This window comes from Lampetra planeri, chromosome 1 (assembly GCF_965212315.1).
Source record: "Lampetra planeri chromosome 1, kcLamPlan1.2.h2, whole genome shotgun sequence".
Taxonomy (NCBI): Eukaryota; Metazoa; Chordata; class Hyperoartia; order Petromyzontiformes; family Petromyzontidae; genus Lampetra; species Lampetra planeri.
In genome coordinates, this window is record NC_136107.1 from 21,634,437 (window position 1) to 21,706,525 (window position 72,089).

Genomic DNA, 72,089 nt, shown 5'->3' on the forward strand with positions numbered 1-72,089 from the left:
TGGATTGCTTTTTGGAAACTGAACTTGATAATGAAAAGTAAGAGAGCATTATGCCTAAAGAAGAACTGTCTCGGCCTCGCTGTGCGCTGCGTTACACCACTATCCGAGTAGTCAACCTCACATTCAATAAACTTTCAGAGCCAGGGTGAACATCCGACTCCGACGTATTTAATGAATTGAACGAGGTAAAACTGATGGAAAAACACAGCACAAAATACAGCATCTGTTAATACTTGGAATAGCAATTGTCTCGGCCTCGCTGTGCGCTGCGTTGCACCGCTAGCTGAGTAGTTAACCTCGCGTTCAATAAACCCTCGGAGCCAGGATGAACGTCCGACTCCAAACTTCATTTATTGAGTTTAACGAGGTAAAACTGGTGAGAAAACACAGATACAGCATCTGTTATAACCCGAAAACACCAACACAATGAACACCACAGCACCAGAACATTGTCCCAGATAACATGTTTCCCAGCAATAGACCCTAGATGGACCAGGCCCCCACACTACCACTGAACAACTACACAAGAGCACAAGCCGCTGCGTTGCATAAAGGCACATCGTGTATTCATCACACTGCACCCCAAATGTACAGCATTACACATAACACTAAACTGTGGATGAGATACTTCGTCATCTTTGCTCTCAGGATCGCAACATAGCCACCTGGGCACAAGTCTGACTTGACCTACTAAATCACAAGTAACATCCACAATAAGGAAAGTTGCAGGCTTCGTTGCTAACTAGGCCTCGTATTTACCACAACAACTTAACAGCACCATAAAGGCATTTACATCACGATAACGGTCATTCCAACATTACAACAGCATTGCCAATATTATAAGAACATAAACAAACTTACAGACAATGCTTCTCAAAATCCCACGATGGACAACTGCGGCTGGCTTCACTGGGACGCGATGTGTGCCGCCATCTTGAATTATGTGCATAATGGCTGACGCCCGCGTGGTTAAGCGGGAATCTTAATTCGCAACTTCCTGGTCACGTGACCAAAACCAGCATCAAAAACAGGAAATTCCTGTGTACATACGCCCCCCCCCCCCCCATCTGCCGTGAGGCAAACTCCTGCCGTGAGGCAGAACAGCAATACAATGAACACTGCAGCAGCATAACATTGCCTTAGATAACATAACACTCAACAATAGGTCCTGAATGGACTAGGCACCTACATTAGCACTGAATAGCTACACAAGAGAATAAGCTACTGTGTTGTATAAGGTCACTTCGTGTAATCACCATACTGCAGCCTAAATGTACAGCGCTGCACATAACACTGAACTGTGGATGAGATACTTCTTCATCCTTGCTTTCAAGATCGCAAACCAACAGTATCATCACGAGTTCGAATTCCCTAATCGAACCAAGCAAACGTCCCTCTCTAAAACCATCGGCGGCAAGACCTCCCAGACTCTATGGTCTTCCCAAAATCCATAAGGAAGGCACCCCGCTACGACCCATTGTGTCGACGATAAACTCTCCTACGTACAAACTAGCCCGTTTTCTATCAGATACTCTGCTCCCCTTCACAGGCAAGACCTCTTCGGCAGTACTCAACTCAACCCAATTTGTCTCTATGGTTAAGGACATGGTACTATCTCCTGATGACATCCTCGTCAGCTTTGATGTAGTATCTTTGTTTACCAAAGTCCCAGTACCGGACACCCTAACAATAATTGAGGACTTAGTCCAACATGGATTGAATTCTGATGCACCTGCGCTGGTTAGGCATTGCTTCACCAACACCTATTTTACCTGGAATGGCACCTTCTACAAACAGAATGAGGGTACCCCTATGGGCTCCCCTTTGTCACCAGTTATAACCAACATGTTCATGGAAAAGTTTGAATTAGACGCCATCCAGACATCCACCCTGCGTCCTTGCCTGTGGAAGAGGTATGTGGATGACACTTTCGTCATCTGGCCACATGGCCTCCCAGCATTGAACCACTTCTTGGACCACATCAATTCTAGACACCCATCCATCAGATTCACCATGGAAGTGGAGAAAGACGGTAAACTACCATTCTTGGATATTCTGTTTGAGAGGAGGCCTGACGGATCCTTGAGACATTCTGTCTACAGGAAAGCCACCCACACAGATTCCTACTTGGAACCGGATTCCCACCACCACCCATCTCAAAATAATTCTCTCATCAAAACGCTATACCACAGAGCCCATGGCATTTCTGACAAACACCACCTGACCGGTGAATTAAGACATGTACATCGGGCCCTCAGGATGAACGGATACTCTGACCGTACTATCCGCCAAGCTGTCTCTCCCACCACACAGAAACAGCCACATGAAACTCCGACCAAAACTATCACGTTACCATACATAGCAGGCGTGACCAAAAAGATCTCCAAAATTCTAAACAAACATAAGATCCAAGTCCGATTCAGTACAGTGCATAAAATCCGTGATCTGATTCCATCTGTGAAGGATGTCGTTCCTGACTTACAGTATCCTGGAGTCTACAAATTGAGTTGCATTTGTGGTGATTGCTACATTGGAGAAACGAAACGTCATGTTTCTGATCGTGTCCGCGAGCACAAGTCAGATCTGAAACACGGCAGAACTGATTCTTCTGCCGTTGCCGATCATTGCTACAACTCGGTGGGCTCTCATGAAATTGTCTTTTCCGAGACCAAGGTTCTCTGCAAACCTCCCGGCTACCATCAAAGGTTTGTACACGAAGCCATACAAATATACAAACACAGACATAATTTCAACCGTGATGATGGGTACAAACTTAGTAATCATTGGAAAGATGTTATCAACCACGCAAAAAAGACTTAATTACACTTTTTGGACCATCTTATCTGACAGGCACTATTTTACTTTACTTTACCGAGTGTTAACATCCCCAGTTATTTTTTAACAGTACTCTCTTCATTGTTCAGCCAGCATTGGTATAAACATGGGCATTTTCGTTCCTTTGTTCTATCATGTGTATCAGACCTCCCCTCCCCCTCTCTGTCCATTGTGTTGGCGTGTGCAGCAACCGCGTCCAAGCCATCGTCCATTTTTTTGGCCCCGCCACCCCCTCCCCCTCCCGCCCCCCTCCCTCCCGATACGTTCCATTCATTGGCTACCACATTCTGATGAGCTCCCCCCCCCTTCTCCTCCCCCCTCCAACTTGCTTATAAGGGATTACATCTTGAATCATTGCCTCACTTGATGCAGCTAATCTGGCTGTGACGGTCCCACCTGATGACGGAGACTTGTGTTGCCTCCGAAACGTCGTGATTTTTGTTTTATTTTATTTTATTTTCATTAATTTTGATGTTTTACCTACGTGACTTTACAGAAAAAACCTAAGAATATGGGCATTTTCGTTCTTTTGTCTATCATGTGTATCAGGCCTCCCCTCCCCCTCTCTGTCCAATGTGTTGGCGTGTGCAGCAGCAACCGCGTCCAAGCCGTCGTCCATTTTTTTTGGCCCCGCCCCCCCCTCTCCCTCCCGATGCGTTGTACTTAGCACTCTGTGCTGTCTTTGAGCCCCTCCCGCCTCCCTCCCGATACGTTCCATTCATTGGCTACCACATTCTGATGAGCTCCCCCCCCCTCTCCTCCCCCTTCAACTTGCTTATAAGGGATTACATCTTGAATCATTGCCTCACTTGATGCAGCTAATTCGGCTGTGACGGTCCCACCTGATGACGGAGACTTGTGTTGCCTCCGAAACGTCGTGATTTTGTTTTATTTTATTTTCATTAATTTTGATGTTTTACCTACGTGACTTTACCGGAAAAAACCTAAGAATATGAATCCTTGCAGTCACGAAAGCTTCAAATCTAGAATTGATCGCATTAAAGTTACATGGGTACAAGTCTGACTCGACTTATTCAATTACAAGTAACATTCACAATAATGCAAGCGGTAGGCTTCCTTGTTAACTAGGCCTCATATTTATCATAACAATTTAACATCATTATAAAGGCTTTTACAGCATTATAACGGCAATCCTAACAATTTAACAGCATTCCCAGTATTATAAGAACGCTAACGAACTTACAGACAATGCTTCTTAAAGTCCCACAATGAACAGATGCACCTGTCTACACTGATACGCTATTTGTGCCTCCATTTTGTACTTTGTGTAATGGCTGACACCCTGCCTCATGGCTTAGTAAATGTTCAATCGTAACTTACTGGTCACGTGACCAAACTCAACATCATATCAGGAACTTTCCTGTGTACGCACACCGCCATACCTGCCGTGAAGCAGGACAAGAACATTTTAATCAGTTCATACCACCGATTATGACATATAGTTCAGACGCACAATCAGTAATGAAACAAATAAAACGTGGAATTCCATGCTTGGAATTACACTGAGAGATTGAAAGAAGAACACATGGATTACAGAACATTCACAGGTGAATTACATTATCCAAACTGTAAGTGGGCTTGGGCTGCATATGCTACTCGAAGAATAGTCAAGAATGATAATGGAGTGGTAGCCAAGTAGCGGAACCACGTCAAAAGGGATGTTCACAAAGACGCAGAGCGATGTAAATGTCCCTTGTGAGGGTGTTTGGTGGATTATTACATCGCAGAAAGGATAACCACTGTTCCTTTCCCACATAGTGATGCTTATTTTATAAGTTTGAAGGTTTGGAAGCCTGAATGGTTAAATTAACTCTCAACCAGAATTTGATTTCACAACATTCCCATTGTGGGTTGAGCAATCTAACCACAGCAGCCACCTCCTAGATTCTTGGTTACATAAAGAATGTAATTATTATAATACAGTATTATTCATACAATGACTTTGTTTTGCACACACCATTCAACGTGTTTAACATCTATGCAATGTGAGTTGTGACTTTTAATGCTTCTTTTATCTGCCTTTGTCAAATGTGATCTTAGCCACTCTCCTACCATGCATTCAAGGTACAAGACCAACCCACCATTGCCTGCATGCAGGTTGTATATCCATGTGCTTTCGCCTTCCTCTGCACGACCATGAATGACGACCTACCACCGCTTTGTTTGGAGGTCATCGTAAACCTAACCACCTGTTCCCAATGTACAAGAATTAATCCTGAGAACAAGGCACATCCAGTGAGTACAATAAGACTAGCAGCTGCTTTCGTGGTGATGAGCCATACGCTTTTTCTCATGGGAGAGGATGGAAGGTGATGTCACGATGACGTGTAAATTATAGGGATTCCTGATGTGGAGACAAATGTAGCAACAATGGGTTCCTCATTTGTGGTTTGTTGCATATTGAGCATCTGCGAAGTTGCTGACATTTCATCGTTGCCAGTATTATATGAATGTGACCATACTGTACATAACATACATTTTTCAGCATTGTTCGGCATTTAAGAATAGACACACTCCATCATCTCACAGAGGTCCACAAAATGACCACCACTTTGTAAAAATGAAATAGATGTTATGCGAAAATAAATACATTTGGCTCCCACCATGGGGAAATGGGCACTACTTGTGTAGGCGTAGGGCCACTACTCATATGAGCACGAGCCAATTCTTGATTGTAGAATAACTTATTTACATTGATATTGTTATTATGTGTTATTTTATGGTAAAATAATACTACAAGATATAAATTGGTACCATATTTTAGCCCCAATCTTCCAAACTCTTTTAAAGTGCTTTATATGTGCATTTGTGTTTGGTTTTCTGAGCAGTTATAAAAACAAAATGTCAGTTTTACGAAAACAATTTCCCCATTTTTAAATACTGTACTGTCAATACGTTGGTAGATTATAATACTGTACATAGACATATATATCAAACATGCTTGCCTAATATTTATTGCAAATTTAAACTCTCATCTTTCTCACTCTTATTGCAAAATGTGTGTCGTACATTATGGAGTTTTGTGCCACCAGAATTAATTTACACTTGTGTAGTGACTGACTCAGAAACACTAAGAGTAGGAGGAACTCTGTTTATTAACAGGGCCTAACAGTTAACACTTGGTAACTACGGTTCCCAGTCAGGACAGCTGGTAGACTACCTGACTAGTGATGCCGAGATGGTGAAGACGGAGACGACGATGAAGACTCCAGCAGCACTACGGGGATCCCACTCCAAACGACAGCCCTGAGGTCCCCTCCCAGGGCTCCTCTTATACTGTCAGCGTGGCCTGGCTCTGCCCCTGGCCACGCCCCCTTCTGGAACCTACTAGCGGTTTCCCGATGTGCCCTTTCCGTGACCTTTCCCCTAGATCCCTTTCTGGTCTATCACGTGGCGTGCTGTCAGTCCGGGGCTGCTGTAAGATGCAGATCCCCTTCCCTGCCAGCATCCAGCGCTATGCTGATATGTGACCAATTCTATGTCACTACACTTGCATAGAATTGCATTAAACATCTGGAACCTAATAAGGCTCACGTATGCAAGTGTAACGACTCGACGAGAAGTTATATGAAGAGCCACTTTTATTTAGAGTTTAAAAGATAAGAACCCTACTATCGATTTCCACAATGAGGGACCCTAGGCTTCGTGCTTGTCTTCCAGGTTGCATCTTCCTCCGAACGTTCCCATTCCTCGTGCTCTCCCATGATATATTCCTCAGCCCCCTTTCTCAAACCTTCTTGTCCTAGTTTTTTCCTCTATCCAATCCCTGTCCTTTCCCTTTAATTGATCCATTTTGTTTTCCCGTTCAACCCTTATCCTCCAATCCCTTTAAAGTCTGCCTCCCGGCCAATCACCGTGGAAGCCTCTTTCCTCCAATCGGAGACTGTTGTTTATTTTAAAAATAGGCTACTACTCAGAGCTATACTCATGAGACAACGGTGTGTCAGAAGATGCCCATGCTGCTGTAAAGCCCCTGGACAATGTTCCAACATTGAAAGAACTTGACAACACCATCAACTCACTAGGCAGCGGCAAGTCCCCGGGACAAGACGGCATCACACCTGAGGTACTGAAATGTGCGAAATCCGCCATCCTCATAAAACTCTATGAAGTTCTCTGCCAGTACTGGGAAGAAGGAGCAGTGCCTCAAGATATGAGAGACTCCAACATCATCACCCTATTTTTCGATGTAAAGCTTTCGTGACAGCAGGGATTCATGTTCTTGGTTCTTTCGGTAAAGTCATGTAGAAGGTAAATAATAAAAATAAAACTATCAAATTCTCACGACGTTTCGATTGCAACACAAGCAATCATCATCAGTTGTGAAAACGAACCAATAATATCATCACCCTATATAAAAACAAAGGTGACCGTGGGGACTGCAATAACGACCGCGGCATCTCCCTGCTGAGCATCGTGGGGACAACCTTTGCCAGTGTTGTCATCAGCAGGTTACAGATACTAGCTGAGAAGACTTATCCTCATCCTCAGTGTGGCTTCAGAGCAGGAAGGTCCACGATTGACATGCTCTTCTCCTTGCGTCAGCTACAGGAGAAATGTCGAGAACAGAGAATGCCCCTGTACTTGGCATTCATTGATCTTACAAAGGCCTTGGACCTCATTAGTAGGGGAGGCCTCTTCAAACTCCTCAAAGTGATCGGCTGCCCACCGAAGCTGCTGGCAGTCATTTCCTATTTCCGTGACAACATGAAAGGAACAATACAGCACAGCGGCACAACCTGAGGCATTTGCTATACTCAGCAGTGTAAAGCAGGGGTGCGTGCTTGCCCCAACACTGTTTGGCATATTTTTCTCACTTGGGGGCCGTCCATAAATGACGTCACGCGATATATCTTGTATTCTCCGCAGGGAATGGATTCTTTGCTCCGCTGCAAGTCTCCCACCACTAATCTCCCATTGACATATTTCGTTGCTTCCTCTTAGTATCTTTCACGCGACGGTCAATGGTACAGTGTATAGCGGATTGTATAATAAATAGTATCAAATTGTAATGTTTAATACAATGTACAAAATAATATATAGTATCGTAATTGTATAGTGAATATACAGCAGTGTGATATACATTAGGGTGGGTAGAATAATATATAGTAATACAGTATATAATTTAATGTTGGGTTTGTCTATGGCAGTATATAGTACGGTGGAGACTCGTGTGATATAAGATAATAAAGTTTAGCTGGAAGCATATTATATTTTTTGCGACATAGAATTGTAATGTATTACTTACTGTTAGTAGCTCAGCTTATTGGAAAGTATATTTAGTATACTGATGATACTATGTAGTTTATAATAATTGGTTCTTTACCCTTCTATCTGGCAACAAAACTGACACCTTTTTACAAGGAGTCATGTTTGCATAGACCGCAATACCTGCAGTCATAATACAAACAAAAGAACATAACTCTGATAATGTGCACTGTCCTTAAAGTTGATTGATCCACACCCGAGACAGCTTTCCTTAGAGCCTAGTCTCATATGGGTTGGACCAGATGACGCCAAAAGGCGCACAACTCAAAGACAATGCACCATCAGAGTATGAGAGCTCGGGGCAAGCATCTACACTATGGGAACCTCATTTGCCAGTAAAAATATGATAATTGGTTCTTTACCCTTCTATCTGGCAACAAAACTGACACCTTTTTACAAGGAGTCATGTTTGCATAGACCGCAATACCTGCAGTCATAATACAAACAAAAGAACATAACTCTGATAATGTGCACTGTCCTTAAAGTTGATTGATCCACACCCGAGACAGCTTTCCTTAGAGCCTAGTCTCATATGGGTTGGACCAGATGACGCCAAAAGGCGCACAACTCAAAGACAATGCACCATCAGAGTATGAGAGCTCGGGGCAAGCATCTACACTATGGGAACCTCATTTGCCAGTAAAAATATGATAATTGGTTCTTTACCCTTCTATCTGGCAACAAAACTGACACCTTTTTACAAGGAGTCATGTTTGCATAGACCGCAATACCTGCAGTCATAATACAAACAAAAGAACATAACTCTGATAATGTGCACTGTCCTTAAAGTTGATTGATCCACACCCGAGACAGCTTTCCTTAGAGCCTAGTCTCATATGGGTTGGACCAGATGACGCCAAAAGGCGCACAACTCAAAGACAATGCACCATCAGAGTATGAGAGCTCGGGGCAAGCATCTACACTATGGGAACCTCATTTGCCAGTAAAAATATGATAATTGGTTCTTTACCCTTCTATCTGAGACTAGGCTCTAAGGAAAGCTGTCTCGGGTGTGGATCAATCAACTTTAAGGACAGTGCACATTATCAGAGTTATGTTCTTTTGTTTGTATTATGACTGCAGGTATTGCGGTCTATGCAAACATGACTCCTTGTAAAAAGGTGTCAGTTTTGTTGCCAGATAGAAGGGTAAAGAACCAATTATCATATTTTTACTGGCAAATGAGGTTCCCATAGTGTAGATGCTTGCCCCGAGCTCTCATACTCTGATGGTGCATTGTCTTTGAGTTGTGCGCCTTTTGGCGTCATCTGGTCCAACCCATATGAGACTAGGCTCTAAGGAAAGCTGTCTCGGGTGTGGATCAATCAACTTTAAGGACAGTGCACATTATCAGAGTTATGTTCTTTTGTTTGTATTATGACTGCAGGTATTGCGGTCTATGCAAACATGACTCCTTGTAAAAAGGTGTCAGTTTTGTTGCCAGATAGAAGGGTAAAGAACCAATTATCATATTTTTACTGGCAAATGAGGTTCCCATAGTATGTAGTTTATACTTTAGTCGTTTACGTGGTGGTTTAATTACTGCAGCTACATACTATTAACATTCCTTCCCTTTATTAATGTTACCCCTATCCCCTATCTTTGATGCTGCTAATCCTGCATAATGCACGGGCATAATGACTTTAAACCCCCCTCGCATATCTGCATTTACCATAAATATGCTAAATTCCTCTTGATATGCAAATTATTTTGTCAAGGCGCCCTTTCCCCCTCCATCCCAGCTTAAAAAGTCGCTCCAAGCCTGGAATGTGTCATTCAGACTCTCTTCTCGACAGACCTGTTCTTCACCTGAGGACGGCTGCTTGCGTTGTGGCCGAAACGTCGTGAGAATTATTTTATGATGTTTTATTTTTATTATTTTATTATTTCCATTCTACGTGACTTTACCGACAGAACCAAGAAGATTAATCCCTGCAGTCACGAAAGCTTTGAATCGAAGATTGTTATAAATTGTTTTCACAGTAAAAGAAAATTGGTAAAAAAAAAGCAAAAATTTCAATGCACACACTTTTATTAGCACTGAAAAGTAGAAAATCTACTACTTTGACCCCAGAATGAATCACATTGGATGTGCTCAATAAAAGTGGGGTGCTTCCAGACACGGTTCGTTCACTCGGAGCGTTTGGGCGCCGCCCCACCAAACAGCTGGAGATGAGAAATTATTTTTCACGTAAATTGCCTAATGAAGATAACATTTGAAGTTGTTCATATTAGAAACCACTGCAACATAGTCTAATTTGTGCCTCGGGGAGGGCAACTGTGAAGGCATTCGAGTGAGAGATATCCCTTCATTCGTTGCGATTAGCTTAGCATTTTAGCCATGCCGTTTGAGACCCATTCAGGCCAGTCAAAAAAGGAGCCCATGGCTGTAATGAGACGATGTCACAACGCGAGGTTGCACTGTGTCAATGTGGTTGTGTAGTGTGGACTTGAGGGTCATGGGGACAGCATTTGCGTGTTTTGTTGTTTTCTTTCGTATTGTTTATAAATGCCTACCATTGGTAGATAAGACAGTTATATCACTTTCACGAGTAGGTTAATAACATGACGAGGTTTTTTTTATTCGAACACCATATTTTCAGAGGTCACTCACAACAGCCCCACCGAGTGGAAATGTCACGACCCGCCACTGGTGGCTTCCTATCGATATGTGTAATTTGGCCATGCAAGCCACTCAGTTTTATTCCACGTGAGGATGGTGGTCACCGACATGGATGACAGATTCACACCCATGCACTGTGTACAATATAATTAATGCATGATTAAAAAATGTGCAGTGGAAATTATGTACTGAGGCCAGTGGGTTCTCAACACACACTCTTCTACAAAGTGACTCATGCTGATGACTAACGAGATAGCGAGAACTCGCGGCGGTATGAGCCGGATTGAACAATGTGTCCCTGCATGAACGTTTTGTAACCACATCCTACATACATTTTTTACATGCTCGTAATTAAGCTGGGTTCACACTAATGTAAGCCTGCAGGCATACGTAAGATCCTTCAACCAATGCTCAGGCAAATACTTTGTAACCTATCTGCTGACATTTAGATTTTCAAATACTTTAAATTTTAGGTGGTATCTTCCCGTTACACATGGGTTTCATCCGGACACTGGTTTCCTCACACATAGACATATTTTCTTCACGGGAAATAAGCCAAACATCTCAATGTATCAAACTAGATTCGAAGCTTTCGTGACTGCAGGAATTACTCTTTGGTTATTTCGCTAAAGTCACGTAGAAATAAAATAAATTAAATAATAGATTACGACGTTTCGATTGCGACACAGGCAACCGTCATCAGGTGTGAATGAATGCAAGCTCGGAGTGAGACACATATACAGAGAGAGACTCCACGCTCCCTATGAAACCATACCTTGCAGAAATCTTGAAAGTTTTCACAACATTAGCATGCATGAAAGGGCTAAAAAGGTTTGTATTTGGCCCAGCGCAAACTTACCATCTTGCATGATTTATGGAAAAAAACTAAATACTGTCACCGTGCATTCTAGAAAAGAAGCCACACTAACAGTTAAACCGTGCTAATTCAAATAAACAGAAACGGTTAGGCTGAGGCATAGGTGATGATCGCATCTAGGTTGTTTGATGCATCAGGCATGAATCACATGCACCTAGTTACAACTGCACAATGTTGCCTCAAGCTCACTCCAGTGCAGCTATAGTGAGTGTCATATAATTGGGTGGATGCATTTTTATGAATAATCAAAGCAATCCATTGAACTACAATCATAGAAAAAGAGGAAATGTAATTGTAAAATGTACATTGAGTATGGCTATCGAGTATATGAATACAGAATATATACATTATATACATGTACTATGTATGTTCAACTTCTGTCGCACATACGTAGCCAACCCTGCTAATTGGAGGTGTGGGAAAGTGGAAGTTTTTTTGTTGAAGTTTGAACTTGTACGTGACATTTGCTTTGTTAATTTATTTTTAGCAGCTTCATTTGATTAACTTAAAATTATTTACTGTAGTTTATTCACATTGATTGTTAAAGGCTATATCATCAGCAGATATTAAATGGTTCATATTTTAACACGTGGTTCATATTTTCTCTATTTATATGTATGCCTTTGTTTCTACGATATAATTTTCGAAAACATCTAAATTAACTGCTAGTAACTTTGATGAAATTGTGCATCTCTGTCCTATTCCCCTGCTCATCTGTTTTGATATTGCAGATCATTCCAATGTAGCTGCTCCATTGTTGTAAATGGTTTGAATTAAGTGAAGAATCATACCCTTTGGTTATTTCGGTAAAGTCACGTAGGTATAAAATAAATTAAATCACGACGACGTTTCGGGCGCAACACAAGCGTCCGTCATCAGGTGGGACAACCACAGCAGGGAATAGGACAGCAATTGTTTCTTGCTGTGGTTGTCCTACCTGATGACGTACACTTGTGTTGCGCCCGAAACGTCGTGATTTAATTTATTCTATTTTATACCTACGTGACTTTACCGAAAGAACCAAAGAGTATGGATCCCTGCAGTCACGAAAATTTCAAATCTAGATTGAAGAACCATATTTAACGTGACGTTTTTTGTTCAGTCGTTGCTGACTAAGCTGAGGCCATTAACTTACGATCTCCTCAGAACCTTGGATTATTGTAGGCAGCTGCCTGGATTCGAACCCAGGATTTCAGTAGGGTTGACTCATCACTCTGTCCTCTGAGCCACACCGCCATCTCCTCTGCTCTTCAACTTTTATTCCCACTTTCAATGCACTAATATTACAATGGCAATTTTTTGCATTCTTAAATTTGCAACACTATTCAGATTTTGTTGGAAAGACGCAACTGGAAAACATAGTAGAGAGTTACCTCTGGCGGAACAGGACGATGAGATAAATACACGAATGCTTTTGTAAAACTGAATTTCGTAATAAAAAGCAAAATGCCAATGATGAGGAAGAACGTTTTTAATATGTATATATTAATTGCTATGCAATATTGATCAAAATATTCACCGATTAAATTAAAAACAAGCTGAAAAGTGCAAGAAGATGAAAGGAGGGTTATATGTTTGGAATTATACTGAGAAATAGAAAGGGGAAAAATTAATTAGAGAACATTTCCTTTTGTCCATAATAGAGGTGTTTTGAGTTAGATCACATACATATATAAATGTGTCGTTAAACCCGCCACCACCCGAAACAACCAACTAGTAAGGGTTGTCACGTGATCACAAACTGGCGGTCGCCTAATGAAGCTAGTTGTAATTAGCAGCAAAAGGAGGGAACACTTGAGAGCCATCCTCTGTGCAGAAGGAGCAGTGTTTCATTGTTGATTTTCTCCAGTATCTTGCACAAAGGTATATATAACACAAGGTTATAGAGAGGGAATGTGTCCTATATCACGTTTTTTTTTTTATAACATGTCAATTCACGTTAATGATTTCCTGATGTGCTGTTGAAGCTCAGACATATACGCAATAATGAGGTTTATACAAAGGTGGTATTTGGGTAAACCAGATTTTTGCATTTAGAAAACTGTGGGTTCAAAAGCTGGTCAGGGTTTATATTCAACCTCGCACGTAAATAAGTTACTCTTCATAAGAAGTAAATTATGATTGTCCATGTACAAAAACGTCTTCAAGTAAGTTGAAGCTTAATTTAATAAAATACTTTAGCATTATAATTGTTAAAATAAGCATGCATTCTATTCTGGGATGTGTCGTGGCTGCACTTGACTCAAAATATGAAGTTCATAAGTTCAAATCCTAGCCTCCTGAGTTGTTCAAATGAGTGATACTTTGTGGGAATTAAGCAGGAGTTATCCAAAATTAGCTTCGTCCCTATTATATAAATATGACATGTCCACCACTGGCTGAAAAAGTGTATATTAATAGGGGCACTGCCCCAAGCACATTTCACAAAGACTATTATTTAGATTGCGAAATAAAGGCATGCAGCATGGTATTTATGTATATTTAAAAATACACAATTCAACATAATTATTGTGCTTCATAATAGGTAAAGTCATAGCAAGTTGTGTCAGCATGAATGCAATTTACAACTTCGGAAGTTTGTTTTATTCATACAGAACCGTAATAAATTCAAACAAAAGATACCCCAAAAATCCTCACCTATATTTCAAAATCATATTTATTAGTTTTTCACATAATTTATGAAAATGTAGAACTGTGACGTTCCTGAAGAAGTCAATGAAAGCTGGTATTGTCACATTTCCTCCGTTCGGTGGTTTAATTGACAAATGCTCTCTGCTTCCACCCACACACCGCTCTCTTCTGTCTGCCCTAGAGTGGCAAACTCGTTTGTTTTAAACAAGCCATTAAACTGTTCTGGTTGACACGACCTCTGCAAGCTGCGTAGCGGAATGTTTTTAATTATTTTTAACATCACATCCTGCCAAAAGTTCACAAAACACCAAGCGCAGAAGGAACGCTGTGACTTAATATTGTTAGGTGCAGTACACATTCTAACACAATTTTTACATTTGTAAGTCACCCAGACATGTAGGCAGACATTATCACACTCACATTTCCACACCATGAACACCCACAATGCCCCCTATATGAGGCAGTTTAGACAATAGAGAACAAACCGCAGGTTGGTTCCAGGTATGCAAATAAAGACCAGCAGCCGGAAACAATACGTCACTACTGCTCACAGATGAGATTTCAGGCAGAAACCTGCGGCTAGACAAAGCCTGCAGTTTACTTCTTTGTTTTGGTAAAGGATGAACGAATTCTAACTGTTTAGTATTTGTAGCAATTTGTCAGCATTTTACCGGTGTTATCCCGATTAAAAGCAGTGTAGGGTCATACAAACAAGCAGAGGGGAAATGATCATTTCTCCTGATAACCCATAACGGGAGCCAACCTGCTGAACATAGATTATAACTAGGTGACAGCTCGTTGGGACTAAAAGTTAATTTCAAGAGAGATTTGTGTCAAAACATGCAGAGCTTCACAAACGCACACAGCAAGCGCAATAAAACCCCAAAGCAAAATGTACAGTCCACAAATTTGTAATTTAAAATGATTAATTTAACATTAGTGCAAGAGTGCAACACAAAAGGAAATGTCTTGGGCTCTCAGCCAAATGCGTGCATCGGGGAGAGAAAGAGCGGATACGTGTGTGGGTGTAAAGTGATGGGGCTGGATAGGATTTAGATGTGTGGACATCCACTTTACTGTGTATGAGTGTATACAGTCTATGCAGCAAACAGTGAATTAATGTATTTGTATCTGCATTCAAATTCGTTCTATGCATTTACGTACCACGTGTATATTCTACGTATAAATTTGTATAGAGCACAAAGTATTCGGTAAAACTCCAAAACATCCACGGTGATGGGAGGGTAAGAGTGAAGTAATCCGCGGCACACCGCAAAGTCACTCTAAAACAAGTGAGTCAACAAATTACGAATTTCAGCTTATAGCCAAGCTGCTCCAGTACATACTGTGGAATATAGCAGCGTTGCCATTATATTCTGAAACATGAATGCAGCACATTTTCCATATGGGTATATGGTTAAGATTATTATTTTTAAGACGCTCTCTCAATGGGAGGTCACTCGTAGGCCTGGAATCTCCCTCCCTCTCGTCACCCGTGCTTCCCTCCCGCTGTTAAAGTCCAGGCTCAATGGTTTCATTTTTAATCCCCAAGACTGTCCCCCAATCTAGACAGTGATTTCAATTGCATTTATATAAAATAAAAAATACGCTTCCCTTTCGACCCATTGTATTTGGACGCTCCATAAACCCAAATTGTATTCTATTCGCCTCGCTGGTAAGTGCAGGTTGTTGGAGGAGTCCAGGACCGGTTCAGATATCACTCATTACTGATGTTAGCTGTGGTCTGGAAATTAAACTTGGTTCATAATGCAGGTGCACTGTGTATGAATGATGGGCATGGTAATAAATGTACAGGATGAATCCCTGCAGTCACGAAAGCTTTAAATCGAAATGTAAAGGATATAGTCTGTTTGTTCGTTTGTATTAGGGTTGTTACACAACAATCGGCAAACCGATAACCGTTCTTAGAATCAATTACTGATTCCAAAAGGTATGAACTGGTAACCGTTTCCAATGATTTTTTTGTATGGAAGTAATCGATGGGCACATGCGAACGTACAGATGGCACCGCGTGGTACATTTGCCCTCGTTGCTGCTGGAAGGGTCACCACTTGTGGAAGCTCTAGATGGTCTTTGGCCTACTCTTCCATGCTGATCAGGCGTCTTTTGGAAGTGCTGGGCGCACCGACACTTTTGCCTCACCTAATGCAATCTGCATACAGATCAACTGTGGTGAACCCATTTACAGTACTGTATACTGCTGGGTGGAGGGTGATTATTAAATGAGTTTGCGTAGAAGCCATAGGTTCCTGAGTATTTTTTTAGATAGAACGACTGCAAGACGAAACTTTGGGATCTGATCCTTGCACAAGACCTGAACCGTCAGTAGCAGCTGCCGGTGCATTGCTTTAAATAGGGCCGAGTTAATTATTTTTAGGTAAACAACCAAAAAATACGTGAGCATCCATTGCATGGCCGCAAGACACTGAACATTGTGAATGACAGTCTCACCAGTAATCCCTGAGACTTGAGAAATATGGGTTAGTGTTCATATTTTTCGGAGAATTACATTTGCATATGAACGCATATACACGTGTGTATGAGTGAGAGAGAGTGGTGATGGAATGCAATAATGTGTATATTACACATATATTGCTTATGCATGCACATGTGTATGTATATAAGCAATGGGTCGGTAGGGGCTGTAGCTGGCCCTCAACACACGTGCTTCTCACAGATAAGGCTGTTGCTATCTGGGAGTGCAGCAGCAGCCACACAGCATTGCGCAGTCGTTTGTGCACTCTTGCCTCATGCAAGCAATTATAAAAGGCGCATTTGTTGATTTAAGAACGCAATGCTTGCTCACGTTTACCCCCGTTCACTTAGGCCATTTAATTTGACACATGCCATTGAAAATGTCACATCTCCCTTTATGTGTACGTGACTGTTCGGCGTATTTCTCAGCCAAACCGCGCTCGCTCAGCAAGCATGTCTGGAGAATTCTCTAGAATAGTGGACAAAACCTCTGCATTTTTGAATGGGAACACACATATGTTGGTTTGTCAAATTGTAGTCTTCAATGCCAATTTCTCTGAATGAAAAATAACCTCTGCAAATTGAAAAATCGTTATCTGGTAATTGCAAATCGTAAAACAATGTTGCAACTTCTTTCGCACCGTACGCAGCCAACCGCGCTAATCGGAGGTGCAGCACAATAGTAAATGTGACGATTGGTTACTTCTATACGTCTACAATAATGATATAAATCAATCCTGCATGGGGTATTTCGAGGTGCACTCAAGCACACGTGCAATGACCACCCGAGGTGACGTGGAGAGAGAAGGGGGGGAGATAGCTGACGTCGACGTAAATCGGTTACTTTTAAACCTTTGCGCAACTTCAAAAAAATGACAATACCGGTATGATCTTTAACGTGGAACACTAACAGCTTGCGGTGCTCATACGGCTTTTTTTTTTGCAAAACCATCACACTAATAATAACACAGACGACACAGCTACCATCATCTCGCTTGCACTCAACGCTCTGCCTGCGAGCTAGCCGCGCGCTCCGTCTTTTATAGCGCGCCCGAAATAGCGCGAGCCGCGAGCCCCCCCCACGCCCTCTCTCTCCCCCGCCCCTCGCCCCGCCCCTTGCCCCGCCCCCCTGCCAACCCCCGCCCTCCTTCGTTTCTTCCAAACAAGGTGCGACGAGCCACGCCCCCAACTACGACGCCGACCAATCGTAGCGCGCACCTCAACTGAAGCCCTCGCGTCGATTGGTCTAATTCGTATAGGCGACGTCGCCCTATTGGCTAATCGAGGCGAGGTACGATTGCACTTAACCCCACCCCGCCTCATCAGACCCCCCACCCCCTCGTAGCACGCGCGGCATGACGTCACGACGCTCGTGCGTGCCAACCTATATATAAGGAGCGAGCGCGTGTTTGAGATGGAACGTGGACTCATTGCAGCGTGATAACCAGCGGTGTTCGTGCAGCAGCAAGAGCAACATAAGCAACAACAACAACACACAGCATCCTTACCGTTGTTACATGACAGCGATTTATGCGCGAGGTTGGCCTTGCAGAGCAGCGTGTTTTTTCAATTGCAGTGTTGCTTCAATGCATTTGCATTATTAGCAGGAGCGAAATAGGTACGAATAGGTTCAGTTTTGCGTGCGCAGGTGCTGCAGTCGTAGCCCCCCTCCCCTGGGCTTGTACTGCTGCAGTAGACAGGTGTGGACGTAGGAGCATTCCTACTGAGAAGTGACACCGCCACACCTGCGAAGGGCCTGGATATACGTGTACCTGTAGAGCCAGAGAAGAAGGAAGGAGAGCCATGGACGTGCTGCCCAGCTACAGCATCTTCCAGGAGCTGCAGATAGTGCACGACACGGGCTACTTCTCTGCAATGCCATCCCTGGAGGAGACCTGGCAACAGGTGAGGAGGATAGCTCACCTGTGTGTGAGTGTATACACGTGTCCGATTTGTGCATGCGTGTATTAAAAGGTGCATTAAAGAATGGGCGTGTGCATTAGTGGGTGCTAACATCAGACTAAATTGGGGATCTGAATTGTTTTCATGTGTAAGTACTGTACAATCTATATGACTGTGTGTAGACTACACATATGTTACTATTTGTCTATGTATAATGTATGGTATGTACGATGTGCTCATGCGTGTTTTTGCACGGGATGAAAATGAGAAGTGCAAACTAAAGTTGGTACAATTATTACTAGCATTGCACGATATCACAACACCATACCATGAGCAATATTCAATTTCTTCACGTTTTTGAATATTTCAAACTGCTGTATTCCATGTGACATTGCACCATCTATTCAATCAGCAGGGTACTGTGGATGTCCAATTTTCAGTTTACATTTCATTATACTGTGTAGTCTTAATACAATTTCATTGCAAACAATACAATACACTGGACAGTTAAGTATACCATTTACAATGTCACGTATCTAGACTGTTAATTTCAATGTGCTTATGTGTTGTGCTGAATATACATTTTAAGAATCGTGAATTAACGTGTTTATGCAATTTATAATTTGGCCGTATTTCTGCGTCTGCAAGGTCGTGTTATGTCTGTGCATATAAAATGCTGCATTTTATACAAACACAACTGTAATGTCATTGCAATTAATTTGGACGCTTCAAATTGTATACATTGTGGAATGTGGACACCTTGAATTGTTGCAATACACCCAATACGAAATAATAATGGTTGCTTTGGAAATTAAGCGAAAGTGATCCGTAACTACTTACAACAATAATAATGATTGTACTTGTAACAATAATAGTTTTTACTTGCAACGCGCCTCAGCCGCACATGATTCACGCACTCAGAGACGGGACGAGGAACCACAGCCAATTGCCGAAGTTCTGGAGTCCTCTATATATTAAGGAATTTTCAGCCAATTAATGAGTGGTTATACATGTGGGAGGAAGCCAGAGGACCCGGGGAAAATCAATGCGTGCGAGGGGGAAATACTATATCCCATACAGACTGAACTCTTTATTGTGCAACCGGTATTGGGATTTAAATCAACTAATTGAAGAGGTATGGAAAGGGTCCTCAATATCTAGAATGTTGTGCTGTGTGCTGTACAGGGACATTGCAATTATTTTTAAATACAATACAGCATTACAGTATGGGTCGGTGTATGCAAATACAACAGGTGGTTATACTATTTATTGTATTGTCTTATTGTATACAGTCTACACGACAGTACGGACACGAGTATTTCCAGCCGTTTTCCACAACTATCGTGGCTAATGTTCACGTAGAAATATAATATATGTATTTCAATGAGAACGAAATTTCCAGTTTGACCTATTCATATCCAGACATCACTTGGGGGTTTGGTTTAAAATTATTTATGTGTATATGTGTATACGTTCGCTGACTTCAAACATCAAAAGGTCTGTGTGTGCAATAACATGTTTTGTTAACAGCCACTGTTTATTTTGACGCCTATTATACAGAAGTCTTGTTTTGCACAAATGTTTAAAAGCGGTTACAATCACCAGTACAATATTCCAGATGCTTTAGTTTTACTGTATCATTGGGGTTTCACTTGGTGAAATACAGTATGGTATAATATGGCAATCCGTACATTTTTTTAAAAATGCACACCTTATAATATTGCAAATGCAACAGGTACATAGATACCCCTTTGCAAACTTTGTATCAATTGGCAACACGTTTGGTTTAATAAATGGTATGGTGCTGTCAATTGACAAAAATAAGTCCTGTTGATTTATTACATGCAAGTTTTGCAATTTTGAATACCAGTACCAAAAAATGATTTTAGTCAATGGTAGTCATCCCTTACAAAAGATACAGTGAACACTAGTGGGCTCTCCCCTGCTTAAAAATAGGTTGATCAGATCAAGGCCGTAATTATAATATATATTGGGGGGGACACAATATTCAAATATTCTCAAAATGTCCCCCCCAATATATTGTTATAAAATAGATTTCTGTTTATATGATTGTGGTTATGGTTGTACTTTATGAATCCCTAATCTCGGCCATTACATACAATGAAACAAGAAAAGGTAAAAAAGAAAAAAACAGCAATGTAATACAATACACTATTAGACATTATTGTAAAAAATAAATATAAAGCCCATCCTATGTGTTAGTGATTTTGTTTTATATTTTAGGCAGGAAATGGCAGGAAACTAGTTTTCAAATTTAGATATTTTTTTTCTGGAGGGGGGGACCCCCAGACCCCCTGGAAGATTTGGTCCCCCCCAATGTTGACTCCATGGCTACGGCCTTGGATCAGATATTTTTTTACAAACGACATAAGTCTAAATGGATAGTGAACATCACTCGGCTTTCATCTGGCATAATAAAGGATATTGATGGTTCATAGTGTATTTTACAATCATGACAAGACTTGGAAGAGAGATAGGACAATCAGTGGGCACCTCCTGATCATATAAGTAAAAACAATAGCATGTGTTTTACTAGATATATCATGAAATGGAAGAGGATGTATGTCCCCAATATATATGTTCATCGGTATATCAGTTGTGTCTCATCTACAACATGTAAATGTGACTGGTTTCTCATCCAAATATGTAGCCCTGAGCTACCAATTAGGGTGAGCACTGCTCCATATGACTCTTTGAGGAAGGAGACTATATACAGTATTGTGTGCAGCAACAGCAGCAGTGGACATTGCCACATAGTGTTTTTTAGAAGTTAATCTCACAATAAGAGTGTGACCTGGGATTTCAGTAGGCACACACACGTCACATCACGTTGCAAGCACTCCTGCTGTTATTACTGTGGAAGTGTAGTTTGGACAACCTAATATAAGAAAGACAGGAAAGGGAAGGTCGTGCGTATGTGTGTGCCTGTGTGTGCTCTCCTTAATATTGTGGGGCACAGAAACAGTGGCTTGTGCACACCTTCCGCTTTCTGCAAAAAACAACAGCCTCTTGGCTTCGTTATGCTCTTGGAAAAAGGCTTACTTCATTCATTTACCGTTTATTCAAACATTAACGTATTCAATAGTGCGTAGGCACGATGAAGCGCTATAATCATAATGCAATTTATAATGCCCCGCAAATTTGCGGACGTAATGGCCGCAACTCAGAGGCGCGGAGCCAAGCTCAGAGTCACTCGAAAGCGTGGTTGTAGAGGTGAGTTTTTAAGTGGCTCTTGAAGGAGACGATTGAGGCGATGCTGCGAATGTGCAGAGGGATTGCGTTCCAGACTGTAGGGGCAGCCACCGAGAAGCAGCGCATAGACGTGACCATCCTGGATCTTGGTATTAAGATGAGGTCGTGAGTCACACTGTGAAGGCATCTGCCGGGTGCTGTGCTGCAAGTCGTCAATAATGAAGAGAGGTACGAGGGGCAGGCAGATGTGAAGGCATGGGGGCAGAGGCAGGCGATCTTGTATGTGACCCTGCTGGCAATGGGTAGCCAGTGGAGGGCATGGAGAGAGGCAAGTTAGTCGAGACGGGGATGAGTGCGGCCAATGACGACGCGTGCCAGGTTGCTTTGTAGTCTTTGAAGTTTTTTAGGTTGCCAGAGGAGGACCGGACTAGGACGGATACCCAACTATGCAACATGTCAATCTGTTGGAAGTTTCAGTGGAGATGAGAGGATGTAGGTGTCTGAGAGCCTTCAGGTGAAAGTTACATGAACTGATGATATGATTGGTTTGATGGTCGAAGGATAAAGTTGAATCTAGGATGACACCGAGGTAGCTCAAGTGATCGGTGAACCTGATGCTGGGACCGAAGATGTGTATGTGTGTTGGGAGCACTGATGAGTTGAGACGTTGCCTGGTACCTAACATGATGGCCACTGACTTTGACGGATTAAGGGCAAGGTTGTGTGCAGAGAACCACTGTTGCAAGGCAGTGGCGCATTCCTAGAACCATTCTAATCCAGACGCATTGGTAGAATTGATGGCGGTGAACAGAATAGTGTCGTCCGCATATGAGTGGTGTTTAACACCGAAGCGTGCGATGAGGCGGCTGATGTGCTGAACGAGTGAAAGGATCTGTTTTCCTCAAATAAGTGTTGGGTGGTGCTCATGTCTGTTGGTCCTCCTTAGCTAGTTGTGTAAATTCTACATTCCCATGGCAGTAGCCAGTCTCTCCATAGGGCAATTATTTCAGAGGAACGACAGGCTCGGCCAATCAATGACTAGGATTTTAACTTGCAAACCTACGATTGTGAGTTGAGCACTACAGCCACATTACCACTCGGAGGGATAGAGACACAGTGAATGAAATTGGATCCCATAGCAATGTAAAAACAAAAACCTCACAAACCAAGAAAGTAAGCAATAGACTTGGTTAGACTTTTATATGCTCATCATTTTTAAGTTGGACTCAAAATATAGGTTTGACATTAAACATACTCTTAAATCCGAATCTCAGAAATGGCTTGAGTTAAAATCCCACACTGGTCTTCACTTCCAATCGCTTGCTATTTCAAGTAAAAATGTTGTACTGGCCTATTTTTTTGTATATAAATTACTACAGTATTCCAAGTTGAAACTTAGCATCCCATGTTCTGAGACTGGCTGTTGCACTTGTCTGAGTAACATCATAGTCCCTTTATAGTTGGAGTTAAAATCCCATAATGGTTCAACATTTCATCCTCGTGCAAGTTACCATCAATTATGCGACTTGTGTTAGGACCAGCATGCCTGCGTTAGTCTGGTTATCCGAGCTCTTCCTTATTCTCTTGGTTGCTGCATGTCAAACTGATTGCTGCATAATAGTACGTTTTTAGTTCCTTCTTGGATGAGGTGTGCTTCCTGGACATCAGCGGATATGTGCAAGGCTCCTTTAAAACACATTTGCACATTGCTCAATGCATAACTTCTTGTCACAAAGAACACAACACATATACTGAATTGTTCTGCATTATCTCTACATGGAAATGTGCAATACATATGTTTACGTTCCTGTTCTTATTCAACACAAGCCACCATTCCTTCAAAGTTAGTAAAATGAGACCCATTGTGACATGCTGAGCCCCGTCATTGGAATGTGGAATTTCCACTTCTAGCTCAGGGTTGAGCGCCACCCCATTGCCATCTGAGTAGGGAGACACATTGTTTAAATTCTGTACTAATAACGAATAAAACACATGCCCTACATTCTCAAAAGCTCTTCCACGATTTCAAGTTGCTAAAGGATCTTACACAGCTGAGATTTAAAATAAAGACTCGTCAGCTGGTGGGGCCAGCTCAGCTGGCGTTGCCCCAGCGGTCCCTGCACTTGTGCTGCTCCCAGCAAGCGGTGCAGACAGAAGAGCCCACGCACGCCTCCAGTGACCCTCTGCTCACTCAGGAATGCCAACTATGCATCTGCGCCGGGATGTCCCGAGGCTTCCCGCTCAGGGCATGGGAAGATACAAATATGAGTGAAGGGAGGATTGCTCACTGACCACCCCTCCCCCATATCTTCCATACAAGCCTCATCAACTTTTATAATGGTTGCACAGTATAATACATTAGCATCATGTAGGGGCACTTACGTGTGTGTTTGGTGGTGCAGTGGCTTACGTACTTGCACTTAATCGTGACCCACACACGGGTTCAGTTTTCTCTGCTGATTTATATCACGTAGTTATGAGTACCACTCTGTGCTGGGTTGCATAAAACAAGTTAAGCAACCTAAAAATGCCCTTAATTTTCATTAATTTAGATAAGAAACTTAAGGGAATTTTCTTTTAAGTTGTTTCCTGCAGCCTTGCCCTTGTCTCATAAAACGGATACATTGTTATAATGCTGTCATTGCGCTCGGAGAAAATGGTCTGCTATATTTTTTGCTTCACATTAATACTTACTGATATAGCTTATGATATACATATAACATCCATAATAGTGGATCGACACCACACATGAGTGTTCAGTTTGGTTCCTTTATTTAAAACAGGTGAGAGCCTGTTGAGACTGTCACTTGTAAGGGATACCAAATGCAAGCCATGTGGGATACCAATGTGCAAATTAATAAATGGAAACAGGTACGAAAATTGCTCCATAAATAGGTTAATCTAAATATAGTGAAGTATCGTAATATAGTCTATATATGAATGTTGAACTTATTTTTCACTGTGCGTAGCTAATCGGATGTGCTATTATCTAGCAGTGGATATATCTCCAAATGCAAATCATACAACAGCAACAGTAATAAAACATCCACATTGTTATATAGTGTAAATAGAATAAATAATTTATGAATTACTTAACCAGGTGAGAGCCTGGGAGGGGGAGGTGTGAGTGTGAGGTGTTACACAACGGCCATACAATTGGGACCACTATCCCTTGTTATTTCTCTCTGATCAATGCGTGTGCTTTTCCGTCTTGCTTGAATGTGTGCTTTGTCACCACCTGATTGGATGCAGCTAAGAGATGGTGGTGGGTAAGGGGGGGGGCATCGTTCCTTTGCCCCCATTGGTCCGTTCTGTGCGGGGGTGTGCGTGATTGAAAAGTGGGTGGGGTCAAAGCGAAATTCACGCGCTTTGCCTTATATGGTAATCCGCGCGTATGCGCCAATGAGGTTTCGTTTAGGGGAGGGGACGGGGGGAGCATGCGTGGGTGTCGGTGTTCGTGTGTGGGTGCGTGCGCGCGTGTGTGTTTAACAACATTGACGCCTCCCACCACTTCCATTATCATCACAGTTGAATGCGAATTTTCACAAAGTTGTGGAATAACATGTCCCAACTGATTCACTTCTGGGATACATTCCAGTCCTGCGGTTTTTTTTTATGTGCGTGTTATTTGTTTTTACATCAACGTGTATCCTTGCAGTGTCTTTGCACTGATTTTCATTGCAACACGTGTGCTGATTTAATTGATTTTCAACAGTTTATATGACGTGAACTGAATTGTGCATCTTTTTTAAACAATACTTTTATGAATAAAAAAAACTAAAGGTGTCTGTCATGTCAAACGAGCTTTGGAGCAGTGCTTAGGTTTAATGATCGCATTGGGACATTGCTTAATTCTGCATCCAAATAGCAAGTGCCATTCTGTCCAGAGAGCAACTCCTGCTGACTTACAAAGTAAAATTAGTGGTTTATTTATTAACCTCTAAGGGAATGATGAGCTGGGTTAACCCATGATTTAAAACCAGGACCAATATCTCCATAGATCCCTGATGAAAGTAATTATTCTTTGAAGAGACTCTTCCCCCACCATATGAATTTAAAAGTTTCATCTCTACCTCAGGACCAGCAACAGAGATGAGCACTGCCCCCATGCTTGTTTGAGCACCGAGACACAGACTTAAACAATATAACAACCCAACAACAACAGTATATCACGTTACTACAAATTAAGCCGAAATGGCATGTAAAGAACACAAAAAATATCTAATAAAAAAAAATCCAGCATCAAACTTGTTAATGCAGAATATTATCCACGCTGCTAAAATTCCTTATGTTCTTTTCCCATTCTCCCTGGCTCTTCATAATTGGATCTTGGCCATGAGGAGGAATGGCATTTCAAGAGCGATGCAATTTTAGAATGTTTATATAAAACCCAGCATCCGAGAAGTCCCACCGAGAGGAAGTATGAGGGAAGACATCAGCCCACTTAGTTTACAAAGAAAATCACTTCAAGTCCTGTACTGCAGCCCGCTTTCCTCTGCTCTAACCTCGGAGCTCTCTTTAAACAACCGGTGCGAAATTAAGCTAATTTAAGATGCCACAATCACGCACAGCTCAGCGGAAATGTTAAACCAGGTAGTTAATTAATTATTATTTGGAAAGCTGTGTCATTAATGATAAAAGTCCACACGAGTACGCAAAACATCTGGCTTTATTTTCCAAAACACAATGGACTTAAAAACAAAAGTTATTTGGGATTTTTGACAAATACTAATAGGTTTCTTGGTCAGCTATCTTAGATGCATCTGCTATGCTCATTGTACAGTGTTGGATGGGTTAAGTTTAAAATATAATCATTGTTGGTTTACTGATTATTTGAGGATTTAGAAATAACAGAAGGAATATAATTATTCACTGACTCACAGAGATTCTTAAACTGACGTATTGTGCACTTAATTAAGTCTAAACAATTTATGCAACTTACAATAATTGTTGCTTTTAGGCTGATGAAAGGGATTATACACAATGAGACAGATGAATGAAACAAAATAATTATTAGATTGAACTATCACAATTGTGAATATTAAACCATGGGGGATGAGGTGACTCATCACGTGCCTGATAACAATTTGTAACACTATTTTTGTTCCTGGGTACTACGTGTTATTTTCTAATTACTTACACCTCAAAAGTACAGAAAATGTCTATTATTCCCCACAAACTTTGCTTTTGTGACCAGGACTTTATGCGAAGGAAAGACACAAATGCACACGTTTTCTCATTGAAAATAGGTCAATTTCTAAATATCACTGTCCTGGTCACAAAAGCAAAGTTTGTGGGGAATAATAGCCATTTTCTGTACTTTTGAGGAATAAACAATTAGGAAATAACACTTACTACCCAGGAACAAAAAACATATATTTTTTGTTACACAGTGTAATCCCATGTTTAGTATTTTTAAAGCAAAATAGGTTCATATATTTAAGATTAAATTATTCACATTATCCTTGGAAATAACAACACAGAACGGTGTTCTACGTTGTCGGCTTCATAGCTTGCTCTAGAATACATTGCCCATTGCTTGGCTTATATTAACTCAAGCTGCTTACATGATTATTTTAATGTATTTTTTAAAAGTCATTCTACAATTTGTAAATGGAATTCATAAGAACAGGCTGCCTGTAATTTGACGACATAAAAAACATGGTGATAGTAACGCTTTAAGAGTACATGTCTCTAGTAATCTGATTTCAGTAACCTACTGCATGTAACACATGAGTGCCAATACTGTACTGCACGACCATGAATTAACAAAACGTATCCTTTCATTTTAGCGTGGTGTTTTTCAAATGTAAGTGTTTCGGACAAAGATTAGCCCCTTTTCAATTATCACCATCTATCGTGTCTGCTCGAGCCTTCATTCCTGTGTGATCCTTTGGGCCCTAACACCTTTAACTATTATATAATTATTTGCTGTCACTGGATATTGGGTCATAATAAACAAACAGCTGCTGAAATTAAATAACATTGATTCCATTGACAAGTGTTTTTCAGTCGCGTTTTTTTAAACGCAAACCGAGACTGTTTTCAATTCATTCAACAGGGATAAAAAAGAGTCACATGTCTCTATGCTAAAGATAAGCTGTGCCCAATATTCACCAGTGGCCCTAAAGACAGTGGTGGGATTTTCACGTTTTTTTTAATGTCAGTCGAATGTTATAACTAGCGTTAGCCTATATTCATATTTGGGCTACAACACCAATGCAGTCATATTCGTCCTATTGATGCCTCAGATACTTTTACTTTCATAAACATCTGCCATAGCTCCACCCAGCCAGATCAGAACTGTGTGGCACACAAAACAGAGGTTTGTAATGTTTAAACAAACACCTCTGGGAATCTGATTGAAAGTGGCATGTTCAGTTGTCCAAACATTATATATCCCCTCGTCTTAATCATCAAACTCCCCTTACCTTGTTTTTAATGGCCCCAGATCTGCCTGGAAATGGAGCGGTACCTGCAGACGGAGCCCTGCATGGGAGGCCGGTGCCCGGCGAGCGGCAGTGATGCCGAGAAGAGTCCCTGGCAGAGATTTATCGCCGCCTGCTCCGAGCAGAGCGAGTCTGCTCTCGTCACAGCGACACCCATCACAGCTCCACTGCAGCAGGACCTCAGCGGTGCGGCCGCCACCACCATTGCCTCTCCCGTCACCATTCCAGCTACAGCCGCGGCGTCATCGTTCACGGACGGCAGAGACCCGTGTCTCACGGCGCATGGCAGTGCAAGCCCCGCGGGAAGCAGCGGATCCTGGGACTCGGTGCCGTCACCTGGTGCTGAGGAGCGGCTGAGCGAGGCGAGTGGAAGCCTCACGCCGCCATCGTCGCCCGAGCACTCGGACCTGCCCGAACTCAACCTTGGACTAGACGAACGGGCAGAGGCATGTGCCGAGATTGACTTGGCTGAGACGGCTGCCCTCCACCATCAGCAACACCTCCAGCTCCACCTCCACCTTCAGCAGCAGCAGCAGTCTCAGCTGCACATCTCACTGCACGACAGCCACACAGATAAGTTGCAGGTAAAAGCGATGACTGTGACTGGCAAATTAGTGGACCCGGAAGGCTCGCCCGATGGAAAGAAGAGGATTCACCACTGTCCCTTCAGTGGCTGTCGGAAAGTTTACACCAAAAGCTCCCACCTGAAGGCCCACCAGCGCACACACACAGGTGAGTGAGTGGATGTTGCACACTGCACGATCACCTGACACACCATCTGTACTCAAATCATTGTATTCAGTTTATCTGTCTGGTGCATTGCAATTTCCTTTTCTACAATTAATATTTTGGTTTATCCAACATCGGTTTCTGATTGTGCTGCTACTTGAACGTTGTGTCAGGGAACGACACAAAGCTATAGTATAATCATTTTAACTTGGCTTTTGTGTCCCACAAATGTATGCATCTGTATGTAACCCTGAAAACCAAAATCTCTAATTCACAGAAGTTGAATATGTTGGGTTTTTGCAGTCATTGGTGACCAGGTTGAAGCCATTACTCTTGATTAAGAACCTAGTTTAGTCAATGTTGGTTGAAACGCACATTTCAATATAGACTCAGGAGTGCTCATTATCATTTTGCAACCACTAGGGGCGGAACAATACATTAATTTATAAATTCATATAGATTCTTAAGCTCGATAAACCTGCATCGCATAGTGTAAGAGTCAGTGTTTTCAATTTGTATATACGTAAGATTCACATTATTCCTGCAACCACTTGAGGCGCAACCACTCAACAGAGTGATAAATAAAAATATAATTCATTTGTGAATTGAAACACTGCGATGCCAATCATTTTTATTCTACTCTACCACCTTCTTCTTTGTTTTTTACAGTCATGGTGGAGCTACTTGACACACATTTGACACCTACCTTATATCACATGCATCTTTGTTTCATTATTTACTATTTGTGTTTTGCAGAGGCAAGCTTTTCTTTGACCAAAGCAATGTCACTTACATCATTTTGGCTTTAAGAATGAATCATACTATGCTTTTCTAACACGATAGGTCAATCTTTATAAAGTACACTGGATGGTTTTATGTCATTCGCTATTCAATTTCTTCTCATTGTGCAGTGCAGTCAGTAACGGTGTAATTTAATCTGGGAGCCTTGCATGGATTCATAATGACCTTTTAGTGCCTAAGACCTCTGAGTTATTTGTATAGGTATTTTTTCTACACATGAGGAATGATAATCCAGGCAGGTGTGCTGTGATTACAGCATTCAGCTCACAATTGGAAAGTTGAAATTCTCATCATGGATCGACTCAGCCCATCATTCTTCTGGGATTGACAAAAATGAGTAACATTTTGTAGGACCTCAGCAGTTTTCATCCTAGAGACTGGCTTGGGAAAGTAGAATTTGCACCACTAGCTCAGGGTCACAAATATAGAAAAGCACTGCTCCAGTGCTCATTTTGGCAGGGAAACCGTTTTGCTCTGACGCCTTACAGCCAATCAGTTCTTAAAGGGATAAGTTGCACAATGACAGAAAGTATAATTTTTTCTTGCATTGTCCAAGCTAATCCACTTTCCATCCACTGCAGGCATGGTGGTATTATGAACTGGGTTGAACTCCTTAGTGCCTGCATCTGTATTTGCACTTTAGCCATCGTGTAAAATAGTGATTTAAAACGACATTAAAAGAAAGGTGTGCATTTTTCGATTTAAAGCTTTCGTGACTGCAGGGATTCATCTTCTTGGTTCTTTCGGTAAAGTCACGTAGAAGGGAAGTAATAAAATAATACAAATAAAACATAATATCGTGAGAATTGTTTTATTATGTTTTATTTTTATTATTTTATTACGTCCCTTCTACGTGACTTTACCGAAAGAACCAAGAAGATGAAAGGTGTGCAGTGTACAGATCAGTGTGAGCACAGCACTCTTATAAGCGTATTTATTAAATCACTCATGGATACTTTATGAACAGCTTCTAGATCTGTCAATAAAATCGTGTTGTGTTGATTGTTTTTCCCTTCTACATAGTGAATTAAGTTTTAGCAAAATGAGTCATTTGAAGAATTCTTAGCATTGGTTGTGCACTCTGACCAATAGGGGCTTTTGGCACAGCATTTGGCACTCAGTTGGAAGGGTCACTATTTGAAATCCCGGACAAATACGTCTATCATCCTTTCAGGGGCCCAGAAAATCAGTACTACTTTGTAGGAAGCCAAGAGTGGTATTCACGTGGATAGACAGGGCCCCACCATTAGAATGTGGAATTTCCACCACTAGCCTGGAGACCACCAATAAAGATGAGTACTGCTCAATTACATGTTTGAGTCAATAAACATGTGACTTTACTTTTGGCATCAATACCCGTTACAACTAGTGCTATATTAGTAAATTTTGCAGCCCAATGAGGCAGAAGTAACAAAAAAAAACATCAACAGGTTGCAGCTGGATATGTGTTGATTGCGTTGGTGTGTGCATGTAATGAGAGCCTTCCTTTACATTCTTGGACCCCGCTATTGATGCATTTTGGTCCCCTGAAGGTCCACAGACCCCCCCCCCCTTTGAGGTCCCCTGCATTGGAAACATGGATAGCGTTATTTACAAAATGATCGAGCACTGGATTAGTGGGCGTAATCGTAAGTCTGTAATGCAAGCTGGTGCACTCAACAGCGGTGAATGCATACACGCGGTTGGAAATTTTACTCATAATGGAATCAATAGCATGTAGACTGTACAAGGAGGAGGGAGAAAAAAAATCACTACTTATAAATGATGGATGATGGGGATGTATGATTGCATCTATGTTGCATGATGAATGTAACAGAGTTCCATTGGAATAAATTACCTCTTGTCGACCAGGAGTGAAAATATATTTTGTGCTGGCTGTCACGGCCATTATCATGGGTGTAGTTGGCCAAACTCGCACTATGGAGTAACAGTGATCTCATAATTTATGTTACAATTTACGCCATTGCAGTATTAACAGTTATCAGCGCCATAAGGGGATCGGTTGTTCCGTATTGTTTCATCGTTTAGCACTCACCCCAATAACTTTACAATAGCACTCTGTAAAATATGTGTTTCATTTAATGTTTCTAAATGTTAAACCTGATCCACAAGTAGCAATATGAACAGAGCCACACAGAGCCAATCTCATGCAAAGTGTACCCCGTTTGAGCCAGTGACTCTTAACCGATTGTAATGCGGGGACCATCGTTAATGGTGGCCGTTATGTGTAATAATAAGACATTTTGTATATCCAGGAAAGCCTCATTGAGTTCTAACACTACCAGGTGATGGCCTTGCATTTCGATGTGTGGGCTATTCATTCCTTTAAAAAAAAGTTTTTTTTATCATTATTAAATTTCAGAGGAAATTGTATTACCCAGAAAAAAGCACTCTTACAAGGTGGATGATGACCACAAACTGCACAAACCAATCAGAAATGAACTTCCTGCGCTGCCATCTGTTGGCCACCTCGCAGATTATCAAGTTTGGAGTTTCAAAACGCAATGAAACATGTATGATACATCAACCCCACTTTCTGAGCATCAGTTTATATGTGCTTCACCACCGTACACCTTCTGATAAGTATAAAACTGCAGTTGATATCATAGTAATCTCCAGCAACTGGTTTAAACAAAATACTCCTTCATTGAACTGCTGTTCCTCAACAATAGATGAGCACGCAACTCGATAATAATCACTGTGTGGACTGGGTTATGCGTTGATCACCATGGCCACTTGAACTGACCGCACTATTTGCCGTTGCCTCTTCTCCACGTCTCGTCGGACGGCATTTGTGACAGCAGGAGAGAAGCCGTACAAGTGCTCTTGGGAAGGGTGCGAGTGGCGCTTTGCGCGGAGTGACGAGCTCACACGACACTACCGCAAGCATACAGGAGCAAAGCCTTTCAAGTGCGCACACTGTGACAGGCAAGTGCACATGTATTGATCGCTACATGCATGTAAACATGTACCTTTATTCTTTGTGAATGACATTGTCAAGTCGCCAACTCTGCAACTTTGACATTATACACATGTAAGAATGTGACGGTTCCATTGGGAACGTGAATGGTTTTGAATTCACATGGTGGTCAAGGCTCAACGTGGTGTATACCAGGTCGCCAGTGCACCCGCGGAAACGGGAATTCATAAAAATGCAATGTACCCCTTTCACATGAGAGACTTTCAGAGCAGCATCTGGCCAGGAAGTGCTTTGTTTAGACTGCTTGGCTCGCAAACAGACAGTTGTAAGGTTGGGGGTCAACTTATATCATCATCATCCCACTCGTGCCTAAAAATGGCTTCCACTTAATTCATGAGATGTAATGTGTGGTACTTTCCACCGCTCGCACAGGGCCACTGATGGTGGATGAGTGCTGCCCAGCGCTCGATAGAGCAGGGAGGCTTTAATATTAATACAAAGGGCACCTCGACCAAACTACATTCTGTTGGTACTATCAATGAATGAAAGCTTTCTGCATTGCTCTATCTATCATTTAATATGCACTACATGCATAATGTTCTCTCCAGGAATCCGACGCTAACCTTTTCCCTGTATTTCATAAATGTAGTGCCCGATAAGCCCAGTGAGGCCTGCAGACATGTTTCTGTGGTTGGCACCACACTCACTGCCGATAAGGATAAGGTTAACAAAAGAAAACAACATATTGGCTGCATTTTGCATTAAAATAGATGATTATGCAGGAATACAGCTTCTGACCTTCAATTGTGCATAACGTGAATTCTATTTCAGACGAGATGCAATTAAATAATGCAAATGGGATGTAAATAAGCTTAGATATAATTTTTAATGAAAGTTTGCCACATTCATGACATTTATGTTGTACATTATTGAAGGTCAAAGTCTGTGAACATTCTAACAGTCTTCCCAGGAAATAAAGAAATTTGTCCAGCATTTAGGAAACATTTTATATAAACAAAGTTACTTTTTAAATGGTATCTATGAAAGCACAGGCCAGAGCTCTGCTGATTAAAACGAGTATAGTGCCACATTCCTATTACACAGCAACTTTGAGTTTATGGATCACGTAGAGATCGTAAAACTCTGAATGACTTATTTGCAGGGCAGCATGGTGGTGTCTGTAAGAGTTTTCATTTTGAACCATGCATGTAATTTTCAGTCTCGGTGGTGCTTTTCTGGGTAAGTATTGTAATAAAATATGGATCATGAATGTTAGCAACCAGTATTATCAATATTCTGTGTGTATATATATGCTCTAATTTGATGCGTGAGAAGGTGAGATCCATTTTTCACTTCATGGGAACCAGTCTTTCCAAAAAAGACTGCAGTATAGTGATTATATTATACAAATATAGTTACAGCTTCGTTTAACAGCACTGAATGTGCTTACCTTTATTACAATGGAAATATATTTTGTTCACCAATTTGTATCTGTTATTCACACATTAAGGTTGTAGTTATGGTGGTGCACACAGCAAAATGCATTCTCATCCCCACAATCCAAGATTCTAATGCAAGCTGTAATCATTGCAGGTCTTTCTCCAGGTCAGACCACCTTGCCTTGCACATGAAAAGACACCTATGAGCGGGATAATGCGGAAGAAGATAATGCGGTTGCTGCGCATCCAACTGCAGTCATCCCAGGACAACGTGAAGGACCATACAGTGTTTGACTGTAACAAATACCATTGGGTCGTGGGGTGGCAAGGCATCACCGTATATTATAATCAAACCAACATACTACTTAACCCTTAAACTAAGTAAAACATTTGCCAGGCATTGCTGGCTTGACAAAGGAGCAAGCTGAACATACTGGCTGGAACAGCCCAGTACCCCATTAAAGGGTAGAAATTTGAGCAGACACACCTCCATATGTATAAGTATTAGTTGTGTTTCACCATTGAACTAGCGAACATTGTTTTCTTTGGAGGACCCACGATTGGTATGCACGACTCCTTAAGCCCTCTTTGCCCTCATCTCGCCACTTGTCCAAGCCCCCCAAGCCTCAATTCAAGGAGTGATGAAGCAAGATTCAATGAGAGGACCTCTACGTGACCCTTTGTTAAGAATGCGATGTCACCGCTTGCCTGGAATGAGCGGATGAATGGGCTCTGATCTGTCATTGACTTTTGCCTTACAACATCCAGTTACAAATAGCATCTAAGAAAAAGAGAAAAAAAATCCCCTTTCTCATTGGACATAACCCTTTTCATCCTCAAACAAACATCTTTAATTGGGTGTGGAATATTAATGGTGCCAGGCTAATTGTGTAACCTTGTTACTTTTAAAGAATGGACTGAGTCATATTTAAGGGTGGAAAAAGCTCTGTACGTGTTATTGCACATCAGGATGTCTGGCTACTGGTTTCCGCCCTTGAACACGTGACCTGCAGTGCATCACCACACAAGCCGAGCTCTCGGAAACATTTGGTATTCCCACCCAGCTTGGTGCAGAAGATGCAAATGTGCGAATTAGATTGTGGTTACATTTAAAAGTACTTAATTTAAAGGTGATGCTGAGCATTGGCAAATGTATTTCAGTGAGAAAATATAAATAAAGCTTCAGAAAAGGAAAGTGTCTGCTATGCTGAAGTAAGCAATGGGACAGCACTCATATCTACTGACATTCCAGAGCTGGTTGTAGAAATCCCACATTTCTAATTTTCCACAGCAGGGCCAGGCTTAATGAGAGGATCACTCTCATTATGTGGCACTTATTTGATCAATTCTGGAGCGATGACAGGCTGAGTCAGCCAGGATTTGAACTCACAAATTTACAATTGTGAGTCGAGCGCTGTAATCGCACACCACATGGCCAGTGGCATCTTAAACCGAGATTTGTAGATTAGGGGTTCTCAACCACGTAGTTACTATGGCCCTTACAGGTAGCTGGAGCACTGGCAGCATGAACAGCCTTGTTTTGTATACTTGTCAATGGCACATGTTCCCCTCAATGTAAACTCTGCTGCCTTTATATTATCTCCATGATTACAAGTAAGCCAACACTTTAAAATAACAATGGTACTCACAATCTACATGTGTAGTTGAGCATGCAGTAGTGTTCATCTCGTGAGCCAGTGGTGGGAATTACACATTTGTATACTTGAGACTCGAATATTCTTGTCACTACCACTGCTGACTTCTTACACATTGGTTTTACATTTATTGACAAACATACATACTGTTGGAAGTGCTATTTGGGCCAGTGCTTTATAATGTCTGTTTAAATTACCATTCACATACGTATGTAGAACCACAATCAGAAAATGTATACTGGAATTAGGACAAAAGTCAGCATTTCTCTTTTCAAACAAGCAATTTTGTAGCACTTAACTCTATTGGTGGTCCAGAGCCTGTAGTGGAGATAGTTTTAATATGATGACCACTCTAACCACAACCTCCAGTCTGGTTTCGGGAATAGTGTAAAGTGCACTTCTACGTAAAATGTCCAAAGACACAAATTCCATTTTTATTTTCTCCCAAATATGGACTCTTATGTGGTCATCGAGGTCTACTGCTTATATCTCCTTGGGGTCTGTGGACCTGGTTGAGAACCCCTTTTATAATTTCTCAGGTGCCAGGCAGTAACTGGTGCTATGCAATGGTTGCATGCTGTAGGATTGCTGCCATTGGAAATTCACATCGTTAATTGATTAAGCACCATCACATTGCTGTGTGCTACTAATATTCCCATAAGTAAAATTGGGAAGAACTTGTCACACAATGCATGAAATAAATTATGAAAGACTGTCCAAAATTTCACACCTGAAATAATCCACAGTTGGTACTTTTTTCCATGTGCTGTTTAATTTATCAGTAATTGCCTTGCACGTATAATAATCATGGTGAAGTGGCACATGCATTGACATGCTATGAAGGCTTATGTTTGCTGAGGTTGCAGATGAAATTGTGTTTGTAAGCTGTGGACAGAGAATTGTGTTGCACACAGACATCGCACTGCGACATGACCAGTTTTTGGGAGTAACATGTTGCTAATTGGATTAAAAAGGCAGGTGCTGGTAGTCTCATATTATTAATCTGTTTCTTCAATGTGTAAGTAGAATAACACTACTTGGGATGTACCATATGGTTATGATTACTTTCATTGAAACCAAATGTACTGTTATTGCAAAAACAATTGAAAGCGAAATTATTACAAATGAAACTTAATTTTAAGACAGCAGCCAATTAATTTATATGTAGATCATTATATGAAGCCTGTAATAATATTAAAATTATGTTATTTCTTTAATAGTAAACCAACAGTGGACATCACTGGTGAATTCTTAATCTATGTGATCTGGCAAATGACTCCTAAAAGAAACATGCAATTTGTCAAGCATAGCATTTCACTTACTCATTATTCATTTGTACCAGAACTGCCAGGTCATGTAGAAATTCAGTGATGGTAGTAATGGCTCACGCAGTCCCAGATCGTTTGGCTAATAGTAATAACTATATTTCCAGTCCACTGTGTAAGAAGGATTTAACCTTGATTTGAAGCTTTCGTGACTGCAGGAATCCATACTCTGGTTCTTTCGGTAAAGTCACGCTTGTGTTGCGATCTAAACGTCGTGATCTATTATTTTTTCTACCTACATGACTTTACCGAAAGATCCAAAGAGTAAGAATTTTAACATTTGTGTGATACGTTTTTAAAATTTCTGGTGGAAACAGCAGCCCTCATACACACAGCGAACCAGTGATACATTATCCCAGTTACACCACTGAACCATCATGATACAATTACAGCCGCACTTTCTGGAATGAAAATGTCAATTGCACTTCTTCTGAACAAAGAAAGCAATTACTGCTTTTTATGGAAGGGATACAAGGGACTGCGTTGACAGCTGTACACAAACAAGATTAAATACACCACTCCGCCATCTTCATGAACACTGCCTTGAATCGGGGAAAAATGTATGTTTTGAGAAATGAAAAGGCAGCCACGATATTGACCGACTTAAATATATCAGATGTCTAAGAATATATTTCTTCAAGCTTACCACATTGTAAAAATCCATTTCCAACTACTGTGTCAAAATCATCTCTCTGCTCCAAAAAAAAGCTGTTTGTCTGAAATGTTATTCTACCGTATATTTCCCTATTACTGGGCAGGGTTTAATGAAGGTGGCCGAGCTTTTTGTTGTCTCGCAATCACTTCTCATAATTGATCGTCATACAGTACAATTAGATTTGCTCCAAGCCTAATTCGCACACTGCGTACGCACACAGGTCACCAACTGCTACCTCACTTGACGTGTGAACTGTCAAGTGCTACGAGGTTAGTGATGAATGTGAGTTATCCTCTACAGTCCGTATCCATTCATACTGTGCTGTCACGTTGAAGCCAAAGTACATTCGTGTAAACTACAAGCTAAACTATGCCTTAAAGAATATATGGGGGAGCCAAATGAGGTACATGACTAGAGATTTCTTTTACATTTGGTCGCTGGTTCCCATACAGCGCCACTGTTAAATCTGTCATCTTTAACACGCAACAGAGCATACACTAAATATTGCACGGCGCAAATTTACCGTTACTAAATAATGTCGTTGTTCTTGTCGTGACTATGACATCCTCCCTCCTCCTCTGTTCTGCTCGACAAACTGAGCTTTTGTTCGTGACTAAACTCGTGTTTAAAAGAAGTTAAAATACTTAGTTCAAATGTTTTCATTTGTGGCAGATCGGTTAAGAAAGGACGTATACTTTACTGGAGTTGTATAGTATATACTAGATACATTTCTACGTTGACTAGCCTTAATTACCAGAAAAAAGCAAAGTAGACTTAATATACAAATTGACCACAACCACTAGCAGAATTAAGTTATTCAGAAATATATTTCAGTATTTTTTTGTGCATCGCTCATTTGTTTTACCGAGTGAAATTCGGGTAGTCTATTGCCTCAACCAGAACTGTTATTGAAATCAACGAAAACAATGTTATATTGTTCACGGTGCAGATGTTCTTAAGATCGTTATTCCATCTTAATCGGTGCTTGTTTGCATAAAACGTCCTTTATATATCCAGCCAGAGGCGTGATGCGCACATTTAATTGAAACCCAAAGACAATCTACAAATGTGTGCATCGCTCTTTACGTTTCTATAAGTACCGTACTGTAATTTTTTAAAGCATATAAATACTGTATATTGTTGGAGAAATATGTACATTTTGTATCGACTTTGCAACTTTTTTCTGTGCTTCAGTTACCTTCTGTAAATGTTTTGAATTCAGAAGTTGTATATTTGGTTTATGAGACTGATGAATGTATAGCTTTTTGTTAATAAACATGACTGCAGTACATTATGAGAGGTGTGTGTTCTATTGAGCGGTATTGGAAATTCAGTTTTGTTTTATGATGCTGTGTTGAAGATTTTTTTTTATGTAAAAAAATCTTAGTTCCCTCATTTCAGTCTTGGACATTTTATTTCAGTTTAAAAAAGTATTGCTTTTCAGAATGGATTAGGCAGAATATAATGACAGGACTCAAGCACATTGCTTGTGAATATTCATATTCACATGCTATCATTTGTATTCATTTGCACTATGTGATAGCAAAATCACATTGATAATAGGTTTTTCCCCTTTTTTCTGGCAACAAAACAGGTTTTAAGATGTTAAAACACCAAACTGAAACCTTTTACAAGGAATCATGTCTGCATTAACCAGTAACCACAATACTTGTGGTCAAAATGCAAAAAAACACTGAAAATATATGCATCGTCCATGAAACTAATTGTAAAAGGTTTCAGTTTGGTGTTTTAAAATCTTAACACCTGTTTTGTTGCTAGATAAAAGGGGAAAAACCTATTATATTTTGGTACTGGCAAAGGAGGTCCCATGATGCAAAATCACATTCTCACCTGCCATGTTTCCTTTTCTTTGTAAAAACTGTACCTTATGAGAAATATGAAATGGCTACTTCTTAAAAGCTATAACTTTAAGTATGATCTTGCCGGTCGACATAGCTTGGCGTCGTTAGCTACGATCGGTGCCATATTTATAATGGTAGATCTTTGGAGTCCGAGTTAATCTCTATAAGTCCTGTACATAATACCTAGTGAAACTCCCCCCAAAAAATCAGTGAATCCTGAAATTACGTCTTTGTGGTTAGCGCCATCGAGAATTCCAAAATTCACGACTTCTCGTAAATTATTTGCGGAATTTTTGCGTCGAATATTTGTGGGAAACTGATAGAGGTGAAATTACAGTGGGTCGACCGTCTTTGAAGCACTGCTGGTGTGTGCATGTACGTATGTGTGCATGTGTCCATGCCTTGCTGGTGTGTGCATGAACCCTATGTGTGCACGCGTTCATGCACACACACATGACGAACACCGTGGTTATCACGGTCTATTACAGATTTTAGGATCTGCAAATTGCATCCCCCCACGTGGGTGTGGATTCATATCGTTTCACAGCATATATGACCAATATTGGGTCATGTCTGCTAACGGAACAAAAACAGAAAAACATTGAAATCTCACTTTTTTTTTATAAATGCATTGGGTTACCATACGTAGCTCAGCATATTGACATTTCAAAGGAGAACATTCACTTTGTGTCTATACGCATTTTAATATGTAATAAATATGTTATTTTAAGACAAACGCCTTCATGTCTATGCCAATAGAAGGCATTAAATAAAACCAAAGGACTTATCTTCAGACATCAATGAGTCTTATGCTTTAGGCTACCTATCATGCGTAAGGCCAATTACCCAGCGTCTTGCATATGCCAGAGCTGAATGGTGGTGATAATGTTTAAGGACATTTAGGAAGGGAGCCAAGGGTGCATTTACGAGTAAACTGTTGACCGCACACATGCCGTTCAAATACTGTACAACATGTGTGCCGGCTAACAAGAGGCAAGGTGGTGCCCCCAGGGTCTCATTCGTAATCACTGCATCATGGCAACAAAGGGAGTGAAGCGGGGTGGGGCATCTGAAAATGTGTGGCAAAACCCACGAGACAAATATCTCTTGTCGGAACGTGGAGCGAAACGTCGGACATCATGCTGAACGGCCTGCGGTACAAGCCAAAAATACATCAGAGAACGTCACATGCAAGCAACTACCGCGACAACCTTTGTAGCTGCGTGAAAAAACAATCACTGTCCCTTAGGTTTGTATTTTTGATGTACGTAATCATACTGATGTGACGCTTTTTACCCGTCTTCGCCTGTCTGCATTTGCAAATAGAAACGCAGTTTTACTCTGTGCTCTCACCCAGATAAACGAAAGGGTTCCTTCACCTTAGATATCTCCAGCATGAACAGCCACGTGTTGTTGTTTTTTTCCCCCATGGGGGAATGATCTCTGTGGCTTTCTCAACCATTGCCGTTTTACATTCTCTCCATCCTTTTTTTTTCAGGTTACGTTTCGCTTTATTCTCTTAAGGACACGAGTAAAGCCCCCGCGTTGCTTTGAGCAGGGAGAACCTTTGTGTGTTCGTCTCACTGCATTAGACGTACGCACAAGCGCCGTCTCCAGAAACACCGAATAGTGTAGAACCTCGGAGATCGAACGCACCAGAACTCGAACAAATCGGTGTTCGAATGGCCTTCTGGAACGAATTAAGTTCGATCTCCGGGGTACCACTGTACTATATTAAAGGCCGGTTTCCAGGTTGCCTTTTGAAGGTCCCTGAAACTTGAGTGCAAGGTAAACTATCGGCGCTGCGGGTGATGTAATCGCGCAGATGGGGCACGGTAATGTGCAGAAAGCCAGGCAGTAAAACTTTTTCTCTTCTAATATTGTACGCATGAAAATGTGCATGTGACATTTATGAAAAATATTCATATATATAGTGCCTCTGTCAGGAATCATAACACCAGCCAGCCACATCATAATAATTATGCTGTAATACAAAGGAAAGTCTTACTCGTTTTCGAGTTGTTTTAGTATGAATATAAATTGGTGGTCACCTGAGTTCCTATAGACAACCCAAACATACCATGTAAGAATTCACATTCCACAGATATGTTACCAACTTGCTCGCTGTACTGCCTCCTATAGGCACTTCATTGCCGTCGATAGGTGGGTGTCTTACGACTCCATCATTATTTGATCCACCAACTTGGGGCATTGTGATTTTATCTAAATATTATTTTATTGTATCTATCCCATTACCTCAATGTCTTTAACATGTTAAATTCACAACTTACAGTTACATCTCTTCCAAGACGTCTGTCCAGTGTGGATGAGAAGGTCCAAATTAGCAGCATGAGTAAATAATTTCAGGGCTGTGCCTTTACATTTGATTAAAAAATGCATGTTTTATATCATATTATAAGCAACATTTCCATTTCTTACGAATAATGGAAACGGTGATCATTGCCATTCTTGGCTCTAATGGATTTGATCAATTTTAATGTTGGCATACATGTATAATTGGCCACTTCAAACAAGAGTGGTGATCTGGTCACATTTAAACAACCACTTAGCTATTTACATATCAATAGGTACATCTCTTCTTCAATATCTTTGATGCTGCGTATTGCAAGTCGTAAGTATTGGCTACAGATGTTTAAAATCGTAGCGATCATCAAATGCATTTCCCTTCAAGCCAAGGTATAACCTTCAGCTCAGCAAAATGCTTGTGAGAGACCTGAATGGCTGTTAAGGCCAGAGAACCTTTGAAAGTAGGGATGAGAGTAAAAATAGAGACATTTTGGAGGTGCTCGGAGGAGCATGGTATTTTCGTCCTGTCGAGATACGAAGATGCCCTGTCCTTTTATTATATAGCGCCTTCATGGGCAGCTTCAGGTCCTGTGTTTATCCCATAAATAAATCATATTAAATAAAAGAGTGTAAATAAGGTGTGGTTAGAGTTAAAGTGTTTCAAATGAAGCAATGCTCACCGCTGATGGTGACCCTATGGGGAATTTCCCCATCCCAGTGGTAGGAGGCAGCCTCAATAGCACGTTGCCTAAAACAAAATGCCTGCGTCATAACTTAGAAAATGTATTTGAAGGCTTTACCATCATCCTTATCCATTGTCTTTCCACTACTGAATGAAGGCCTAGACATGCCTTTGCCATCATTCACATTCCTGTGATGCCACAATATAGTACAATGATATAATGCAATGTGGATGTATATAGCATCCATATATGCAACTGCATCTGAAGACTCATCACAGGAATAAAACAGAGGTGTTTAAGTTTAATAAGCAATGTGCGATCGTAATCATGCAATATGTACCACTATATAAGGCAACAAGATTATGGTATACTATTTTTTATTTTCATTGAAGTTAAAACACCAATAGTGTAGGTTCTGGTGCATATCACGTTGTTAAAATTTGCATGTAAATTATACTCATACATTTCCTGAACATTAATTGATCTCATCACTTCATCTCCACAATGGTCATCCTCCCGGGTGAGTTGCATCCTCTGGATGCAATTATCCTTTGGTCTGCCTCAAAGAAGATCCAGCACTCTTAAGTCACATTCCAAATGGCAAAATAACCAATGCAATAGTTGTGAAAATCTATCTCTTTGTTGGTTGTTATTAAACACAATGATCATGACAGAAAATACTACCCCAGTATGCCGAGACAGGCAAAGTGGAATTATATTTGATGAATGATATATCATACTGTGCATCCCTACCATTAAGATAAGCGAGTCGCAACATTAAATATACGTGAAAGAATTGTCATCCATGTATACACATACATACACTATACAGTATAATTACAATGTCCATGAATAGTTTACTTTAATGGAATGAAATAGAAATCCCATTGAAATTGTTTATCTAATTTTAAAGGTATACATATGTAATGGGTTCCGGAGACACTTGTAGAGGAAACTTCTTTATTACAATCCAACACTCCAACAGTCCTGATACCCTGTTACAGCCTAGGTACACAGCCTAGGTACACAGCCTAGATACACTGCCTAGATACACTACTCTGGCTACGCTCTGGAACTCGCACTCACAAGGACGTAGAGCCGGGAGTTCCAGAGTCCCACCACTCGCTCTCACAGCATCCCAGGGTCCTCAGATGGCTGTTCTTGGGTCTTGAGCTACAACTGGCCCTGATCGTCCAGGGAGCTCCCCTTTTATGCCTAGTCCCCAATGAGGGGTGGGGCCGTGTGCGCCCCCAGATATCCCACAGAGCACACACAGCCCCCCCCGTTGGTGGCGCCAAGAGGCTTAAGCGTCTGGGCCGCCTGGGAACCCAGCGCCCGGCGCCAAGGGGCCCAAGCGCCTGGTCCGCCCAGGGTCCCAGAGCCCCCCAGCAGCCCCTCCCCTCTCATGTCACTACACATACATAGTATTGTAAGATGTGGTATAGGGGCGGGTCCTGCAATTGTTTGCCCATGCCACTGCTGGTGGAAGGACCTCCACTCGAGGCAACTCGAGAAAGTGCCACTGAAGGATATTTTGGAAGAGATGAGAGTATCCACACGTTATCCAACCACACGTGACCTTCTGATCGACTCATATATACTACTGGGTGGACAGAGACAATGGGAATTAAGAAACTTGCACAATTGTTTCCAAAACACAATGGCGTGTTGATGCCTAAGCTATCTCTTCAAAAACTTGAAAACATAATTCTAACGACATCCAGTATATATCCCACACATTAACACATCCCACATAAACACCTACACGGCAATGATATGGTATTCATTAAAACAAATACACATTTCAGATGTGTCATTGGCACATGTAATGCATGGTATGCACCTATGGGCACTGTGACCTAGTCGAGCAGACAGATCTAAACCCCAGATGTAGGGAATACATCGCTTTCCTGTGTGCACAGAACGTTCCTAATGGTCAGCTTCCTACTGATTAGGGCTGCATTTCATTACCTTTAACAACATGTTCTCATTTTTTTTATGTAGCTACAGTACTCTGTGCCTAAAGCTTGCCATTCAACTTACAATCCTGGTCAGAGTCGACTGGCTAGCATTGCTTTGGGTTTGATAACATCAGTAGCACCACTTAGTTTTAATTCAAGAGTGATCCCCTTCTAGACTGTCCCCCCTCACCCCCCACCATGGAAATGTGAAATTTGCACCGCGGATGTTGTTGGAGACGATTGCATCATTGAAAAGGGACGTACTGTCTTGTTATTTAATTTACACTATACGATTGTTTTGTTTAAATATTCATTCAATATGTATTGCTATTCTGGCGATTTTCTAAGAATTTCAAACAGTGCCATGAGCATGCAGTAAATGCATCACATAAGGACATTCCTATCTAACGCAAGTCCAAAGGGTAAGTTGCTTGCTATTGTTGCTGATTTATAGTGAATAGTTGTACCCTGATGAAATATATTCCCTTGATTAGAACGCATAAACATACCAAAAGGCAAAACAACGTTTCCTTTCAAGTTTAGTTAGTTTTTACACGCTTTTATTTAACTCATCTGTTGTTGTAGTCGTTGTCGTATCCTCAAATCTTGTAACTCAATTTTAACCCATTTCCCAATATGGTATCGACTGCAAACTTGGTATACTTATGTCATACTGATGACAATATATATTCTATCATTAAAAAAAATTAAACCATCTTTTTATATGTTATGTTTCGCCTTGGGTCGAATTGTCCACGCTCAACTCACGTTGTCTGTAAATCACCACGGTGGTCCCTTACGTTATGGCAAGTCTCTGGGCCACTTCCTGGAGTCGTGGAGTTCTGCCATTACTCGTACGGTACATTTCATTAAAGCGTGTTTAAAAAAAAGTATTTTTAAATATTACTTATTAACACCTCAAATGTTGAGATGTCTGGGTGATGCAATGGGTTCATAATGGCCGTGCCACAGTACTACGTCAAGACTGCTGAGACCCGAGGCTTGAATGTTGGTTTCAGCGACTGGCGATTAAGTAAGGTTCCCAAGTCAAAGCATCTTCTTGTTGAAACAAGTAATACGGTGCTTATATCCACTATCGGCTTCTTTCACATGCACTTCTTTCTATAAACCTTAGAAAGATTCACATTTTTCACATTGTGCATTTGTTGCAATTATAGTATATACAATAAAAAGCATTGGTGAAGTGGTTCGCTACATTATGCTCTGATCCTGGCCGTCAGGGCTCAATTCCTGACCATGATGCGCATTTACCAGTGCTTGGTTGGTATTCGAACCTGGTCTCAGACTTCCCCAAGTCGATGCAGCATTAAATGAGTAACCATTAGAGTGTGTAAATGCAAATAACGTGGAGACAAAGGCATTCGTGTTTGTATTGTGCTGACCGCACCTGCAGTGACCTTAACGGGTGTTCACTTACATCACTTCATTTACTGTGTGGCGGTGTATTTTGAGCATGCTGCTTTAAATCTAAATATGTACCACTTTGTGGAAAGTCAAACAGTGCTTGTCCAACGGAGAAAATGACACAGAAGTTCAACCACCAGGCCTTGACTGAAAATATAAATGAGCACTGTTCTAGGATAATTTGCATATTGAATTACTTTGTATTTTAAATAGTACTTGCTCTGACACATTGTCTTTTGTATATGTATATTTGTAATAATCTGAGTTGTCATGGGTGACCTTTGAGCCCTTACCCAGCACTCACATCCAATTACTATGTGTGCATACAACCAAATTGTGATTGTACGTACATGGGTCATTCAATGTATCCAATTTAAATGAATTAATATAAATACACCGTTTAGACACCACATATAGTTGTCTGCGAGCATGCACAAACGATGGCTGAGAGACATTCAAATGTGCCAATGAAGCTGCTGCCAGTAGTTAAAGCATAAATGCCACCACATGCTGAATATATTGGCCAAATATATTAAAGGCTGTTTCGCATTTGTAATTGCAAAATACCCAGCAAGTATGAATGCCTCAAAGCTACAAGACATTTACGTTCCGATTAAAGTACACAATTAACAGAATAGGGGAGTGGTAGCGATGAGCTTTAAAGCCAGTGACAGTTTGATTTCCAGCCACAGCCAACATCAGGGAGAGTGATGTTTGGACTGGTGCTCGGTTAACTCACACTGACCAGCATAGTGATGTGTAATAAAAGACTTCCACGACGATTCTTGTCAGAGTGCGTCTTTAATTAACGGTAGTACGGCACAGCTCCTTTCCCTCCCCCTCCGGGTAATTTCCCTCTTCTCAACACCGTAGAAGAGGCGTCCCTCTCCGAGTACCTCCGTGGCTCACTCGACTCTCCCGGCCTCGTCGCTGACTGACGGCGTGCCGGAAGGAGGGGTGAGCTCTGTTGGAGGATCCACCACTTGGCCCGTGGCGAGGAGGGGATGAGCAGCGATGCGGTCCAGAACCCAGGCTTCCCACACCAACCTCGAGTCCTCCCCCTCCCTCTCCTTATATCCACCCCGGCGGAGCTAGGCTCCGCCTCTAGCCACGCCCCCTCGTGGAACCTTCCCGATAGTTCCAGAACCTCCCCGATAGTTCCAGAACCTCTCTGTGCGACTGCCCGTCCTCCCCGCTCTAGATATTATCCCCCCTTCGGATTCAATGCTGATTACGTAATGGTGCCTGTCCTCATTAACCTCCGGCATCCCCTGGATGGCGCTCTCTCATTACATCACCCTCCCCCGTAATGAAAAGACGAGCCGTCCCGGCTAGAGATGAACCCAATATAAGTAATGAGGAAACGCAAGCGCGGGAAGCATGTGGTGTGTGTGCAGAGGGGTTACACCCAATAGGCTGAGGGCCCATAACAACAAATAACCATGAACAAGAGAAAAAACCGAACAAAGGCAGCAAAACAAGGGCAGAAGAACAATGCATGGGGAATTCAACGAAATCAAAGCATCTTGGTGCGAGTCCATGACGCTGGACCAGCGACAGAAACTGCCTCCTGTGGGCGGTAAAACAGAGCCCTTCGGGCGATCATCACGTAACCTTGTCGCCCCAGGTTCGTCAGACACGTCAGACTTCGGCAGTCCAATTTATGGAGATGAAGGAGGAAGCCGAGGAGGGACAAACGGCTTCAACCGCGAGGGGTGGACGAACCCATGACGGCTGCCCGCCTGGATATGCACACACTGTGGACGTTTGATTCCGACCACCTTCACAGGTCCGTGCCAGGGCTTCTTCAGCTTAGGGGAGGTGCCAACGGGCACTTGAGGGCAATGTAGCCAAGCCCTGTCGCCGACGGCCCAAGACACGTGATGGTCAGATCTGTGCGCACAACGTTCGTTGCGCGCTTGTGTCTTGGCGGTGTTGATTTTAGCCGCTTCTCGTGCCTCAGAAATCCGTCGCAGAGAATCGAGGATGTGTTCCGGCAGTTTAGATTTAGCGTTAGCAATCAGCGCACCCAATTGGGCATAAATAGGGGGTACCTTCTCCCGCCCATACATAAGGCAAAACGGGGAAAATCCCGTGGAAGCGTGCCGGGCCATCCTATACGCAGCGAGCACACTCGGCACATGCAGATCCCAATTCGCCTGCTTGGCATCCACCGTCTGACAGAGCATAGCGGACAGGGTCCTGTTCAGACGCTCGACTATTTGGTCTGTCTGATGGTGGTACGGCGACGTTCTGATTTTCTTAGTGCCCAAAGCATCGCAGACCTCGGTCAATAATTTAGAGGAGAAGTTCTGACCCTCGTCTGTAAGCAGCTGTTCGGGAGCATCCTTATCCATAACATACCAGTTCAAAAACGTGTCGGCAATGGAGGCCGCTGACTGGTCCAGTAGCGGCCAAGCCATCGGCCAGCGATGAAAATATTCAACACCCACTAAGAGAAATTTGTTCCCTCTAGATGTGACTGGAAAGTGCCCTAAGACATCGAGTGCCACCAACTCGTTGATACGCGAGACTGAAAGGGATTGCAGCGGCAGGTGACATTTCTGCTGCGGCGGTTTCCTCTGAGCACATACCATACAAGATTGGATCCATTTGGAGACATCAGCTGTCATCCCCGGCCAATAATAATCCCGTTGCAATGTCAACAGTGACTTCTAAACTCCAAGGTGTAAAAATGTCTCCCCATGCAGCGCACGAACCAACCCGGCCCAGAGGGCAAGAGGAACGACAAGCTGCCAACAATCCAACGTGTCCTCCCTCCACATCAAAAGGCCATCATGAAGAGTCAACCGACCACCCTCGCCAGAAGAGGAAGTCACCTGCACGTGCCCTGCCTGACACCGCAGATCCCCTAAGAAGTCGTCAAGCAGCTGCTCGCGCATCCATATGGCACGAGGAAGCTGCAATACGCTGTCAACCGGCGCACCCGTGTCTAGAGGCTCAAAAGCGGTGACAGCAGGCATTGCCGTACCCGCCTGTAAGGCAAGGGGTCCACAACGACTCGTCCCAGACAAACACGGGCAACGAGGCAGTTGTGGCAGTCGCAATAAAGCATCCGCGTTGGAATGGCGAGAGCCTTTACAGTAAACAATGCTGAAAGAGAATTCCTGCAACATTTTTCGCCAACGAGAGAGTTGGCCATCTGGCTGCTCTATTTTCAAGGAGTATTGAAGAGCCGCATGATCGGTGCAGACAACAAACTTCCTGTCATAAAGGTAAGGTCTGTATTTGCGGACGAAATAAACAATGGCCAAAAGTTCTCTCCGGGTAACACAATAACGATATTCCGCAGGCAAAAGGACATGGCTGCCATACGCAACCACCTTTTCCACACCGTTCTTAATTTGAAACAGGACAGCGCCGATGCCTGTATCGCTAGCGTCGGTGTCAAGGAGAAATGTCAGTGAAAAATTAAGATACTCGAGCGCGGGCGCGTTAGCTAGCTGTTGACGGAGGGCAGAAAACGCAGCCTCTTCCTCCGGACCCCATCTAAACATCTGATTTTTAGCAGTCAACACGTGCAATGGTTGAGCGACCGTAGCAAAGTGTGGGACGAATCTACGGTAGTATGACGCAAATCCCATGACGCTGCGCACATCCCCCAAATTCGTGGAGGTCAGCCAATCGCGGACACAGGCAGTCTTTTCAGGGTCCGTGGCGATGCCCTCAGAACTAACGATGTGACCAAAATAGCGTACCGAATTCTGCAGCAAGTGACTTTTGGCCGGCTTAAATTTCAAGTTAGCAGAGTGCATTCTATCGAAAACGGAGCGCAATCGACGCAGATGTTCCTCAAAAGTGCGACTAAACACAATAACGTCGTCCAAATAAATGAGACAAGTGTCCCACTAAGCCGGTCAAAACGAGCTCCATTAACCGCTGAAAGGTGGCTGGGGCCGAATTCAAGTCCATCAGAAGGCAGTTGAACTTGAAGAGACCTTGAGGCATGCGAAACGCAGTCTTGGGTTTGGATGAGTCGTCCAGGGGTAGCTGCCAAAACCCCGAAGACAGATTAAGAGTGAAAAAATATTGTGCGCCGGACAAGGCATCTAGAGAGTCATCCATACGTGGGAGTGGATATGCGTCGGCCACCGAAACTTTATTCAGCTTGCGGAAATCAATGCAGAATCTGAGGCTACCCTCCTTCTTTATGACAAGCACAACGGGGGCGCCCCAAGGGCTATTAGATGGGGAGATAATATCGGCGGCAAGCATGTCGTTGACCGCCCGTTACACGCGTTCCTTCTCCAACCAGTGCCGAATAGGGCTGGACTCACCCGTATCAATATGGTGGGACAACAGGGTTGTGCACCCCAGATCAAATTCGTCCCTACTAAAAACGTCCAAAAATTCACATTGAAGGGCACGCAATCTACCCCGTTGGTCGGAGGACAAGGATGCATTCTCCCCACACAACGCGGCAACCCATCGCTCATCTGGCACATGGCAGGGCTGAGGAGCTCCCACCAACTTCCGCGGCTTAACCTAGTCATGGTCTGAAAATACGGTGGTTGTATGAGCCAACACCATACCAGCGGGAACTATCACAATGTCCGGCCCCCCGTTGAGTACTTGCAAGAACGGGGCCTGCTCAGAGCGAATCTAAAAGGACCATTAATGAATACTTGCATAAAGAATGATTCTGGTACCATCTGTGTCCTTGGCGTAAATTATTTAGAGATACATTTCACTCTTGACTTAAAGCTTTCGTGACTGCAGGAATTCATATTCTTGGGTCTTTCGGTAAAGTCACGTAGATAGGTTCAAATACATTTTTTTTGTTATTTTCTTTGAACCTATGTACGTGACTTTACCGAAAGACCCAAGAATATAAATTTCACTCGTTATAATAGAACTCTTCTCAAAGCAAGATCATCATTCTCAAATGTTTTTCGATTCTAAATTACTCTTGAGCACTTAATTGGAAAACCACAAGAGTTTCTAATAAACGTAATTGCCTTCATTGCAAAAAAATCAATGAATCAATAATGTCCTCTAGAATTGAGTGTGCTCTTCAACACTGCATAGCGATGCAGCAACACGTAGTATTGCTTTACTAGAGAAACTACGTAGGCTCTCAGGCTCAGCTCATATTGAAATTCAGGTCCTCATATATATTTCCATTATTATGACCTATGATCCAGTCTCGAGGCACTGGTCACAGTGCCTGACCTACAACCGTCAGTTCAAAGCTCAGTCAAGGGTCAGCTCAGCTTAGGATTATCTCTTCGGGGTTGTGATAATGAATGTGCATTTATGTTAACTTCTTTCACACCGTACGTAGCCAACCTGTGCTATCGTTGTTTTGTGGGAAGTCAAACGCGGTCATTTGTGTAAAGGAATTGGCACTTTCCATTAGAATGGTGAATGTCTACCTACTGACTGAGAGCTACCATTTTAAATGGGCAATGCACCCACACGTATTTGAGCGGAGAGACGACCTATTGGCCTATTTTATCACCATAACACAGAGTAAATACATATGAAAATAACATTTCTGCATGGCACAATATTATATGACTAGTTGTTCGGGGGCACCTGTGGCGCCCCCTCACAAAAGCATTCACGGCCTTCGGCCAAGAAAGTCACAACATTTGCACACGAACGACGCATTCCCGCAAGCACCCGATGCTCCATTTAGAAGTTTTATCTTATATTATTATATTATTTATCATAGAAAGATAGATAAAGTTGTGCACTTACCAACATAATGGAAAGTCTGTCCCTGCAATTTGTTGTGATAGTGTATGCGGGGAGAATGGGAAATTGTCGTAAAACAAATGGGAAAGTCATGTCGGTGGGGGCCAAGTTGATACTGGGAATCAACACCGAATCACCTCGTTCTCTCTCTCTCTCAAGTGATCACCATATTAATCATGAAAAGATCGATAAAGTAGTATGCTTACCAACGTAATCGAACGTCTGTCCCTGCGACATTTTCATATTGATAGCATCACTATCAACCCGAGACTGAGTCCACCATCTTTGTGAATGGGCAAAAGCTTTCAGCCGTTGTCAAGTTTACTTACCTTGGTAGTATTCTGTCTCGCGCTGTGCACATAGATGATGAATTTAACATCAGGATTGTCAAGGCCAGTGCCGCCTTTGGACATCTACGTGACTCAGTATGGGAAAGGACTGGCATCAAGCAGGAGACAAAACTGAAGGTCTACTAGGCTGTTGTCTTACCAACTCTTCTGTATGGGTGCAAAGCCTGGACAGTCTACCAGTGCCATGCCAAGAAATTGAACCATCTCCACTTGAGCTGTCTGAGGAAACTGCTGAGGATCAAGTGGCAAGACAGAATCCCTGACACGGAAGTCCTCAGCAAGGCCAATATCCCCAGCATCCACACCTTGCTTGCGAAGGAACAGCTTAGATGGACTGGCCACGTGACCAGAATGCCCTGCGCGAGACTGCCAAAACAAGTCTTCTTTGTTTCGATTTAAAGCTTTCGTGACTGCAGGGATTCATCTTCTTGGTTCTTTCGGTAAAGTCACGTAGAAAAGAAATAATAAAATTATGAAAATAAAACATAATAAAATACAATTCTCATGACGTTTCGGCCACAACGCAAGCAGCCGTCCTCAGGTGAAACCAGGTCTGTCGAGGCGACAGCGTCTGAATGAAACAGCACACGTACTTGGAGCATATATATATAAGCTGGGTTGGAAGGGGGGGGGGAAAGGGCGCCTTGACAAAATAATTTGCATATCAAGAGGAATTTAGCATATTTATGGGAAATGCAGGTATGTGATTAGTACTACTTATGTCCGTGCATTATGCAGGATTAGCAGCATCCAAGGGAGGGGATATGGGAAATGCAGGTATGTGAATTAGTGCTACTTTGCCCGTGCATTATGCAGGATTAGCAGCATCACAGGGAGGGGATAGGGGTAGCATTAATAAAGGGAAGAAGTGTTAATAGTATGTAGCTGCAGTAACTAAAACCACCACGTAAACAACTAAAGTATAAACTACATAGTATCATCATTATACTAAATATACTCTACAATCAGCTGGGTTACTAACAGTAAGTAATACATTACAATTCTACGTCGTAAAAAATATGATATGCTTCCATCTAAACTTTATTCTCTTACATCACACGAGTCTACACCGTACTATATAGTGCCATAGATAAACCCAACATTAAATTATATACTGTATTGCTATAAACCACCCTAAACCTTATACATTGTAATATTACACTATGTATTATTCTACCCACCCTAATGTATATCACACTGCTGTATATTCACGATACAATTACGATATTATATATTACTTTGTACATTGTATTAAGCATATACATTTTATACTATTTGTTATTATACATTGTACCGTTGACCGTCTTGTGAAAGATACTAAGAGGAAGAAACAAGATATGTCAATGCAGCGGAGCAAAGAATCCATTCCCTGCGGAGAATACAATGCCAGTGAGTGGAACGCGGTCTGAAAGTCACCGTAAACGTGAACACAATCAGTTAAGATCCGAAATGGTTTATTACGTCCTTCCAATGATTGCTGAGCCAGAATCCATTTTCTCGGTTGAAATTGTTTCTGTGTTTGTATATGTGGATCGCCTCATGAACGAATCTCTCATGGTAGCCAGATGGCTTGCAGAGAACCTCTGTCTTGGAGAAGTCAATATCATGTGAGCCCACTGAATTGTAACAGTGATCTGCCACGGCTGAGGTGTTTGTCCTACCGTGTTTCAAGTCTGCTTTATATTCACGGATGCGGTCCGAGACATGTCGTTTGGTTTCTCCAATGTAATTGCCTCTGTGGTAGCAGTTACATTGGAGAAATCAAACGACATGACATATAATGATGATACTATGTAGTTTATACTTTAGTTGTTTACGTGGTGGTTTTAGTTACTGCAGCTACATACTATTAACACTTCTTCCCTTTATTAATGCTACCCCTATCCCCTCCCTGTGATGCTGCTAATCCTGCATAATGCACGGGCAAAGTAGCACTAATTCACATACCTGCATTTTCCATATCCCTTCCCTTGGATGCTGCTAATCCTGCATAATGCACGGACATAAGTAGTACTAATCACATACCTGCATTTCCCATAAATATGCTAAATTCCTCTTGATATGCAAATTCTTTTGTCAAGGCGCCCTTTCCCCCCTCCCTTCCAACCCAGCTTATATATATGCTCCAAGCACGTGTGCGGTTTCATTCAGACACTGTCGCCTCGACAGACCTGGTTTCACCTGAGGATGGCTGCTTGCGTTGTGGCCGAAACGTCGTGAGAATTATTTTATTATGTTTTATTTTTATTATTTTATTACTTCCCTTCTACGTGACTTTACCGAAAGAACCAAGAAGAAGTCTTCTTTGGCGAGCTGAAGAATGGCAAGCGAGCGCAACGTGGCCCCAAAAAGCGCTACAAGGACACCCTTAAAGCTTCCTTGAATAGCTTTGGATTCGACCTGAAAAGCTGAGAACCCCTAGCTCAGGACCGACCAGCCTGGAGAAGAAAGTACAGGACGGTGCAGTCCTCTGTGAGAGTAGGAGAAGTTCCTGTGCTATCTTGAAGAGGCAGCAGCGCAAATCTACCAAGGAAGGACTTGTGGCTGCACCTCAGAGCTTTACATCCTCCCTGACCTGTCCAGTGTGCCACAGAGAATTCCGGGCTCAGATTGGCCTGTTCAGCCATCTGCGCACTCATCAAAACCCAACAAAATGACAAACGTGCCATGGTCATCATCAACTTGATGGACGAACAAGAGAGAGAGATGCAGGGATAATGGGAAATTGTCATCGTCATTGCAAATCAAATGGAAAAGTCGTGTCGGTGGGGGCCAAGTCGATTCTGGGACTCGATTCTGGGAATCAACACCGAATCGCCTTGTTCTACAGATCGATTCCAACGTAACGCGCCTCCGTCGTTCAAACCTACGCGCCCCCTGCATGAAAAGACGGTAAGTGCAGCGTTCATCACAGACAAAGTTAGGCGTTTATATAAATAAATAAAATATAATTGTCTGTTAAGGGAAAGGTCAAAAGGCCAATATGGACGATGCCGTTAATACCACCACTCACCATCACTTCATTCACAGTCGACACCCAATCTCCAAGGCCTGCTTATACAGTCTCATCACCACCATCAGCGATTAGGTCTTCCCCTTGGTAAAGTAATCACAACCTCCTCATCCTCATTATGCCTAGTGCTTTTTTGCCACATTCTATTGTGAATGTTAACTTTGCTTAACCTCTCCTGTCATGCATTTCTGAGCATCCTTCACAAGCACCTACACACCCAAGGTCCAGAAGCTTGTTTTCTCATTCCTTTGCTAAAGTCCAGCTCTCTGACCCATACAGTAACACAAACATTATACTTCTTTCTCAAATGCTGTTATTATGAGAAAAATAATTAAATACAAATCTTCTACATTTGAAAGAATCCAGAATCATCTGATTTTTCCCCCATGACAATCTAACCTGGTGTCATGGCTTATGTCTGATGAATAGATAATGTGGTCTGACCATGTGCTGATGTATCAAGGACTAATTAAAGGAAGTCATGATTGTTATCAGAACAGACAATAAACCCATCCATGTCTACTTGTGGGATTGTATTTTAAAGATAAGAGAGGGGGGGGATGCAATGACCTAAGGGGAAACTAACACACCGACAAGTCGTAAACCAGAATAATTGCGCTGACAAGGATTTTCAGACATGGCATAAAACATTTGTGATCATTATTTAATACAGCTTTCCACAACAAGCTTGTTTAACGCCAGATTTTGACAAACAAGCATAGCTTGCGATGTAATGTACACAACACAATGAATAAACGTTTGTGTTTGTATTCTTTGGTTCTTTCGGTAAAGTCACGTAGATATAATTTTTTTTATATAATTTTTATTTTCTATCTACGTGACTTTACTGAAACAAGCAAAGAATATGAATACATGCAGTCATTAAAGTTTTAAGTCAAAATTTTGTTTGTGTTTGTGTTTTAGACTATGAGTAAAAAATACAGTGTTGGGAAGTGCACTTCTCCATTGATGGTCCTAAACCAGTGTTGAAGATTCCACATTCATAGGGTAGGGAAAAGTCCCGAAAAGAAAAACATACATTATTCTGCATTGCATATTAAAACCAATAACGTTTAAGCAAGTGCTTGGTGGTGTTTATTTTCAGTGGCACCGACTAAGTGCATGAACCTCACATTTTGTGAATTTCTTTCTTGTACATCAAGGACATCCAAAGGTCTTTAACATCGACATTGCATCTTATTTGGTGGGGGGAAATGGCACAGCAGATAGCACACTGCACTATTAACCCGCTACCTGAGTTCGATTCTTGGCCATGGCTAACATCAATGGCGAGTGATATCTGACCAGTCCTGACCCCCACTCTCTTCACCAACCCACACTGACCTGCATGGTGAAATATGGTCAAATAACCCCAATGACTAACACAGCATGGGGAAGTCTTCAATCAGCAGTGTATTGACAAAGGGCTAAGAATGTAATCATAATGAATCGACTTTGGTTATTGCCAACAGCTATGACTTAGTGATGATCTGAATTCATAATCAGTTTTGTGCAGAGCAAGCCCAGTGGTAATAATGCCTGTGCAGTGTGAAAGAGTAACATGTTAAAAGTATCATGGGACCTCCTTTGCCAGTACCAAAATATGAGAATAGGTTTTCCCCTTTTTCTGGCAACAAAACAGGTGTTAAAACACCAAACTTAAACATTTTACAAGGAATAATGTCTGCATTAACCACAATACTTGTGGTCAGAATGCAAATAAAAAGCATACTCTGATAATATATGCATTGTCTTTGAAATTGATTGGTCCACACCAAAGACAGCTTTCTTTTGAGCCTCGTCTCAAATCAATTTCAAAAACAATGCATATATTATCAGAGTATGTTTTTTGTTTGCATTCTGACTACAAGTATTGTGGTTAATCCGGACATTATTCCTTGTAAAAGGTTTAAGTTTGGTGTTTTAACATCTCAACACCTGTTTTGTTGCCAGAAATAGGGGAAACCTATTCTCTTATTACAAGTAATGCATGACTGATCAAATTACAAAAGGTAGGCTTAAGTAATTATAATTTATATTATTATTTAGTTTTCAATATATTATCAGATTACAGTTACAAACAATGTGCTGAATGATTACTGTTATGATGACTTTACTTAAATCTTATATTTTTACACATTTAAAAGAGTGGTAAGATTATGAAAGTAGCTCGAGTTAAATGAAGGATAGCAAAATAAATATACCGGGCTATTAGGCTGTGTAGCTCACACTACAAAGCCTAACATCACAATATATTGATACGCATGTTACATCGAAGAGTTTTAATATATAAAATTATCCAATGCATCATGTTACGTTATTTTAAATACCATTCACAATTTCGTCACATTACTTTAAAACCTAGGCACCAATTATTTACAAAAGTAAACACTGCTGCTGTGACCAGGATTTTCAGCCCCACTGCATCTCCAGCATGGAATGCTGCCTGACTCCGAAATGTCTTCTCTCCATTTATTACCTGTCCTTACTTAATTACATGTCCCCTGAAGCACCACTGTTTGCCCTGTGACCCAAATCCAGAAGTGACCCTTAGGAGATTTACAATTGGACCTTTTGCAACCTAACCACAGCCAGTGGCCTTTGAGCCACGTGATTGTCTGCCCCGAGAGTAAATATTTTCTCAGCAGCAATTGTGCCGCCTTTACAAATTAGGCAGGTTTATCGCTGATGTTGCTTTGATAAAAAGTCAAGACAAAGTTAACATGTCACCTTGTTCTACGTTAAATGTTGTATCATTGTAAAGAATATACATAACCTTCATAGACCTTCATATATTTGTCCCTCCACATACAAAATATATGGGTTTACACATCCCATCAGCCACACGGCCTTCTGGGAGTGCGTAACCCCATCGTCATTTGTTCAACACAAGAAAACTCCTTACCAGTTTAAATCAGCAGGGCCAATCTTGTTTGCCAATACACTGGTGAACTGGCAGATGTTTATCCTCGCTTTAAGATATGGGTTATAGTTCAACACACAATTATATTGTTTTCTGACTGATGTGATGTACAAGAATAATACTATATTTTTTATGTGGAGAGACATATATATAAAGTAGGCGTATTATCTGCTTATTTATTTCGTTCCTTCTTCTAAATAATATTAGGGCTGGGCTTTTTATCTACAACCAACTCACCCAAAACGGACCTGATCGTATCAAACCTCGGAAGCTAAACCTCGTTATTACTCAGACTTTTAGGCCACCGGTGTTGTAGGTGTGGGACTATGAGGAAACCGGGAGAGAGATTTTCATGGCAAACACTCATGGCCAAACATTACAACACAAAACTTTCCTGAAAATAATAATATTGAGGCTTTGTTGGCAAATAATTTGAATGACACTGTTGGTGGCCTTGAAACAGTGGTATACAATCGTATGCTCTTACCAAGTGGTGTTCACTTCCTTCACCCGCAGCAGAATATATTGTAGGCCTCACTGTATTTGAATATTAATGTTTTACACTATATCTGTTTTTTCGGTAATCATCATTACCATCCCTTCTGCGCAAATTTAAAGTGTATTACTTGTAGAGGCTATACTATTTGGTTCTTTCGGTGAAGTCACGTAGGTAGAAAAATAAAATAAAAAATAATATATCAAATCAAGATTGTAGAGGCTATACCACAACGTAGTCAGATATTCAACAATATTTCTGTATTGTTTCATAATGACCCCTGTCATAAGAACGTGGAATTTCCACAACTGGGTTCATGGCTGTTATTGGTGATGAGAACCACGTAATGCAAATCTGAGCAAGGGGACACTTTAAATTTAAATTCGGTTATCAGCTCACACATTAACATTGGCAGTATCGTTTCACATAAATCACATGCGTAAATGAGATACTGTGTGTAGCAATTAATATTACATTTCCCAGTGTTTTCAGTTAATTAAAAATAAACCTTTGACAGCGAAAGACGCGCACAGTGTCTGCATGTATCCTCCTTAATCACAGGTGTTGATGGTCTAGAGCAGTGGTTCTTAACCGAGGGTGCACACACCCAGTGACGTCACTAGTGTTGGTGTGACCCAGTGCGGTAACCCACGGTGTCACCCGCCATGGACCTCCTCCCGTACCAGACCATACAGAATCCTTAGTAATGTTTTTTGTAATGTTACTCGTTAATCGTAATTCCCGTATATCACTGAATATAATGGCAGTCATAGTGACGTAAACAACTAGCAAAATTAAAATTGCACCTTTAAATTACAATATCTGACGTACAGCCTAAATGTACTTTTACATAGTTTCACGTGGTTAGTGAAAATTCGGTAACAAAACAATAGAATTCGAAGTAAAAAAAACGTCAAAATATTTAAGAACTACATTAAAATCAGATATATAATTTCAAGACAGTGATGCTTTCAAAAAAAATAAAAAAGACTAAAACAAAAAATTAATTTAAGATTTAAGTTATATTTCTAAACATGTATCAAGAAACATAGCATTTCCCCCCACTTCATGATTTAAATTGTCAATTTGTCGATTTAGTTATCAAATAGTTATATAATCAATAATTGTTCTACATGTAAGTTAATTATCAATTTTAATCATATAATAATATGTGATACAGATGTAAATTGCTTAAATGTAATATTTCTTAGATTATATTAATATTAACAACAAACATTTTTGTAAAATCTTTCTACATTGAATTACAACATTATTAGTTACAACATTATTAGTAACTGAGTGGAAGCCTTTTTATCTTTTTTTCCTTTTCCTTTAATTACTACTTCATTCTCAAAAAAGTTATTGATATAGGTTCACAAATACTAATTACCACAATGTTGTAGCTAAAACACCAGAAAATGACAAAATCAGCGACTATAAAAACGCCAGCAGCGACGAAAACAACAGTGCGTGCTTGTAGCTCATGCAGACGAAACCACGTGACTCGAAGCGTCATTGTAGTTGGGTAATGACAGCTCTGACCGGAGCGCATTAAGAAGGTTCAAAAAGTAAATTAGCACAGAGTTTTAGCCTTGTAGGTATATTCATACAGCACATGTAAGCCGAGCTTACGAAAAATGTTTTTGGTTGTTATAACTAACTACAGGGATATTTTTAATGAATTTTTTTTCTGCTGAAACGCTGCACAAAAATGTTATAGACAGTCATTTTGGTGTCACCACCTCTGATGGTGTCACCCGGTGCGGTCCGCACCCCTCGCACCCCCCTAGTGACGCCACTGCACACACCCCTTAGTGGTGCGAGATGCCCTTTCCGGGGGTGCGAGACATGGCAGATTCTTTTAGAAGGTAAAACATCTAAACACACTTTAAGCACCGGCACGTAAGTCATCATTATCATCATAGGCTATCCCTCGCAATCGAGTATGATTGTCTTCCATAGAAAAGTTGGATTATCTGTGGATCCGAAGATGGCTGAAGAGACCAATCTAAGATCGACAGATTCTGCCGCAGCTCGGGCACACGTGTCCAGAGAAAGTGCTGGGCGCGACAGCAGTATTAAGCCGGGCTGCAGCGTGCTGTTTATGTCGTTCCTGCTTTTCCTCTTACTGTTTCTGCTGTTGAGTTTCAAAATGTTGAGATCCTTGAAATAGACTCTCTGTCTCCATCTGAGGTGATCCTGGGCAAAAGTCTCCCATGAGTTGGTGTCGATGGAGCACTTCTTCACGTTGGCCTTGAGAACATCCTTGAAGCGCTTTCTCTGTCTGCCTCTTGAACGCACACCCCGACTAAGCTGGGTGTACAAGACTTGCTCTGGGAGTCTGGAGTTGGGCATATGGACGACGTGGCCGGCCCAGCGAAGCTGATGTCGCATGATCATGGCCTCCATGCTCGTGGTGTTTGTTTGCGAGAGGACGCTGATGTTAATGCGTCTGTCTTCCCACCTGATTTTAAGGATATTCTGCAGGCAGCGATGATTATACTTCTCTCGCACTTTGAGATATCTCCTATATGTTACCCACATCTCAGCTTTGTATAGTAAGGTAGAGATTATGACTGCTTTATAAACCTTGATCTTAGTTTTGGACCTGATGTCACGTTCCATCAAACACCCTTTTCCTCAGCCGACCGAAAGCTACACTTGAACATTTCAGACTTTTTTAGATGTATTTGTCGATGTCAGCATTCTGAGAAAGAAGGCTTCCGAGTTATGGGAAATGCTCAACATTGTTGCAGTCTCACTGTGGATGTAGATTGTCGGTGCTGGGGACTGCTCATTGAAAACTGGTTGATGGAGGACCTTAGTATTTGAAATAATAAGCGTCAGTTCCATTTTCTCATATGCCTCAGTAAGTACAACTACTTTGTACCATCCAACCTATGTATTTATTAACATTATACACATTTTAACGGTTGAGAACCAAAGTGGTGCAAGACTGCAGTAAAGGTTAAGAACCACTGATCTAGAGAAATAGAAAAAAGCCAAAGTATATCTTCACTCAAATAAACAACATAGCTCTGCACATTTCCATGATAGCCCCGAGTCAATGGTATAAATACATTTTTTTTATGGCAGGGTGCAAAGCCCCTATAAAAATATATACTAATTGAAAGCAAAGCTACGTACTTTAATTATTATCATTGTTTATACAGAGGGCAGCTGTATTGTTTGAACTGGAATGTACGAGGAGTCTTTGAGGTGAATTTATTTCAAAGCAAGAGGCAGTGAACGATTGTTTAAGACGTGCATTGAGTGTCAAAGTAAAAACATTTGAGGTTAATTGATTATTCAGTAACAAACTGTAAATATGTGTGTTATTGAAGAGCCTCTCCAAATAAATGTTGTACTTTAACGTGCGTGATATTCGTTCTGTACCTGGTATCAAATTAATATTAGTGTTATATACATGTATTAACGTAGGAACAAATTAGTTGATGCCATGGACAACTCAACGTGTCTCCATATTGATATTCGCATTCTTTGGTTCTTTCGGTAAAGTCACGTAGAAAGAAATTCAATAATAATAATAGAATACGACCTTTCGATTGCAACACAAGCAACCATCAGTTACAAATGAATGAGAAAACAAACATAGTAAACTTGGAAATATAATGCAATACAACACAGAGAGTCGGCCAACACAACAGTCAACACCCCACCTGGTTGATTACGTTCTTCCAAAGATTGCTAAATTTGAGAGAGAGACAAAACATAGATACGGAGACACACATCCAGACACACAAGCAGAGAGAGACCCACACCGAGACAAACAGAGAGACACACACAGATAGGCACACAGGATATTAGCATTGGGCAGTGTTTATCACCACGAATGGCCCCTTAGCCAAAATATATAAATTCGACCAATCCCAGAGGAAGGCAGTCTCTCCAGAAGAGCACTCAATCCACTCTTGACTTCCCACAAAGTGGGTCTAATTTTTATCCACCGTTAGCGAACAGGGACATTTCCTAAAAAAAACCACACGGAACAGGTTGGCAATGCGCGCAGAGACCTCTGTGTCCCCCAGGGAGTCTGAGCTGTGGCAGCTGCCCTCTCGCTGAGAGGTTACTGATGACGCACCTCTCCCAGTAGCCATGGTGACACAGCACGCCACCCTATGTCATTTACAGCAAAAGCACGCTGCAGCCTAATTATGGGACCAGTTAAAATTAACACAAAGACAAACGATATCCCATTCATTCTTAAAGACCACAGGGGCAAGTGCTGTTAGCGAGTGCCTATTATGGCTGGCAGGGCACACAAGGGGGATTGTGTGGCCAGGACCCACACGACCGATCGCCTCTGTTTCCCCAGTACTCTCAACCACACATTACACAACATACTTATTTTAGGCTAAGATGACCTATGGAAGGTCCTCGATGGGTTAAATATGTTCGCGTACCACTGATACTGTGCATGGCCGGGGATGGAATCCAAGCTGCCCAGCTCTGTCGTGCAGAATACACACCACGGGATCATCATTCTCCATTAAAAAACCAGACATGCACACACAAACACATGCATAGGCATGTGCTCACTGTACCAATACATGCAAAAGCCCTTAATCATAACACGAGTGTCAAAAGGCCAATGTAGCCACTTGCTGAAAAGCAGTATTAGGCGGTTCTCATTTCCATTGGCGATCCTGAGCCAGTGGTGAAATCTCCACATTGCAATGGCAGGACACCAGTCCACCTATAAGACAGCCCGAGCAAGAATGATGTATATGCATGTATATATTTTACGTCCATTGTGTTGATGTTTCATGAATAATTGTGTAACGCTTCATGATGCGATTTCACAATAACATTCGAGTGGCCATGATTTAGAACCAGATGAGAGTACATTGAAACAACAATTATCTTTTGAAAGGGAGATCTGAAGTACAAAATAATAACATTAATTCAGCACATAAATCCTAATATAAAGATACACAATATGTATGGGAATTGTTTTCCTGTAAAATCAATTAAGTGTAGAATCTTAATATGCGGTGATAATTATTCCATCTAATAAATAAATGTAAACTAATTTAAAGTTGTTACATGTTAACATAAATAAAGATGTCAAATATCATGGGACCTCCTTTGCCAGTACAATACTTGCGGTCAGAATGCAAAAAAAACATACTCTGATAATATATGCATTGTATTTGAAACTGATTGGTCCACCACACCAGAGACAGCTTTATTTCGAGCCTAGTCTCAAACGGACTTAGACCAGAGGACGCCAACGTATAGTGGTTAATGCAGACATGATTCCTTGTAAATGGTTTCAGTTTGGTGTTTTAACATCTTAACACCTGTTTTGTTTCCAGAAAAAAGGAGAAAACCTATTCTCAAAGATGTACAAATTTAATTGATTTTAATATGAGTTTGCTAACTCTTTATATACTGACGGTTTTTACATGGATTACATAACTATCTTCCATCCAACGTGTACTGTACTGTAAATATGCATTTCAATGCTTCAGAATATGTACTGTACTCCGAGAGTGAATTTTATAATAAACCCCTGCCATCATCATGATGTGTTTATTATTATTTGTTGTTGTATACGTCAATCAAACGGCATAGGCTGTGACACTGAAGGCCAGGGCGTGTGTGAACATGCCATTTACAAACTGCCATATGTTTGGTGCCTGCCCGAAGCCCGAGGTGCCATGTGTGTGTGTATGCAATGTGATGACTGACAAGGGAATAATTGAAGTGTTTCGTGACACCACATTGATGGGTGGTTTAGAGCAGTGGGAACACTAGACTTCCAATAGGAATGTTGTGAGTTCAAATCCCAGTAAAGTATTGACTAAGTCTACTTTCGTGGGGTTGATAAAATTAGTACAATGTTATGGATTGTACTTTGGAGAAAATTGGATAATGTGGAATTTCCCCCATTGGTTCTGGGACAGAAATGGAGACAAATGTCGCTCCACGATCATCTGAGCAGGGAGTGTGGGAGGCACTTTGATGTTGATCATAAGCGTGTGGAAGGTCCTTCCTCCACCAAATCACCGCTCCGCAAATAGCAGTATAATTAACAGCAAAATTGTCCAGCATTTGTGAACACATGCGTGACTTCATACAGACTAATGTTGACATGCAAGTGCGATCGGTGATTAGGGCGTGTGGGTTTTACCCCCATGCTACAATCCGACATGAAAATTTGGTTTCATATTGCATCATCTATAGATACTACAATGGTGCCCATGTCGTGCTCTCGTATTATCTGGCCCTTTCATTTGCTATTTTATACGAGTGAGGGAGTGGAGGTGTGCAGTGCTCCCTGCTGTAAGCACAATGTCATCATGGTTGACACGATTTATGGAATCACACCTTGCCATCACTTCTTTTTTCCTGCTAGATCTCACAACTGTTACATAGTCGATGCCCAACATCCAATATCTTCTCTTAGAGTGTCACATCATCTATTAATAATAATACATCATTTACTTATTTATCCAGGAAAGCCACACTGAGTTGTCGGACTCTTTCTTAGGAGGGTCCTGCTTTGGTGTTTTACTTTAACATTTTTTTACAGCCAATAAATGAGTGCTTATACAAGTGAAAGAAAATTGGATCACCTGGAGAAACCCCACGTGTGCAAGGGGAAAACACTCTATTCCTAAACAAATGGCGGTTAGTTCATTTTCTGTATTGTCTGGTGAGCCAAGGTATGGCACTTTGGAACCACGGGAATGGGGATTCACCTCATTTGTACGATCCAGCAACCCTCACCTCCACAGTGCTGGATTGCAGGTGTACGCTACCACCAATCTCTATTTACGTCTTGCTCTAGGTCACTGATCAGTTGGGAGCCCATTCCAATGCCTCTCTCCATGTGTCTTATGCTATATTTCCACGGCCATTCGAAATCAGACCCTAAACAATTATGGAGCCGTGTGGCTTTGTGACATTGGTCCCTCCCGCTCCACCCTCCATCATTCCCCTACCCCGTCCCCCTCTCTTCTCTCCGTGGCTGGATGGAAACGACCAAAATATTATATTAGCAACGTTGAACATACACTTGGGTTACGCTATACTGTCACATATTTGAAATGTGTTTACTTGTGCAATTTTCGGCTGTGCATGTTTTTCCATTAAAATAACATACCACTGACATTGACTTACGTGAGAAGACGCTTTGACCCTGCAATGTCACGCCTTCTTCCATGAGCAGCCTAGTTCCCGCAGCCTCAGCAAGGTGAGCAACGCGGCCCACTACAAGTGGACTGAGTTGCAAATGGTTTAGCACAAGCAAAGCTTGTCAAGCGAATCCAGGCCCAACCGAATTGCCCAACTAGTTCACAAACTGGGCCGGAACATTTTTAAGTTGTCACCAGAACATGGCATCAGCAACCTTCTTCACCTCCATCCTGTATGCACGCCAAACTCGCTTCTACTCTTATGAATTATAACGCTTTGTAGCCATGTTCTAGTCCAAACTTACAAGTTTCTGACCTTATCCTGCCGTAACATTTCTGGCATTCTCCACATGCAACCATGAGCAAAATATATATTCATATATAATATTTTTTATGTACACTTTATCAATATGAACAATTAATCTTCACAAAGTCATCACAACCTTGTCATGATATATACTAACACTATAACATCAACTTCTAGGCTACTGATAATTGTTTTTGTTACCCTTTTATCTGGCAACAAAACTGACACCTTTTTTACAAGGAGTCATGTTTGCATTGACCGCAATACCTGTGGTCGGAATGCAAACAAAAAACACAACTCTGATAATGTATGTGTAGTAGAGTTCACGACTCTTGGACGCCGGAGTTGGAGGCACACGGGTTTATTACACACAGCACGGTTGTGGCATACAACTCTAGAGGGGGTGTCGCCCCCCTCACCCGGCTAGCTGGGGATACACGCGCTAGCTACTTTCTAGCCTGCCTCCTAGTCCTCCTCTAACGGGCTAGGGGAGGCTATCTGGCCCGACACTGGTAAGTCGGGCCCGGTACCCTGAGTCCCAGACCAGCGCTGACAGGAGCACCGGCTCTGGATCTCGGGACCACGCCGCTGGCTCGGTCCTGTTCGGCCCTGATAAGGACGGCGAACCAGGGGAGTCCAGGGCTCTAGCTAAGACGTCTTCAGTCTTCACTGGTTAGCTTAACAAGAACCCCGAGCCCTCCGATACATTCCCTTTTATACCCAACCCCCCGCTGAGGGGTGGGGCCCCCCCGGGTGCCTGGCGCGGACGTCGTAGAGAGCACCTCCCCTGTGCACTCACGTAGCCCCGCCCACTGTGTTTGTTTGCCCTAAGCTGCCATGCATAACGGGCTCTCTCTCTAACACCCCTACATCACCCCCCCCCCCCCCCCCCCCGCATAGCTTGCAGCCGTCCCGGCTGCCAACACACAAAAAAAAACGACAATAAAAGCGCATTTACCCCCTGAACGCGCGTGTGCCTCACTATTTTTCAACAATAACAAGAACAACAACAAGAACACAACAAGAACGCAACAGCGAGAAGAGAAACAACCCGACGCACCCCCCCCCCCCCCGAATAAATACGAATTCCGTAAAAACAGCCGATATACAATTTGCAGGGAATCCACCACACACACAACACATGGCGAACCCAACATATGTACATCCAATGAGCAGGGAACACACCACACACACAACACACAATGAACACAACCTATGTACACCTCTTCCGGCCTCACAACAGTCTGCGCATTTTAGCGCGCGTCCTTGCAGCGGGCCCCTCACACGGGTAACCCCGGGTGGCGGACCGTCAGGTGGCAACTGTCCGTCTTGGAGTGAGTCCTCATCCGACGCCGCTTGACCCTTGGCCTCCCCAGGAGGGGTGATCGGGCGTGAGCCCGTCACTCCTGATGCACCTGGAGGTGGCACAGCCGGCAAGGCATTAGATGAGAGCGACGGAGACGGACCCAGTGAGTCGGTCGACCCCCCACATGTTTGGCCACGCGTGTGTGAAGTGGGGATGTGTACCGCAACGAAGGGTTTTAATCTAGAGGGGTGCACGAACCACCGCCGCTTCCCCCATTTGATGCGCACGCACTGCGGCCGCAAAACCTCGACCACCTCCACAGGGCCCCGCCACGGTCGCACCAGCTTAGAGGAGGTTGCAAGTGGCACCTGGGGACAGTGCAGCCATGCCTTGTCCCCCGGCTTCCACTGCAGCATGTGCGCCCGACCCAGTCTGAGCCGCTCATTCGCTTTCTGACGGAGGTTAGAGTTTTGCATGGCAGCATCCTGTGCCTCTGTTAATTTGGCCAGATTAAATTTTACATGGTCAGCCAATTTAGTTTTTCCCTGCGGCGCGGGGATCTGCAGCTGGGCACGAACAGGCGGGTCAGGTTCGCGGCCATACATGAGGTAGAAGGGGGAAAATCCCGTAGCTGCATGGGGGGCCATTCGGTATGCCGCCAAGACCCCTTGAATTTGCAGGTCCCAATCGGTCTGTGAGTCCGAAACCTGCTGTGACAACATTGACGTGATGGTGCGATGCAGACGCTCGACCATCCCGTCAGTTTGCGGGTGATACGGGGAGGTACGAATTTTCTTCGTGCCCAGGAGCTCACAGACTTGTTAGAGTAGTTTGCCGAAAAAATTTCTGCCCTGGTCGGTCAGCAGCCGCTCCGGAGCACCTTTGTCCAGGACATATCCCTGAACAAAGGCCTCCACGATGGCTGATGCCGACTGGTTGGCAAGGGGCCAGGCCATAGGCCAGCGCGTAAAATACTCCACACCAGTCAACAAATATCTATTGCCCCTGGGGGTGGCGGGGAATGGGCCCAAAATATCCAGCACGACAAGCTCATTTATTCTGGACACTTTGATTGATTGCAAGGGTGGGTTAGACTCCCGTGCCGGCGGTTTTCGTTGCGCGCACCGAGGGCATGACCCCAATAAATCCCCGACATCCCTCGTCATGCCTGGCCAAAAAAAATCAAGTTGTAGCAAGGCGAGGGTCTTTTGGGTCCCCAGGTGTAGGAGGCGCTCGTGAGCGGCCCACACCACCTTGCCCCGCAACCCAGAAGGGACCACCAGCCGGTGTCGATGGGATTTCCCGTCCCAATGCATCAGCAGACCTTGCACCATTTCCCATGCGTTGGCACCACCCCTCCCCCGCCCAGCACCGCCGACGCGACGACGCCACCCGAGGAGGGAGGTATCCTCCATCTGGAGGCGCCCCCATTCAGTGACGGGCAACCCCAACAGGGAATCTTTTCCCTGTTGTGCGATCGAATTAGTAATCAATGTTTCGTCATCGTCGGCGGCCGCCAAGACCGGAACCGATATGTCCCCCGGAGGCCTGCAACGTCCAGACCCCAGGAGGCATGCACATTCGGAGGTGGTTGGCATGCGCGACAGAGCATCCGCATTGGTGTGGCGAACGCCCTTACGGTAGGTGGTTTCAAAATCAAAGTCCTGGAGAATCTCCAACCATCGAGACAATTGTCCCGATGGTTGTTGAACTCGCAGGGCGTACTGTAGTGCCGCATGATCTGTGCGGACGGTGAAATGCCGACCGTACAGATATGGGCGATACTGTTGGATGAAATAGACAATTGCCAACAGTTCCCGACGGGTGACACAATATCTCTGCTCCACAGGAGACAACACCCGACTACTGTTCGCGACCACCCGTTCCACGCCGTCAACCACCTGGGAAAGCACGCCCCCAATACCCGTGTTGCTCGCATCGGTGTCAAGCAAAAAGGGCTTAGAAAAATCGGGGTAAACCAAGGGAGGAGCTTTCACCAGAGCGTCCTGAAGGGAGCGGAAAGCAGCCTCCTCCTCCTGTCCCCAGTGGAACCGAACCCCTTTTGACGTTAAAGCATGTAGGGGTTTCGCAATCGTCGCAAAATCCGCGACAAACCGTCGGTAATAGGACGCGAAGCCAATTAAACTCCTGACCTCCCCCACCGAGGTGGGAGTCAGCCAGGAGCTGACGCACTGCGTTTTGGCGGGATCGGTAGCAATACCTGAGCGTCCCACAATGTGTCCCAAATAACGCACCGATTCGCGTAATAGATGACATTTTTGGGGTTTGAATTTCAAATTAGCAGCCCGCATCTTTTGGAAAACCGCCCGCAACCTCTGGAGATGTTCGTCAAATGTTTTACCAAAGACGATAAGGTCATCCAAATAAATCAAGCACGAGTCCCATTGCAATCCAGCCAAAACTAATTCCATCAAACGCTGGAAAGTTGCCGGCGCTGAGTGGAGTCCCATCGGCAACCGGTTGAATTGGAACAGGCCGTGCGGTGTACAGAAAGCAGTTTTAGGCTTTGAATCATCGTCCAGAGGAAGCTGCCAGAATCCCGAAAGTAAATCCAATGTGGAGAAGAATCGCGCTCACGCCAAGGCGTCAAGCGATTCGTCCATCCGTGGGAGCGGGTATGCGTCGGCCACCGAAATTTTGTTAAGGCGCCGAAAATCAACGCAAAACCGCAACGAGCCGTCCTGTTTCTTAACTAGGACGATCGGCGCTCCCCAAGGGCTGGTGGAAGGAGAAATGATGTCGGCGGCTAACATGTCATCAACAGCCGATTTGACATGGTCCTTTTCGGCGGGACTTAACTGAAAAGGATTCTGGCGTATCGGCGCGCTGTCACCCGTATCAATATGGTGACGCAGCAGATGGGTGCAGCCCAAATCGTATTTGTCCCGACTGAAAACGTCGGAAAATTCCCGCAGTAGTGCTTTAAGTTGGTGACGCTCTGAATTTGAGATGTCCGTCGATCCCGCACAAAGCGCCTCGAGCCACCCTTCATCGCTGTCCGAATGTGGTCGCGGCGCAGAGACAGCGCTCACGTGATTCGCGACGGGTTCCTCATAGGGCACCGGCGTTGCGTGAGCACCACCACCGTCTGCGAGCCCACATTGAGGACCGCGATGAAGGGGTCTCCGTCCCCTCTTACTATGGTCTGGGCCGGAAGTAAATGAGGTCCACTAACCCTGGCCCTAGATAGCCCCAGCAGAACCCCCTGGGCCCCAATGCCCTTAGCGAAGGGCCGCCGAAGTTTCAAAGGAATCAACATTTGTGCCCCCGGAGGAACGCGCACCGTTCTATCTACGAACGCCGGCACCGTCGCGAACGCCGTCCGACTCGTAACGGGGGATGGCAGAAACGCCATGCGTCGGCCCGACGGGAGCTCAATGCATCCCTGGTCGATTAATATCCTAATCGGCATTTTGGCCAGGAAGTCCGTCCCCAGCAGGCACAGAACCGCCAGCGAGGAGGAAACAAAAATCGGCCCAGACAATTTAATATCCCCGACACAAATTTGGGCTCGAATTTGTCCAATGATGCCAAGTGAGCCCCCATTCGCAGCATAGAATGGCACGTTAACGGGCATCAAAGGACGGTTCTGGACAGGAAGAATATTGTAAATCAATTCCGAAATAATGGTCGCCGATGCTCCCGTATCGACCAGGATGCGCACCTCAACCCCGTCGATGTGCCCCACAACGGCCGACGACCCCGACGATGCGGCTACAACATGATGGGCCAACACGGACCACTGGCTGGGTTCGATATGAGTACCCAGAGTGGTGCGTGTTGGTGCGATGGTGCGCGATATCGACCCCCCATTCGCTGCGGTGTTTGAGTGTGTGATGGGCGTGTGCGTGGGCCAAACATGGGGAGTGCCGCGACTCGCCGGGTTATGATGATGGAGCTTGGGAAGAGGGCCGGCGTCCCGTCGAGGTGTCGTCCCCCTGCTGCCGAGGAGAGCGGCACCCCGAGGCGACATGGCCCCGGATGCCGCAGTTGTAACAGCGCGGGAGCGCTGGCGACGACGATGGATGGTCGAGATGGCTCGAACCGCCCCGGTCCGCCCGTACTCCCGCTCCCTGCTGCCGTTGATGGTCGATGGCGCAAATCTCTTCCGCCGGGAGGGTGGCTGCAGCCACGGCACGCCCGCTCGCCGCCTTGCTGGCCTTCCGTCGTTGCGCGAGCAGGTTTGCGTGGAGGAGTCGTGCCGCTTGGAGGGAGCACATCTCCGCGTCGTCTTGTGCGACGATGACGATATCCAGGTCGTCCGCCAGCAGGAGTATCTTTTCCGTAACCATGGTGTCGACCCCTTCGATGTCCATCCGTGGAAAGGCCGCCTTCGCCAGTGCCAGGAGGCTTGTGCGGTACGCCAGGGGCGACTCCTTTGCCCCCCGCTGGCGATCGTAAAAGAGTTGGCGACAGTCCGACGGCGGACCGTATACTGCAGCCAGCAGCTGCATCGCCGTCTGCAGCATGGAGCGCCTCTCCTTCGGTGCCGATGTTAGAGTGGCGAGGGCGTCGCTGTCGAGGAGTGCCGGCAGCGCGCGGAGAGCCTCGGCGTCCGTCCACTGCGCCATTTCCTGGTGAGCGAGGAAGCGTCGCTGGAAGCTGCCCCAGTCGCCTTCCTCGCCCACAAATTCTTTGAGTGGAGGTAGTCGCTGATGTAACGCAGCGGCTGCCGTGGAAGGTCGCACTCCCCCGTCCCCCTCACCCGGCTC

At 42.9% G+C, this 72,089-nt stretch overlaps 1 protein-coding gene across 2 annotated transcripts; it reads left to right on the plus strand.

The window, feature by feature from the left end:
- The first annotated feature begins 18,167 nt into the window (after nucleotides 1-18,167).
- On the plus strand, nucleotides 18,168-34,979 carry LOC144720093 (Krueppel-like factor 6). 2 transcript variants are annotated; one of them, XM_078596574.1, is made up of 4 exons: nucleotides 18,168-18,656; nucleotides 28,318-29,047; nucleotides 32,647-32,773; nucleotides 34,359-34,979. In XM_078596574.1, exons 1-4 carry the CDS (start codon nucleotides 18,555-18,557, stop codon nucleotides 34,408-34,410), a joined length of 1,011 nt encoding a protein of 336 aa, XP_078452700.1. In that variant the 5' UTR covers nucleotides 18,168-18,554; the 3' UTR covers nucleotides 34,411-34,979. The 2 variants fall into 2 exon arrangements, with proteins under 2 accessions (XP_078452700.1, XP_078452709.1); XM_078596583.1 differs by having other exon boundaries at nucleotides 32,650-32,773.
- Nucleotides 34,980-72,089: the final 37,110 nt, after the last annotated feature.

Excerpts from the sequence above, each read along its gene's own strand:
- LOC144720093 (XM_078596574.1), top strand. The coding sequence starts at position 18,555 with ATGGACGTGCTGCCCAGCTACAGCATCTTCCAGGAGCTGCAGATAGTG. Across the intron at positions 29,048-32,646 it reads CCACCAGCGCACACACACAG|CAGGAGAGAAGCCGTACAAG; the intron begins GTGAGTGAGTGG and ends CATTTGTGACAG. Across the intron at positions 32,774-34,358 it reads AAGTGCGCACACTGTGACAG|GTCTTTCTCCAGGTCAGACC; the intron begins GCAAGTGCACAT and ends TAATCATTGCAG.